The sequence below is a fragment of the Trichomycterus rosablanca genome, chromosome 3 (genome assembly GCF_030014385.1).
Source record: "Trichomycterus rosablanca isolate fTriRos1 chromosome 3, fTriRos1.hap1, whole genome shotgun sequence".
Taxonomy (NCBI): domain Eukaryota; kingdom Metazoa; phylum Chordata; class Actinopteri; order Siluriformes; family Trichomycteridae; genus Trichomycterus; species Trichomycterus rosablanca.
In genome coordinates, this window is record NC_085990.1 from 18966255 (window position 1) to 19038343 (window position 72089).

A 72089-nucleotide genomic window follows, 5' to 3' on the forward strand; every position below is an offset into this window, starting at 1 on the left:
AGTCCACATCTAGTCAAAGTTTTGACTGGCACCAAATAGCAATGCTGTGGCACGACCAGGTTAGCTGGATGTTAGTGCTGGTTTAGCTGGTGTTTTAGCTAGTTGGTTAAGCTAGTTGTCCGAATAAGAATCAGAAAACCATTGAAGTAACAGATACAGCTTGTTGGTCGAAATAGTAGTATACTGTTTCAGACACTAGGTGGCGTAAGAGAGCTGTTTTAAAAATGTAAAATAATTGTTAAAAAAGCCCCAGAATAAAGAACAAAAACCTTAACGAAAATACATTAAATAAAGACCCTGTTCTCCAAGTGAATAAAAAGCTCATCTGACCTGCTCATCAGTTTCATCATGTCTGGTGACCTTATTAAAATTTCATTTGGTAATGTCATTTAATGCAGATGAACTAATTAAAGACAACAGTACCTGACCTTACAAATGACATTTGGACTCCAAAACATGGTTTGAATTATGGAGGGACTGGGAAAGGGTGAGTCTTGACAAAAATTACCCCCCAAAAAAGGTAAAAATAACCGTTGGAGGTGGTCGTCAGGTAGTTTACCTGTAACTTCTGGAACAACTTAGAAACTAGCTAGAAATTGTCAAATATGCCTCATATACCTCATTGTCAAATAAGCTTCATATTCATCAATATGAAGCTGACACAGTATATAAGTAATATAAGTTAACCCCCCCCCCCCCCCCCCCCCCCCCCCCCCATTGTCACTGTATAAATCGCACTCTGCTCCAAAATCTTAAAAAATGTATTTCCAGAGAACTTGAACTGAAATTAAATGTCAAACAAGCTTTTAATACCTTCTTTCCCCAGACTGTTTTTGTTAATGTGCTTTATCTAGTCAGTTAGCAGATGAGCAGGTGCTTGAGGAAATGATGGGTGTTCAGTCTAAAAGTAGGCTACAAGACAAGGTAGTGGAGAACAGAGAAGGAAAGGTGTGGGGTGCAGTGGAGGTGGAGAGGTTAGAGCTGACTGGAGACAGAAAAATGAGGGCATGAGGAGGCAGTTGGGGGGGATGAACTCTGATCAGTATCTTAAAGAGGCAGATGTAACTGAGGGATGTCATTAGGAGCAGATGAGCAAATGGTGCAATACCAGACAGGAGAATAGACTTCAAAACCAAAATCAAGCACTCTTTTGCCCTGTGTCCACTTTCTTCTTCTTTGTTTTCCCTCATTATCACCATAATTAAATAATATGAAAAACATTTATTTTACTATTTTACACAAACACACACACACACACACACACACACACACATATTAACTAATTAAAACCACCTCCCTGTTTCTACACACACTGTCCATTTTATCAGCTCCACTTACCATATAGAAGCACTTTGTAGTTCTACAATTACTGACTGTAGTCCATCTATTTCTCTGCATGCTTTATTAGCCTGCTTTCACCCTGTTCTTCAATGGTCAGGACTCTCCCAGGACCACCACAGAATAGATATTATTTGGGTGGTGGATCATTCTCAGCACTGCAGTGACACTGACATGGTGGTGGTGTGTTAGTGTGTGTTGTGCTGGTATGAGTGGATAAGACACAGCAGCGCTGCTGGAGTTTGTAAATACCATGTCCACCCACTCTCCACTCTATTAGACACTCCTACATGGGTGGCGAAAGGGAAGAAATTTTTCTATTACATTTAACCAGTGTTAAACTAGCTGTGACTGTTCTGGACAGTCTGTCTTGCCTCTGAATATAGAAGTCCAATCAGCATTGAGTTGTGTTCCGTACAGTACCGCCCCTTTTGGGCGATTTCAGTCTGATTGAAAATCGCCCGGGTTGCTCTGATAGACTCTCATATTAAGGCACTTTTTTTTCGAACTGTAGGCGCTGCAATACAATCTGTATGGGTTCTGGGAGGGCTCGCACTTACATGCTTGCATCTCACGTAACCTGGTGTAATGATAATTGGAGCAGCTAGCGAGCTCTTCAACATGACTACTATTACCTCAGGATCTGCTGCACCTAAAATAAAATGCTATCTGATGAAGACTAAATTAAATTGTTAGGGTGAAGGCTTTACTTAATTTCATGATTAATAGTAAAGCTGGTCTCTCTCCATGTTCAAAGTTATTTGTGAGGGCAAACTGACAGATGACTTAAGATATTAATTATTTAAGCTTTAATTTACCCATTGAACGGGTCACCTTGGCCATCCTCGCAACAATTGCCCCCCTGAGAGATTTGGCAGGAGCACAGCACTCCTACCTAATTGGTCCACCTTGTAGATGTAAAGTCAGAGACAATCGCTCATCTGTTGCTGCTGTTTGAGTTGGTGGACTATTCTCAGTCCAGCAGTGAAAGTGAGGTGTTTAAAAACTCCAGCATTCCTGAACTATTTTTGCTTTGTGGCAGGGAGCATTATTATATTTTTATTATATTTGTTTTTCAAAATATTCTACCCCTTTTTGCACTATTATTAAATATCATATGCTTAATACACATATTATAAAGGTCATACTTTTTGACCTTTTATTTGTTGTTTTTACTTAGAGTTATGATCTTTCTTATTTTACTATCATTAAAAATCATATAACTGTTTCACTATTACAAAAGATCCCACCAATCTTTACTATTTGGCAGAGTTTTGCATACTTAAAAGAAAAGTATTCTGGTTACATTTACTGTTTAAACATCTGCATTTTTAAATAGTTTATTTAAAAAAAAGGCAGCAGTAGTTTAGTTGTTTTAAATACTGTTATGAATTTTAGCTTTTTTGTACTACTATTATTATTTCATACTATTTCATAACCCACTATTCAAAAGATTTTTGACTGTGAGGAAAGCCCTAAATCCAACAGCAAGCGTATGCAAAAATACAGTATGTTTGTAGTTTTATATCAGTGTGGTTCAGCTAACACTCCACCACGAGCCACCCACCACCCAAGTCTTAAAAAATCAAAGGAAAACCCTAGCAAACTATAAATGATGCTGATTTATTACTAATAAAAAAATGATTCACCACTGTAAAAAATTACATACACTAATCAGCCTTAACATTAAAACCACCTCCTTATTTCTACACTTACTTTCCATTTTATCAGCTCCACTTACCATATAGAAGCACTTTGTAGTTCTACAATTACTAACTGTAGTCCATCTGTTTCTCTACATACTTTTTAGCCTGCTTTCACCCTGTTCTTCAATGGTCAGGACCCCCACAGGACCACCACAAAGCAGGTATTATTTAGGTGGTGGATCATTCTCAACACTGCAGTGACAATGACATGGTGGATCAGACACAGCAGCGCTGCTGGAGTTTTTAAATACCGTGTCCACTCACTGTCCACTCTATTAGACACTCCTACCTAGTTAGTATTAGACATCTAGATGTAAAGTCAGAGACGATCGCTCATCTATTGCTGCTGTTTGTAGGGCAGTTGTAGCCTAGTGGTTAAGGTACTGGACTAGTAATTAAAAGGTCGCTGGTTCAAACCCCATCACTGCCAGGTTTCCACTGTTGAGCCCTTGAGCAAGGCCCTTAACCCTCAATTGCTTAGACAATATACTGTCACAGTACTGTAAGTCGCTTTGGATAAAAACGTCTGCTAAATGCTGAAAATGTAAATGTTTGAGTTGGTCATCTTTTAGACCTTCATCAGTGGTCACAGGACGCTGCCCACAGGACGCTGTTGGCTGGATATATTTTTGGTTGGTGGACTATTCTCAGTGACAGTGAGGTGTTTAAAAACTCCATCAGCATTGCTGTGTCTTATCCACTCATACCAGCACAACACACACTAACACACCACCACCAAGTCAGTGTCACTGCAGTGCTGAATGATCCACCACCTAAATAATACCTGCTCTGTGGTGGTCCTGGGAGAGTCCTGACCATTGAAGAACATCATCTAACAAAGCATGCAAAGAAACAGATGGACTTCTGTCAGTAATTGTAGAACTACAAAGTGCTTCTTTATGGTAAGTGGAGCTGATATGTTATGGCTGATTGGTGTAATTCTTACTATTATAAAATATACTGTTTTTAACTATAATACCGTTATTAACATTTTCAACATTATTAAACATTCTAACATTTTTTTAATTACAATAGATATTACTGCATTTTTACAATGTTTAATACTGAAGTGCTTTTGTTACATATAAGCTTACTTTCCTTTTCATTCTTAGATAGTTATTGTTCCTTTAAGTCATATATTGATATTTTATAGACTGCAACATTGGGAATGTACATAATGAAACCCCATTTTTATAGCAGCAATGTAGAAGGAAGTAGGTTAGAGTTTTATTTATTTCACATACATTTATTTATGATTGAATAAAACCCTTTTAAAATATAATGTTGTGTATGTTATATAATAAACATTATGATATAATATGTGCATCCTGCTATGCTGTGTTTTTAAAGGTTTTATTAATTGTTCTTTACTTAAAATAATTTAGACCTGATACACTGGAGATTCTTACCTAGATTTTATTTAACACCATTAAGAAGATTTCATATGCATCTTACTCACCAATTTGTGATGTGTTCCTCAGGGAAGCCCGGTACTTTTTTACATTACTTTTGGTTTTGTTCTAAGATCCTCAATTTCAATGGATTTTATCTGCACTGGACATAATTTCTTTGGAACTTTCAGTTGCTCGTGTACATGGAGCTCAATCAAGAACTATCAATGCTTGGAACAAGGCGCTCCTATCAGTAGAGTCTTTACTAGGCTCTCGCTAGAGCTGTTATTTAGTTGCCTTTTTTTGTATTTTGTCTCTCTTGTATTTTAATGAAGCTAGTGTTCTTATACACTCTGCTATGTACTGTCTATATCTTAATGTTATTTATTTAAATTTTTTTTATCAACACACCCGGGGGTGGGGGGTGTTTTATGTTCTTTATTGTTCATGATAACATGTATGACAACATGTAAGTTTTAAAAATTGTTCACAAAAAATATATAATGTAGACCTCAAATGTCTGGGGAAAATAGGATGTCCAACAAGCCCATGTTCATGTGCCCAAATCATTTGTACCATATAGTATCTTACTAACATGAAACTTTGTTTTATATGCTTAACATAATAATTACTTTATTTATTTATTCATTCCTACTTAATCCTGCAGTGAGTCTGTTTTCCACACTGGTCATCTTAAAGCTTTCATTTGAAGATAAGAGAAAACTGAACACAGAGGAAACACTTGTAGGGAGTCTGCCATGTTTTCAGTTATTTGAACTATAAATATTTAAAAGGAGAGAAGAGCATGTGTGGGCAAGGCTAAGATGCGATTGTTATACCTTTTTTAAACCCTTCACTGACACCTTAGAAATAAGCAAAATGAAAAAAGGGTGGCACAGGGACGCAGGAGCCGGTGTGGAGCTGCATAGCTCAAGATGCTGCTTTGCTTTGAAAAGCTGTCTCTGGTCACTCTGTGTGAGGAGCTTAGTATGATCTCTCTATTTATAATCCAGTTTCTTCCAGTCATTCTGGTTTTATCTGACCTCCCAAAAACACGTTGGTAGGCAGATTGGTTCTAAATTGCTTCAAGTGTGTGATTCCTGTGATGTTTTGGACCAGACTGTATTCTTGCCTTGCAATGGGGCAAAAAAAGGTGAATAAATATGTGTTAATGTGTCTGAGTCTGATAAATAAACCAGAAATAAAAGATAAAAAGGACAGTTTGTTTTCAATGTCTTTAATGTTAAACTGTTAGTACAAAACACAATTTAAATAATCATTTCAGTAAAAATATAATGCCATGGCTGGAGCTTAAAACATTTCAATTGGTCAGTGTAATACATTCAAATTACAAAAATTGCAGCATTAATTGACAATTTAATAAATATTTAATCATTAATCAGCGAAGAACTTAACAACCAAGTACACAATGTTTGGTTTCTAATTACATGAAAAGCTCAACTGGTTCTGATAAATCCAGTAATCATTTCTTTTTCGTCTTGCAGGGAAGTGACAGCATAATGTTTTTCCCCTTCATTTAAATCACTAAGGTACTCAAGTATCAAGAACCCAGTGATTCACTCTTGAGAATTCCTCTGGCTACTCCTTCACCTTGCATCAATTTACTCAGCAACAGCCCTGTTCTCTAATTTTCCTTTTTTTAAACAAATGAACAGATAATGTGGACAGATGTTTTGCCCATATTCAGTAATAAAGACATTAATATTACAAACAAAGCGCTCTGCGACAGAAATATTGCTGACACTTCTGAAGGCCGAGGTCAATTTGAAAAAGCGTGACATTTCACCCGCTCTATGACTCATCACAACACAGTCACACTGAGGTACGACGAATGCTGTTCATCCACCCCCTCAGTCCTCTCACATCTACCACAAAAGGTTACACTGAGAACTGCTGTCATTAATATTCTACTACACATAAATAATTTATCCCTGAGTCACACACCACGAGTATAGTGGTACCTTGAAACTTGATGTCAGTTGGTTCTGTACCTTGTTGAGTCCCAAGGTATGGGAAACCCGTTAATGTGTTCCATGGTCCTGTGGAACTGCATATATTTTAGGCTAATGTAAAATAATGGGGTTGTTTTGGACACTCATACACTAAAAAAAAAAACAAGTGTAATATAAAAACACTGAAATACAATAGAAAACAGTTTAAAATCAATATAAAAGTACAATAAAACCTTCACGTTATCTTTCCTTCTTTATTGTCTTCCACTGCTGAGAGATACCCGATTGCATTTGAGGGGAGCACGTTGCTGTACACTCCTCCGACACGTGCACAGCCCTCTTCTTCTCGCCCCTGCATTCTGCACAGGTGTCTCTTCCGCCAATCAGGGTCCTTACAGCGTATAAAGATCCCACTCCACACATAGTCTGGCCCCCACCCTGCAGATACGATGGCCGATTAGTATCTGCTGCAGGCACTGCCAATTGTGCCCGCCAGGTGGCAACGGCGAGTTTCGAACTGAGGAGTTCAGAATCTTGGCGTTGGTGTGCTAGCGGAATATCCCGCTGTGCCACCTGGGCGCCTTCCTTATGCTTCTTAATCGTGGAGATGCTTGAATCTTGGAATACCATATTCCGTTCAGTAAAGGCGCATTCACAAGGCTTTTCCACTTTTCGCCACATTAAATTTTGTGCACCGCTATTTTATCTCTTCTCATGTGAATGCGCCTTTACTGAATGGAATACGGTATTCCAAGGTCAGTTATCTCCATGATTAAGAAGCATAAAGAAACAATAAAGAAGGAAAGGTAAGTAGGTTATTGTATTTTTAACTGTTTTTCAGTTGTATTTCAGTGTAGACTTATTTTAGACTTATTGTACTAAAACAATGAGCGAGGAATTTCATTAGTGGAGAGAACTTATGAGCAGTAATAATTAAGGGAAGTTTAGTGTTCCTGTGTTCCTTTTAGTACATTAATCCACGTTAAGCTTTATTAGTTTTTTTTAACGATAAGCATTTTAGACTTGGAAAAGCTGATTCTAACAATTTCTCAGAACCCCCAGCTATAAAACAAGTTTAAAAATGAAACAGTGAGGAAAGTACAGCTAAACACAGAGTGGATTTGACTGTTATTCATCTCATATTTGCACTTTGATGGCGTTTTACTGCACCGCTCATTGTTCATTTAAAATTAAATTAAGAGTACAAAATTCTCCCCGAAGTGTGTCGAGTTTCAAAGATTTTGAGTTTAGGGGCCGTCGAGTTACAAGGTACCACTGTATTGTAAAAGCTTAAATAAATAGAAGTTTTTCAGCAGGTAATATGACACTGATGCAGTGTACTGAGTCAACATCAAACCAATGTGGTTTTTGAAGACGGTGGGAAATTTAATCCGACCGTGCTTAAAATGATTTCACAGAAATCGTTATTTTCGAAAAAGGGAGTCATGGGTTGTCCCTTTCTCTGACACCAATGTGGAGATACTCATTGTGTAAATGAGAATACATGTGCAGTAATATGAGAAAGATTAGTGAAATGAAGTGTGAACTATCGACCACTCCAACAGGAGTGGCAAACTGAGAAAACCCTCATACGAGGATACATTCGAAAGAAATGTGTATGTGAGATCTGCATTCAGTCAAGGGATAGATGTGAGAATTCAGAGATTCTTTTTAGCTATTTTGTGAATTAAAGCTGATCCTGTTTTAAATGGTACACTTTATACACTGCTCAAAAAAAATTAAGGGAACACTTATCACAGTATAGCACAAAGTCAGTTAAACTTCAGGGAAATCAATCTGCCCAGTTAAGAAGAATAAGCGATTGTGAATCAAGTTCACCTGCTTTGGTGCAAATGAAAGTGACAACAGGTGCACTGGAGAGGCAACAGCAAGACAACCACCAAAAAGGGAATGGTTTTGCAGGTGGTAGCCACAGACAAATATTCTCTCCTTATCCTTCCTGACTGATTCTTCTCTAGTTTTGGATTTTTTTTCTAGTGTCCTTGTCACTACTGGTAGCATGAGGTGGTACCTGCAGCCCTTTCAGGTTGCACAGGTAGTCCAGCTCCTCCAGGATGGCACATCCATACGTGCTGTCACAAGAAGGTTTGCTGTGTCTCCCAGCACAGTCTCAAGAGCATGGAGGAGATACCAGGACGCAGGCCGTTACACGAGGAGTACAAAGTGACCTCCAGGGGGCAACTGGTGTGCATGTTTCTGAACAAACTGTCAGAAACAGACTACAAGAGGGTGGCATAAGAGCCCAACGTCCGCCAGTGGGACCTGTACTCAAAGCCCAGCACCGTGCAGCTCGATTGGCATTCGCCAGAGTACACCAGAATTGGCAGGTCCACCCCATCACTGGTGCCCTGTTCTCTTCATGAGAGCAGGTTCACACTGAGCACATGTGACAGACGTGAAAGAGTCTGGAGACGCCGTGGTGAACGTTATGCTGCCTGCAACATCATCCAGCATGACCGGTTTGGTGGTGGGTCAATGATGGTCTGGGGAGGCATATGATTGGAGGGTCACACAAACCTCCATGTGATAGCCAGCGGTACTCTGAATGCTGTAAGGTACCAAGATGATTACGATGGTGCAGTGGGCCCTGGGTTCCTCCTGGTGCAGGACAATGCCCCGCCTCATGTAGCCTGAGTGTGTAGGCAGTTCCTGGACAGTAAAGGCATTGATGCTATTGACTGGCCCTTACGTTTTCCAGACCTGAATCCAATTGAGAACCTCTGGGACTTTATGTATCAGTGCATCCCCCACAGACTGTGGAGCTCACTGATGCCCTGATCCAAGTCTGGGAGGACATCCCCCAGGACACCATCCGCCATCTCATCAGGAGCATGCCCAGACGTTGCTGGGGGTGCATAGAGGCACATGGGGGCCATACACACTACTGAGTAACATTATGAGTTGCCGTTATGCAATTCACGGAAATTGGGTGAGCATATAAATTCAATGTTTTACTTTGATTTTTGGTATAAATTTGAGTCCAGCCCTCCACGGGTTGATTTTGGTTTCCATTGACTGTTGTTATGTCATTTTGTTCTTAACTAATTACACAATTTATATCAGTAAAGATTTTCAACTTAAATTTCGAAATTCTATGTGTGATTTAAGTGTTCCCTTAATTTTTTTGAGCAGTGTATAATGTCTTGACTGTTTTGGTCATTTTCTCTCATCTGTTTCTCAGGCTTCCCTTGAGTGAATGCAGGCTCTTTGTCCCTATGAAAAGTAAAGGGAAACATGGTGGGACTGGAAAACAGTCGTGGTCATTCTTGGTCCTGTAAGGATGCGATACGGCGCCTAGATGAGGCGTTTCTCTTCTTTAAGATGAGCTTGAGCTGCAAGGAAAATGAAATAGTGTTTGCTAATTCATTCCAGTTTGAACCAGAAAGACCACTCAAACAATATGGTAAAAGAATGGCACAACATCTGAGAGATTAGGACACTTTAAAACACTTAAAATTGTTAATCTGGTAAAGTTCTGGCTTTTTCATTTAAAAAGTGTAAAATGCAAACAACCATTAGATGGTCAAAGTCACTTAGATTGCATTTTCCCATACTGATGCTGCAGACTGAAGAACAAATATAGAGAGAGTTAGCCTTTCCTCACCTTCTCTCCTTGTTCTCCACTTTGCAACAGGTGCACAGGCTGGTCGTTTTCCAGGTTGCGGATGCTCGGATCAGCTCCTCTGCTCAGCAGTAGCCTGATCAGTTCCTCCTGATAGGGATTTCCATGTAACCCTGCTGCCATGTGCAAAGCTGTGTGCCCATGTGCCTGAGCAAACAGGTATAACAATGTATTAGAACAGTGGTTCATCATTACCTCTAATCAAATAAAAAACTTTATGTATTTGCCTCTAAGTCATTTACAGACACATACCAATACACCAGTCAGATATCAGCCCGAACATTAGAACTGCTGAAGTTAATAACATTGATTATATCGCTACAATGGTGCCTGTTTAGGGGTGGGATATACACCCATCAGCCATAACATTAAAACCACCTCCTTGTTTCTACACTCACTGTCCATTTTATCAGCTCCACTTACCATATAGAAGCACTTTATAGTTCTACAATTACTGACTGTAGTCCATCTGCTTCTCTGCATGTTTGTTAGCCCCTTTCACCCTGTTCTTCAATGGTCAGGACTCTCACAGGACCACCACAGAGCAGGTATTATTTGGGTGGTAGATCATTCTCAGCACTGCAGTGACACTGCCATGGTGGTGGTGTGTTTGTGTGTGTTGTATTGGTATGAGTGGATAAGACACAGCAATGCTGATGGAGTTTTTAAACACCTTACTGTCACTGCTGGACTGAGAATAGTCCACCAACCAAAAATATATCCAGCCAACAGTGCCCTGTGGGCAGCGTCCTGTCACCACTGATGAAGGTCTAGAAAATGACCAACTCAAACAGCAGCAATAGATGAGCGATCGTCTCTGACTTTACATCTACAAGGTGGACCAACTAGGTAGGAGTGTCTAATAGAGTGGACAGTGAGTTGACACAGTATTTAGAAACTCCAGCAGCACTGCTGTGTCTGATCCACTCATACCAGCACAACACACACTAACACACCACCACCATGTCAGTGTCACTGCAGTGCTGAGAATGATCCACCACCTAAATAATACCTACTCTGTGGTGGTCCTGTGGGCGTCCTGACCATTGAAGAACAGGGTGAAAGGGGGCTAAAAAAAAGTATGCAGACAAACAGATGGACTACAGTCAGTAATTGTAGAACTACAAAGTGCTTCTATATGGTAAGTGAAGCTGATAAAATGGACAGTGAGTGTAGAAACAAGAAGGTGGTTGTAATGTTATGGCTGATCAGTGTATTACACAGCAAGTGAACTGTCAGTTCTTGATGTTGATGTATCAAAAGCAGGAAAAACGGGCAGGCATAAGGATATGAGCAACTTTGATAAGGGCCAAATTGTTATGGCTAGATGTCACAGAGGTCACAGCATCTCTAAAAAAGCAGGTCTTGTGCGGTGTTCATGGCATGCAAAGTTTAATACCTACAAAAGCAGTCCAGAGAAGGACAATCGGTGAACAAAATTCTGTTACTATGACATGTTGCAGGCCAAGTACACCCCTTCATGGCAACTGCATTCCCTAATAGCAGTGGCCTCTCTTAGCAGGATAATGTATCAGGTCACTACAAAAATTTTTCAGAAATGGTGTTGACTTGGCCTCCATATTCTGAGATCTCAATCCGATCAAGCATCTTCCAGACATGCTGAATAAACAAGTCAGATCAATGAAGACCCAACCTCGGAACTTAGAGGACTTAGAGGATCTGCTGCTAATATCTTGGTACCAAATACCACATGGCAGCCTTAGGGTCAAAGCTGTTTTGGTGGCATAAAGGGGGGGGGGGGAATGCAATATAAGGCAGGTAGTTTTAATGTTATGCCTTATAGCCTGTTTAGAATGGTGTTATTGATTTTTCAAGTATGTCAGGATACTTAATTCCCAATTTCAAACAAAGACAGACAAATCACATTTCAAGATGTCTTTGTGTTGAGATTAGCATAAGATCAACATAAGCCAGCCATACACCTCATTCTTGATATGTCAGATATGTCTGACCAATCAGAGCTGATCCCATTATTTATTACATATTATTTTGGTAACATCTTGGTCATCCCCATTTCCAAATCTAGATATTAAGAAACTGCATGTTTGGTGTTTGAGCAGCCTACACAGTATTTCTTATTAAACACACTCATTTGAGTTATGCACAGTTTATTTTTATACTCATTCTGAACAAGAGTAAATTGTCCAGTCATCTTAAGCACCTTTTACAGGAGCACTGTATTCAAATATATAAAGTAAATCATTCAACCAAACAACATGAGTCACTACAGCAACAATGAGGAAAAACCCTTTCTAACCATCTCTTGCTCAGGCACGGCCAAATTGTGTCTGTTGAGCACCTGGCTAGGTCATTAGCATCAGTGAAACTACAACTCAATCAGATATTATACTCATAAATAAAACCATATATTTACAACCCATTCTTCATAAAGACTTTCCCTCAACTGTTTTTTATCATGGTGCTGAACAGTGCTACCTAACAACTAGGTGCCAAATACTCCATTCAGCCTTTTATAAGGGTAATGATTAAGGGTGATGATGAAGTCCAAGTATAATAGCCTTGGACTGATTACTGACAAGATGACAATGCTTGAGCCCCATACTGAAGGGGTTCTATGGGTCTGTTTTGTGCAATGGACATTTTGCCATCATATATTGGACAATGAAAATCAATACAAACCTATTCTGAGTGATCACCTAAACAAGATGATAGTTTAAATTCTAATAGAAGAAGTAATTTTCAGCATGACAAGGCACATATCCACAGGGTATGATGGGTCACTGACTGAATGGTTTGATTGGTATTAAAATGATGAGCAGTCACCAATAGATTTAAATAGATTTGAAAATCTATGGCGGATTTTGGGACCGACGTGTTAGACAGCACTTTCAATCATTATCTTCATCACCAAATGATGAGATATTTTTTTTAAATGGGAGGAATTCCATTCCTACAATATACTTCTAAAGTCTTCTTGTCTGGCTTGTGCTGAACCAACACCCTACTAAGCCACTTAAGTGTATTGTGTGTAGAAAGTTTTACATAGTTACCTTCATGTTGATGAAGGCCTGCATGTCAGGGAGCTGGAGTTTCAGGAAAAAATGCACCAGCTCAATATTCCCCTCCTTCACAGCCAGATGAAGAACAGTCTTGTTGCTTTTGATTTCCTGAGAGAGACAGAGAACTGTGATTCAACAAAGTGAAACCGAAGCGGGCGTGTGACTGCAATCGACACGAAACTGCCAACAAATAAGCAGACCTTTCACTTTCTGTATGTCAGTAGGACAGAAATTCTTTTAGCTCTTTTAGCTAGACAGGGAAAATTGTCTGCTTACACGTCCCTGAGTAATATTTTTATGTTTAGTCATTTACATGCACAGCAGAGAGATGAACCATGGTAGAAAACAATATTACTCAGCCTGCACTTGGAGTCAAATTAAAATCCCTTTGTTAGGAACATGTATGTAGGGACAGTGTTAGCCTAGTGGGTGAAGTTTTGGGCTATCAATTGTAAGGTTGACAGTTTGAATCCCAGCTCTGCCATGCAGCCAGTTTCGGGCACCTGACCCTGCGCTCTGACCACAAGCTTCCAAACAAGCTGGGATATGTGAAGAAAGTATTTTGTTGTACTGTACACGTGTATATGTATAACTGACCAATAAAGGCATTTTATTATATTCCATAATGGATGGCGCAGTGGTGCAGTGGGTAGCACTGTCACCTCACAGCGAAAAGAGCCTGGGTTTGATTCCCACGTCGTGTGGCCAGTGTCCTTTCTGTGTGGTTTGCATGTTCTCCCTGTGTTTGCATGGGTTTTCTCTGTTTTTTTCCCACAAGTCTTAAGACATACAGTCAGGCCAATTGGAGCTGCTAAAATTACCCTAAGTGTGAGTCTGTGTGTCTGCTATGTGATGGACTGGCAACCTGCCCTGGCAAGGGAGTTTCACCCAATTAATCAGACCCACTGTGACCCTGACCAGAATACAGCAGTGGTAAAACATACAAAGAATGAATGTATGTGATTCATTTTAATAATTCCTGCAAGTGGCCAAAAGAATGTGGATTAATTACCATGTTCAGCTGCTTAAGCCATGTGTCTTTCAAGCAAATGTATAAAAGCAATTCAATAAAACACATTTTAAGCTTATAGCTTTGTAAAAGCCCCTTCCTGTTTCAGCAAGACTGTACCCCTCTACCATAAAGGCATGAAAACATGGTTTGACATGTTTGATGTAAAGGTACAGTAGTGGTCTGCCCTCAGCTCCACCAAACAGATTGTATGACAGGCTTTCACGTCCACATCAATGTTTTTTTTTTATTGATTGATGCGGCACAAATTCCCACTAGCACACTCCAAAATCTTGTAAGAGAAAAGTGGAAGCTGTAGTAGATGCAAAGATGCAAAGATGCAAAGATGTCAACCCCATATTTATGAATATGGTTTTGGAATGGGATATCCTGCAGTCCACATACTTTTGGCCTGACACATGATGATATACATGTCCCTTAAAAATGTGAGTAAACCATAAATTTCAGCTGTACTCTAAGTTTCAACCACAGTTTCAGAATGATCAATGCAGAATCCTAGGTCATTTTAAAGGGTTGACAAAATTCGGCTCGCATCTGTATATTGTTACGTAGGTTTGTCAGATAATCGAAGAGTATTCTGTTTCCTTTTGACTTATAGCTATAGCTATAGAATATAATGTGTTTCCTTTTGACTTATAGCTATAGCTGCATATAATATAGCTAGTTCTCATAGTTGGGTGTGGAGGGGGGTTCAAAATTTTACCTGGCTGATTGGAGAAGCTCCAGCATTCAGCAACATCTTAAGGCAGAAGAGTTTATTATTAGCCTGGGATTGCAGACTGCCATCAGTTAACCAAGCCGAGGAAGAGGATGATGTGAAAGCAATAGTCTTCATCGTGGCATTGTGGGAGATTACAGCGCAGTGCAATGGTGTTAGGCCTGAAAAGAGTAAGATAGAATGCAGATAGAAACAAGAAGCTTGATATATTCAGGATATATAGACATGGCAGAAAATATTAGCAGGCTCAATAATGTTTTGGGGTTGCTTTGCTGCCTTCATGCTGAGCTTGTCAAACTATGTATTTATAGATCTCACTATTAACAGTTAAGGAAACTGGAAAGGGCTACCTTAAACTGGTGCCAAAAAGTGAAAAGCCTGTCATTTATTTAAATTATACCTGAACTTAACACTTAAAATGGGGAGCAGTGTTCACATACGTTTGGCATTAAGTGTACATGTAAAATACAAAGTTTCATATTGAAATTTTGTAGTGCAAATCAGAGGCTAGTCAACATCTGAGTGATGTGCAAAATACTTCACCTTCAAAATTGCGGGCCTCCAAGTCCAGGCAGTGTTTCATAGAAAGAATCACCTGTAAAATATATTTAGAAAGTACCTACAGTGAAATGGTTTGGCCATTTAATTTATATTTTTTTATTTTTGTGGATTTCTCATACATGACAGATCTTTAAACATAATGTAACAAAGACAGATTTGAATGATCATGATATTTATTTAAAAAAGAGTTTAAAGCCGCTCAGGTGGCGCAGCGGTATAGTACGCTAGCGCACCAGAGTTGGGGTTTCGAATACATCGTATCGAATCTCGGGTTTGCCTTTCCGACTGGGCTGGGCGGCAGCATGAACAGTGATTGGCTGTTGTTCAGGATTAGAGGGTAAGAAAGACGGCTCATAGGTCCTCATAACTGGTGCAACTGCGGCCCCTGCTGGCTGACTGATGCCGCCTGCACAGGGCTGAGGAATAATGCTGATGGGGGTGTGGCCCTCCATACACAGTACCCGTCAAGTGTTTGAAGTCGACTCGTGCAGGTGAAAAATGCAGTCTGTACTAACTGTACGTGCCGGAGGGGGCATATGTCAGTTGAAAGGCGTCCTCAATCAGCGGTGAAGGGTCAAATCAGTAAAAAGGACGCAATCAGGGTAATTGGACACGACTGGGGGGGGTGTAAAAAAAAGAAGAGTTTAAAGCCAAATATGTGTAAAAAGTAATTTTTCCATAGGTAATGACTCGATCAAATAACCAAATATTATAGTTCCATCAGATAAGACACAACCAGGCTAGATTGCTCCTGCCCTGTTAAATGAAGATAAAGTTTTGCAAAGTCATTTCTAAAGTTGTAGGGCTTACACAGTAGCAAACCACAGTGAAAGCCATTGTCTTTAAATAGCGAAAACTTGGAATAGTTATGAATCATTTCAGAAGTTCTGTCCTACTTAAATCCTACCAAAAAAGTGGTGGTGCAGGTGGTGCAGCGGTAAAACACACGCTTGCACACATCTCAAATACATCATATCGAATCTCAGCTCTGCCATCTGACTGGGCAGAGCGGCCACATAAACAACAATTGGCCTGTTGTTCATGTAGGGGTGGGTAGTAGTAAGCCGGATAGGGTCTCCTCGTAAGTGATGCAACTACGACCTCTGCTGGCTGATTGATGGCGCCTGCACAGGGGCGGGGAAGGACTGCGTTGATCAGGGTGTGTCTCTCCGTACACAGGGCTGATCCGCATTAGCACTCGCCTAGTGCAGGTGAAAAAATGCATACGACTGCTGCCCATGTGTTATAGGGGGCGTGGGTTAGCTTCGTTCTCCTCAATCAGAGCCAGGGTATTGGCATTAGTGGAGAGGAAGCATGATGCAATCGGGCAATTGGACGCACTAAAAATCTGGGAGAAAAGGGGAAGAAAATGCATAAACACAATACAAAAAATAACAAATAATCAGACCACCTTAAGCACAACTGGGTTCTGCAGTAAGACAGTGATCCAAAGTACAAGAGCAAGTCTACATCTGAATGAGTAAAAAAAAAACGTCCTGACTTAAAACCTTATTGAAGAGGCAGTTCATGTTTAAAGGCCTCCAATGTTTGATCTCCAGTAATCGGAAGTGTTTGTTGCAGTTGTTACTTTTAAGGTGGCCCCACTAGTTATTTAATAAAGAGGAGCAATTACATTTTACACTGAACCTTAAATACATAAATGATCATTTAAAACTGTAAATTATCTGTGTGTGAACAATATCTGCCTTTCTTACCTCCATGACCTGCGGATAGCCGTACGTGGCTGCGAGGTGCAGTGCCGTTTGACCTTTGATGTCACAGATGCAGATATCAGCACCCAAAGACAGCAGGTCCAGCACAATATCTGGCTGATTGGCCGTCACCGCCACCAGCAAAGCAGTCTACAATAGGACAAAGCTGAGTTTATAGTTTGAGCATAATGACCAGTATAACAAGCAATAGCTAGTCAGCATGTATATGCATGTATTATGAAACAACAATATAAAAAAGTGACAGGAAAAGGGGTGGTGTGAGCACCAGAAGGATTACAATAGGGGAATTGGAAACAAATAGATTGAGAAAAAATGGGAACATGCAAAACAAAAAAGTATAGTATGCACTGGAGGGTGATATGGCAGAATACAGATAAGTATTGTAGGGTGTTTGTTTTGTTTTACCTTTCCCTTGTGCTCCTTGGAGTCCAGTGTGCCAAGCTCTTTCAGTTTCTCTGCTGCAGCAAAGGCATATTCCCGCTGGCCCTTGGCGGTGTAGATGTGCAACATCCTGTGCAAAGCCCAAATGCAATGCTGTTACTCCCCATACTATAGTATTATTTCAGTGACAGTATTGACTCAATACAGATACAGCTAACTGTCCTGTTTCTCTTATGTCAAGTTCACACTACACGACTTTTGGAGCTGTCAGATCGATGTACAGTTCACACTACACAACTGGATCTCTTGTAATTGGAAGTCTTTTGAGTCGTTGTGGATTTCACATTACACGACTGATCGACGATAGACGATCAAGAAGCAAATGATCAAATTTGTTTGTGCGCTGATGTGCAGCACTAAAAGCAAATAGGAAAAATAAATGAATCCAAGCAGATTTGGCTACGCGACCAGCAGGGATCATCTGTTCTGTAGTGAGTTGGAGATTAATAAATATTTTTTGCAATGCAGCGTGGGTATTATAGTTTGCCGTGGAAGATAAGGTCACAAATACTGTAAAGCTTGTGTGTGCCAATGTATTCTGAGAGAAACCATATTATGTCCCTGTCCCATGTTTTTACAACTTCTCCTCCGGGTTTCCCCTCACCCCATATCTTGCGTTCTCATTGGCTGTAGTTCGACCTGCTCGCAATGCTTTTCATACTACAGGACTTTGACTCGCCAACTGGTCCAGATATTTAGCATGCTAGATATTTTTCTTGAGTCTGCGAGTGCTCTGCAAGCCGCTCGGATCAAGTCGTTGAACAGTTCACACACAGTGATCGATAGCCGAGTTTTCATCCAGAGTGAACGCACAAGTTGCCTCCGAGCCGGCACATCTAGCGGCAACCAGTCGTCAAGCAAAAATCAGGGCAAAAATCATGTCGTGTGAACTATGCATTACTCATGCATGTAAAACCACTGGGCACATCTTTACACCACCCATCAAAAAACTCAAACTAACACAGACAGCACCCCTCTGCACAGACAGTATCCCTCTGTTGCTTGAGCCAGCATCTTGACCAGACAGCCTTTCCTCCCTCATATATGATCAACTGTGTCTGTTGAGCTCTCGGCCAGTCTGGTGGGACCACAGAGACTTGTACTCAAAACTCAGTTCCCGAGGTTGGTAGGTTAGTGCACTACCATCTGCTTGTTGAATAATAGTGTTTCTCCAATTTGCAGCTATAATAGTTTTTACCTTTCTTGAAAGAGGCTATTTCGTGTCTGTGGGAATTTGTGTCCACTCAGTGAGGCTAGGCTCACTGAAGTGAGGTAAGCCCTGGCTCACAACTGATGTTCTAATTCAACAAAGTGTTTAGCAGGGCTGGGGTCAGGGCTCTGTGCCAGTTACTGGATTTCCTCCACACCAGACTAGAGCTTTATGGACCTCACTGTGTATACAAATGCTAATGATGGACACGCTTGTGTTACCTTAATATGCTAGTTTAATGAACTACTTTATGGATTATTTTTGCACATGCTTTCTTCCTCACAAGCCCATGTTCCAATTAACTCTGTGGTAACAATGCTTTCTAAAAAAGCAAGCATTGTGCTTATATACATTGATATAAATGTATTTAACTTCATTTGAGTAAAGCAAACTGTAAAGTTCTACATCAAGCTTCAAGAGATGAGAATTTTTAACTTCACTCACGTGTCTCCATCATCGTCCTGCCACACGGTCCTGTTGTAGTCCATGGTCCGCAGGATCACTCGTGCCTCTTCCAGCTTGACCCGGTCCATCTGGGGCCTGAAGGATGTCTGAGCTCTGAGTGATGGCGACCATGAATTAGCAAAGTTTTGAACACCCATTGGGGCAGCGCTGGCACCGGGCATGACAGAGGGGTCTGGGCTTTCTGCATTAGACTGTAGTGATAAATAGCAAAACATTAGCTTAAGGTAAAAGGTGAACAATATAAACAAAACACATTTAAAAACTTGAAACCATTTTAAATGCTCATAAAGTGTACAGTTGTAGCCTAGTGGCTTAGGTACTGGACTAATAATCATAAGGTTGCTGGTTCAAGTCCCACCACTGCAAAGTTTCTACTGTTGGGCCCTTGAGCAAGGCCTTTAACCCTTAATTGCTTAGATGCCAAAATGCCAAAAATGTAGATGTACAGTCTGGGGGCTAGACACAAAGGTGAAAAAGCACAATGCAAATAGCATTTTTATGTGAGCAGATCTGAATTTAATTAAACTATTAATAAACTATTAAGACCGTAGCTAATTGACCCTAACTGCTTTTGGACTGCCTACTGTGTAATATAATTACCTAATGATACTACTGTGTAGGTATAATAATGGCATTAAAATAAGTGCAGCCATCTTATATAGGCACACAGTGGTAAAATACTCTAGCCTACTATTTGTGAGATCCGGGGTTTGAATCTCAGCAGTGCTGTCAGCCAGTAAGGCATCTTAGGAGGGAGGTAGCCAACAGCCTTGCCAATTGGAGGTGTTATAAATTGGACGCGCTAAAAATCGGCAGAAAAAAGGGAGAAAATGCATATATACGTATATACAGTGTATCACAAAAGTGAGTACACCCCTCACATTTCTGCAAATATTTTATTATATCTTTTCATGGGACGACACTATAGACATGAAACTTGGATATAACTTAGAGTAGTCAGTGTACAACTTGTATAGCAGTGTAGATTTACTGTCTTCTGAAAATAACTCAACACACAGCCATTAATGTCTAAATGGCTGGCAACATAAGTGAGTACACCCCACAGTGAACATGTCCAAATTGTGCCCAAAGTGTCAATATTTTGTGTGACCACCATTATTATCACTGCCTTAACCCTCCTGGGCATGGAATTCACCAGAGCTGCACAGGTTGCTACTGGAATCCTCTTCCACTCCTCCATGATGACATCACGGAGCTGGTGGATGTTAGACACCTTGAACTCCTCCACCTTCCACTTGAGGATGCGCCACAGGTGCTCAATTGGGTTTAGTCCATCACCTTTACCTTCAGCATTCTCAGCAAGGCAGTTGTCATCTTGGAGGTTGTGTTTGGGGTCGTTATCCTGTTGGAAAACTGCCATGAGGCCCAGTTTTCGAAGGGAGGGGATCATGGTCTGTTTCAGAATGTCACAGTACATGTTGGAATTCATGTTTCCCTCAATGAACTGCAGCTCCCCAGTGCCAGCAACACTCATGCAGCCCAAGACCATGATGCTACCACCACCATGCTTGACTGTAGACAAGGTACAGTTGTCTTGGTACTTCTCACCAGGGCGCCACCACACATGCTGGACACCATCTGAGCCAAACAAGTTTATCTTGGTCTCGTCAGACCACAGGGCATTCCAGTAATCCATGTTCTTGGACTGCTTGTCTTCAGCAAACTGTTTGCGGGCTTTCTTGTGCGTCAGCTTCCTTCTGGGATGACGACCATGCAGACCGAGTTGATGCAGTGTGCGGTGTATGGTCTGAGCACTGACAGGCTGACCTCCCACGTCTTCAACCTCTGTAGCAATGCTGGCAGCACTCATGTGTCTATTTTTTAAAGCCAACCTCTGGATATGACGCCGAACACGTGGACTCAACTTCTTTGGTCAACCCTGGCGAAGCCTGTTCCGAGTGGAACCTGTCCTGGAAAACCGCTGTATGACCTTGGCCACCATGCTGTAGCTCAGTTTCAGGGTGTTAGCAATCTTCTTATAGCCCAGGCCATCTTTGTGGAGAGCAACAATTCTATTTCTCACATCCTCAGAGAGTTCTTTGCCATGAGGTGCCATGTTGAATATCCAGTGGCCAGTATGAGAGAATTGTACCCAAAACACCAAATATAACAGCCCTGCTCCCCATGTACACCTGGGACCTTGACACATGACACCAGGGAGGGACAACGACACATTTGGGCACAATTTGGACATGTTCACTGTGGGGTGTACTCACTTATGTTGCCAGCTATTTAGACATTAATGGCTGTGTGTTGAGTTATTTTCAGAAGACAGTAAATCTACACTGCTATACAAGCTGTACACTGACTACTCTAAGTTATATCCAAGTTTCATGTCTATAGTGTTGTCCCATGAAAAGATATAATGAAATATTTGCAGAAATGTGAGGGGTGTACTCACTTTCGTGATACACTGTATATACAGTGGGGCCAAAAAGTATTTAGTCAGCCACTGATTGTGCAGGTTCTCCTACTTATAAAGATGAGAGAGGTCTGTAATTTTCATCATAGGTACACTTCAACTATGAGAGACAAAATGAGAAAAAAAAATCCAGGAAATCACATTGTAGAATTTTTAAAGAATTTATTTGTAAATTATGGTGGAAAATAAGTATTTGGTCAATAACAAAAGTTCAACTCAATACTTTGTAACATAACCTTTGTTGGCAATGACAGAGGTCAAACGTTTCCTGTAAGTCTTCACCAGGTTTGCACACACTGTAGCTGGTATTTTGGCCCATTCCTCCATGCAGATCTCCTCTAGAGCAATTTTGGGGCTGTCGCTGGGCAACACGGACTCCACAAATTTTCTATGGGGTTGAGGTCTGGAGACTGGCTAGGCCACTCCAGGACCTTGAAATGCTTTTTACGGAGCCACTCCTTCGTTGCCCGAGCAGTGTGTTTGGGATCATTGTCATGCTGGAAGACCCAGCCACGTTCCATCTTCAATGCTCTCACTGATGGAAGGAGGTTTTGGCTTAAAATCTCACGATACATGGCCCCGTTCATTCTTCCCTTAACACGGATCAGTCGTCCTGTCCCCTTTGCAGAAAAACAGCCCCAAAGCATGATGTTTCCACCCCCATGCTTCACAGTAGGTATGGTGTTCTTCGGTTTTTCTTCTTCCTCCAAACACGACGAGTTGAGTTTTTACCAAAAAGTTCCATTTTGGTTTCATCTGACCACATGATATTCTCCCAATCCTCTTCTGGATCATCCATATGCTCTCTGGCAAACTTCAGACGGGCCTGAACATGTACTGACTTAAGCAGGGGGACACGCCTGGCACTGCAGGATTTGAGTCCCTCTCGGCGTGGTGTGTATACTGATGGTAGCCTTTGTTACTTTGGTCCCAGTTCTCTGCAGGTCATTCATCAGGTCCCTCCGTGTAGTTCTGGGATTTTTGCTCACCGTTCTCATGATCATTTTGACCCCATGGGATGAGATCTTGACCCCAAGGGAGATTATCAATGGTCTTGTATGTCTTCCATTTTCTTACAATTGCTCCCACAGTTGATTTATTCACACCAACCTGCTTGCCTATTGTAGATTTACTCTTCCCAGCCTGGTGCAGGTCTACAATTTTCTTCCTGGTGTCCTTCGACAGCTCTTTGGTCTTGGCCATGGTTCAGTTTGCAGTCTGACTGTTTGAGGCTGTGGACAGGTGTCTTTTATACAGATAACGAGGTCAAACAGGTGCCATTAATACAGGTAACGAGTGGAGGACAGAAGAGCTTCTTAAAGAAGAAGTTACAGGTCTGTGAGAGCCAGAAATCTTGCTTGTTTGTTATTGACCAAATACTTATTTTCCACCATAATTTGCAAATAAATTCTTTAAAAATCCTACAATGTGATTTCCTGGATTTTTTTTCTCATTTTGTCTCTCATAGTTGAAGTGTACCTATGATGAAAATTACAGACCTCTCTCATCTTTCTAAGTAGGAGAACCTGCACAATCAGTGGCTGACTAAATACTTTTTGACCCCACTGTGTATATATACAGTGTATCACAAAAGTGAGTACACCCCTCACATTTCTGCAGATATTTAAGTATATCTTTTCATGGGACAACACTGACAAAATGACACTTTGACACAATGAAAAGTAGTCTGTGTGCAGCTTATATAACAGTGTAAATTTATTCTTCCCTCAAAATAACTCAATATACAGCCATTAATGTCTAAACCACCAGCAACAAAAGTGAGTACACCCCTAAGTGAAAGTTCCTGAAGTGTCAATATTTTGTGTGGCCACCATTATTTCCCAGAACTGCCTTAACTCTCCTGGGCATGGAGTTTACCAGAGCTTCACAGGTTGCCACTGGAATGCTTTTCCACTCCTCCATGACGACATCACGGAGCTGGCGGATATTCGAGACTTTGCGCTCCTCCACCTTCCGCTTGAGGATGCCCCAAAGATGTTCTATTGGGTTTAGGTCTGGAGACATGCTTGGCCAGTCCATCACCTTTACCCTCAGCCTCTTCAATAAAGCAGTGGTCGTCTTAGAGGTGTGTTTGGGGTCATTATCATGCTGGAACACTGCCCTGCGACCCAGTTTCCGGAGGGAGGGGATCATGCTCTGCTTCAGTATTTCACAGTACATATTGGAGTTCATGTGTCCCTCAATGAAATGTAACTCCCCAACACCTGCTGCACCCATGCAGCCCCAGACCATGGCATTCCCACCACCATGCTTGACTGTAGGCATGACACACTTATCTTTGTACTGCTCACCTGATTGCCGCCACACATGCTTGAGACCATCTGAACCAAACAAATTAATCTTGGTCTCATCAGACCATAGGACATGGTTCCAGTAATCCATGTCCTTTGTTGTTATGTCTTCAGCAAACTGTTTGCGGGCTTTCTTGTGTAGAGACTTCAGAAGAGGCTTCCTTCTGGGGTGACAGCCATGCAGACCAATTTGATGTAGTGTGCGGCGTATGGTCTGAGCACTGACAGGCTGACCCCCCACCTTTTCAATCTCTGCAGCAATGCTGACAGCACTCCTGCGCCTATCTTTCAAAGACAGCAGTTGGATGTGACGCTGAGCACGTGCACTCAGCTTCTTTGGACGACCAACGCGAGGTCTGTTCTGAGTGGACCCTGCTCTTTTAAAACGCTGGATGATCTTGGCCACTGTGCTGCAGCTCAGTTTCAGGGTGTTGGCAATCTTCTTGTAGCCTTGGCCATCTTTATGTAGTGCAACAATTCGTCTTTTAAGATCCTCAGAGAGTTCTTTGCCATGAGGTGCCATGTTGGAACTTTCAGTGACCAGTATGAGAGAGTGTGAGAGCTGTACTACTAAATTGAACACACCTGCTCCCTATGCACACCTGAGACCTAGTAACACTAACAAATCACATGACATTTTGGAGGGAAAATGACAAGCAGTGCTCAATTTGGACATTTAGGGGTGTAGTCTCTTAGGGGTGTACTCACTTTTGTTGCCGGTGGTTTAGACATTAATGGCTGTATATTGAGTTATTTTGAGGGAAGAATAAATTTACACTGTTATATAAGCTGCACACAGACTACTTTTCATTGTGTCAAAGTGTCATTTTGTCAGTGTTGTCCCATGAAAAGATATACTTAAATATCTGCAGAAATGTGAGGGGTGTACTCACTTTTGTGATACACTGTATATATATATATATATATATATATATATATATATATATATATATATATACTGTATATATACTGTATATATATATATACTGTATATATATATATATAAAACATTTGCAAGAAAGGAGGGAAAACTTGACCAGTAACATTGCAGTCTCTGTATCACACAGGGATATAATAGTTTCTGAAAAATATTGTTATATTAAACTCTGGTATTAGCTGTCTTTTGTATAAGTAAGAGATGTAATTCCAAAATGTAACTGTTCTCCTTTAAGACTTACAAACTGCTGTGAGATCTGGCCGTCCTGACAGTCCTGCAGTAGACTTAAGTTGGGAACCTGAAGTTCTGCAGAGGGTAAGCAAGAGCTGGGTACTGTAACAGGTACATAATTGACATAACTGGATGAATTTGTCATATAATTCATCGAGGAAAAGCCGTCCTGAAAAGCGAACGATTGGTGGGTCAGAGGTAAGTCCCACTGCTCATATCTTGTTGCCGCCATGTCTGAGTAACTACTGTTGGCACCTAGTGAGAAAGAAGAGACTCTTAGCTTAACAGCCTTTAAAAGCAGGAATCAATATTAGTATTCCATTAAGCGCTCTTTTATTGTGTATATGAAATTTCCTGATGTGTGAATGAAAAAGCTTTGCTGCATGTGACACTTACCGGCAGAAGGATCAGATGTTGACGCCTAAGAGGGAAATCATTACATTAATATTTGAATTGATTTCAAAAATACTGATCGTACTACTCAAGAAAAGAAGCCTTACATACACTATGGTCAAAAGTATGTGGACACCCCTTTTAATTATTAATTGGAATGAATTGGAATGTCATGTTCTAAGCCAGGCTTTTTTGTCTAACATCTAAAACCTGACCTTACAAATGCTCTTTCGACTGAATGGGCACTCATTCCCACAAACACACTCCTTAAACTAATAGAAAGCATTTCTAGTTGATTGAAAGCTTTCATATCAACTACATATTATTACCCATGGTTTTGGAATTGTCAGGTGTTCACATACTTTCAGCCATATAATGTAAATTTCCTTACTGGTATTGGCGCGGCGGCACCAGGGATACTGGTTGCAACAGCACAAGCTGAGGGTGCTGAGGATGTTTCTTGCTTTCGCTTCTCCTCCAAGAGTTTCTTTACTGTAGGCAGTGAGTAACACGGCTTCTCCTTTGACGCTGCAGACACATGCAAATGTAAAAAAAACCCCACTAATTTCAGGTTGGTCATTTAAGATTTAAAGACTCTATACATTGTACACTGTCCATCTAGTAATTTATTTATTTATATTTATATTCTTTTTATTCAGATTAGGGAACAGTGGGTTAACAGGCAGGATTAGACAGCAGCCTATTACAGAGTGAAAAAAAGAATACAACTAGGGTGGGACAGCAAACATAAATGTGCTTAATTATTTACACTCACACCTACAGTATGGTCAATTTAGAGTAACCAAATTTTGGGAGGGGGGTGATCTGTGGGTGCTCAGACGGCATAGAAGTGTTTCGCTAGCCCACCACCAGTGAGATTCGGGGTTTGAATCTCAGCTGTGCTATCAGCCAGCAGGGTATCTAAACAGACATGATTGGCTTTGTCTAAGAAGGATGACCGAAGCCCCGCAATAGATTGGCGCCCTGTCCAGGGTATTTCTGTCTTGTGTCCAATGTTTCCCAGTAAAGTGGTTAAAAAAACTAAAAAAAATTAACATTGGATGCTCCTATGTAGCTAATTTGTCATTGAACGGTGGGTAGGTTGTAATTTACAGTGGTATCTCAGTGGTTAAGGTATTGGTCTAATAATCAGTAGGTTGCTGATTCAAGCCCGACCACTTTTGAGCCCTTGAGCAAGGCCCCTAACTCTCAATTGTTTGGATTGTATTTGAATAAAAGTGTCCTTCTTTAGTTTGTGACACTTCCATCAATTAATTTGTTTTAACAATTTAATTTTTTGCCATTTCAGATATTTCCATCTGGTTTGTGATGTTAAGAAGAATTAAATATAACATGATACAATCGTTATTGCTTAGACACAGCTATTAACATGATAAAACATGATAGTGGCCTTTTGACAATATGATGCTATTCCAGATTTCTGCTTCAATTTTAAATCGTGGCTTAATTTAGTTCTACACTGTTTTCTGTTACTGTTTTCTGTTACTCTAACTGAATGATATGCTGCTACCTATTTAGCAATTTGTTGATGGATTGAGTGGCACTGGGGGTATTTCTATAACTTAACTAGCAGAAGGAATGTGAACAAGCCAGCAAGTCTTTTCACAATGGTCAACTGTTTCAACATCTTTTTATCAATATTGACCACTGAGCCATTAAAGGAAAAGAAAAAAGTTTAGCATCCAGTTTACTTTTAATGTGATGTAAAATGTGTTAAAGATCCAGATTAATATACTTCAATCAACCATAACATTAAAACCACCTCCTTCTTTCTACACTCACTGTCCATTTTATCAGCTCCACTTACCATATAGAAGCACTTTGTAGTTCTACAATTACTTACTGTAGCCCATCTATTTCTTTACATACTTTTTAGCCTGCTTTCACCCTGTTTCTTAATGGTCAGGACCACCACAGAGCAGGTATTATTTGGGTGGTGGATCATTATCAGCACTGCAGTGACACTGACATGGTGGTGGTGTGTTAGTGTGTGTTGTGCTGGTATGAGTGGATCAGACACAGCAGCACTGCTGGAGTTTTTAAACACCTCACTGTCACTGCTGGACTGAGAATAGTCCACCAACCAAAAACATATCCAGCCAACAGTGCCTTGTGGGCAGCGTCCTGTGACCACTGATGAAGGTCTAGAAGATGACCAACTCAAACAGCAGCAATAGATGAGTGATCGTCTCTGACTTTACATCTACAAGGTGGACCAACTAGGTAGGAGTGTCTAATAGAGTGGATAGTGAGTGGACACGAGGTTTAAAAACTCTAGCTGTGCTGCTGTGTCTGATCCACTCATACCAGCACAACACACACTAACACACCACCACCACACCACCATTTCAGTGTCACTGCAGTGCTTGAAGAACAGCATGAAAGGGGGCTAACAAAGCATGCAGATAAACAGATGGACTACAGTCAGTAATTGTAGAACTACAACGTGCTCTTATATGGTAAGTGGAGCTGATAAAATGGACTGTGAGTGTAGAAAAAAAGAGGTGGTTTTAATGTTATGGCCAATCGGTGTATATTATAACTGACATGTTTTTGTCTTTCTTTAGATTAAAACTAATAACTCAATAATGATTTGGCACCTTACATGTCAGACAGTGCTCTTTGTTTTTGAAAACTAGGCTAAGCTCTGAGCTTTTCCTATTGTTATCTTTTATGCTATATTTGCATGTTTAAAAAAATCATTTTCCCTCATTAGTCACCAAAGGGAAAAAAGCAAACCAAAGACAAAATACTAAAACATACGTATTGTAGGGTTTCCAGTGGTTGTCAATTATAGACAGAGGAAAGATTCTTGAAAATCTCAACCCTAGATAAGACCAAAGTTTCCGCCAGAGGAGCATCGCGCTCGTCATGTGAACCGTGAGGAAGGTATTCCATTAGGAAGAGAGGCGGTGAGGTCATGTCGTACCCCTTCTCCTCGACAGAAAGCTGTGGAGAATATCGCAGAGCATTTTCTGTTTCCTTTGCTCCGTTACGCTGCATGGCCAACCACATCTTCCTGTCTCAGTGACGTGTGCAACACTAGTTTCTGTCAGTCTGCCTCAGGTTCACACTAAGCGCTACGTTGGCAGTGTTGACTTTCACTACAGCCACTAAGTCTGGGTTTTATGATGCATCAGGCAAGGATTTGACAACAAAAAACCTTTTGACCTACATACAGCAAAATTGTGGTGTGTCTTTCCCAAAGTTCTTTTAAAGAATTGGCCAAGTTACCTTTCATGATTCAAGTATGATTCATTACAACACTGCTATAGTATTCTCAAACTGGCATGTTCAGTTTACTATTGTGGTGATGTCACTTCTGTCTCTTTAGAACCGGGACATGCCCATGTCAATAATGGACTGAAATGAAATGACCTGCTTTTCGCTTTCAATACTGCCTCATGGGGGCAAAAAAGTGCAGTTTCTCTGAAAAGCACTGGAGTGAGCAAATCTTGTGGCAGAGGATTTAAAAGAGGAAGTCACGTTAAGCTAAACCAGTGTGGAAACTCCATGGTGTCTGACTTGGCTTGAAGAATTCCCTTGTCTATCATACTTTTAAGATTTTTCTTCACTTCTCCATTCAAACTCAGATCTCCACTGTTGTGGGCTGGCACCTCGGACTACTCACATATGTGGGTCATTCCTACAATTCGGTGCCTTTTATGTCCCCAGTACTGATCATTGTATTTATTAAGTACATTTTAAACAACACAATTTCTAAACATCTGACTGAAATATTTAACACTTTTAAATACTAAACACAATGTTTTCTACCCCCTCCAAAATAAATTATCTCTTAGATACCAGAGGTTTTCCCATGTCCCCTGTGCTGTATATGATGTAGTGATGGATATATGAGGTTTAATCATGAAAATATCTCAGTCTTTCAATACTGTTTAAAAGGTTTTCTTAAGTTCCTCTAAACCTTGGATTTTTTTTTCTTTATGAGTTTCATTTTATTGCTGATTATAAGGGTTTTTCACACGTCCCTCAGGTTGCTGTCCACCCTGTTATTTCTTACTATTGTCTCTTAAAATGAAAAGCTGTTTTACATACTGACATCATTTTCTGGAGCTCACATGATCTTTTTAGAGGGAAAACAACTGTGGAAGATTAGTGGCTAACTTCTCATTTTAATGTTGTTTTTTTCCACATTTTATCCTAAAAGTCTTATATGGTCAACCATAACATGTCCACCCTGTTATGGGATATATGAGATAAAATCAATATGATTTCTTTGTCTGAATTCACTTTTATGCTAGCATGGTTTTGCTCACTCGCTAGCTAATGGCTCATTTTATGTCAGAATGTCCACCCTGTTATGGTCCACCCTGTTACGACCTAATACGTAACAGGGTGGACGTCACAGTGTATATGAGGTGCATGTGTAAGTTAGCTTGACCAGTATTAGTTCGGAAAAGTATAACATGTCCTTTTGATAATAAAACATGAAAAACAAATTAAAACAGTGTTTCATTTTCAAAAAGTTTTAAGGTCCAAAAGGCACCCAGTCCCAGGAATGACCCATGTATGTTTTTTGTTTTAAGTTCTATGGTTTTATTGCACCTCCCAAAAACATGCTAGAAGTGTCCTATCAAGTGAACCCACCACAGCCCCGATCAGAATAGACTGGTTAAGGAAGATCAATATTAAACATTAATATTTATATACATATAGGTGAAGGAAAATTAACTAGTTTCTAGTTCCTGAGCTCACACTAAAATGTGAGTGGTGTTTGGTTTTGGTTTCACTTCCCAGGAAGCTGCACATGCTATTTCAAAATTAGACTTGTGAGAATCACAGCAAGATTGGTAAGGTTACAAAATCTGTGTAATGAAGGACAGAGGAAAAATACTTGCACTGAAAACTTTCACAATGATTTGAAATGTATTTCGAACTTTAGAGTGATGGTCCTTGTGCCGATGACCTCTTGTTAAGTTCATTGCATTATGAATGCAAACGTCAGTAATAATAATTAGTTAAACGTTAGCTGCTGCTTAGGAATATGCTTACTGTATTTTCTAGTCAATATATTACACAACATTTAAATTAATCCATTAACATTTAAAATCATGTAGTAAACACAGAAAGGAAGAACATAAATAAAAGAGAAAAAAAATGCAGATGTTAGAACTACAAAAAAATGGACAGAGGAAAAATATTGAGCTTTCATAGTTGTGATTTTTGAAACACAATTATAAAACAATTAGATACATTTATACATAAAATGCATTAATACATTACTCATATATAGAACATTAATAACTGTATGACTAAAATAAATAAATAAAATAATAATTGTACATGCCCCAATTTGTTAGTGATATTACTTTACTTTACACACTACAAAAGTTTATTAAGCCTAGTTTTTAAGAAAGTCCATCCTTACTGTGTTTTATTTCTTTAATATTTGGGTATCATGTTACATTTTTAACACTGGAACTCTAGTTAACTGGGAAAGAAAGTACGATTTTAGTATTTGTATAATGAACAGCGCACATAGTTCTGGGGACTTGAATTTAAGCTTTGCATTTAGTGTCCTTCCACTAACAGTGGATTGGTACTGTACCCAAATGTGACCAAAGACCACCAGTTATTATGTGCAAGGTGACCTGGGTTAGGAGTTAAATACCAAAGCTGACAGATTGTCCCATTCTGGAACTGGGAATACATAATAGTATTTAGGTCCACCAAATATTGTTTTCCTTAATAAGCTTTAACATAAAAAATGACCTAATGCAATGATTCTCCAACTTTTTATATTGAGCTACAGTGATAATCAAGCAAAATAAATCCTAGTAACATGGGTTACACACAGTTCTACACAGTAGGCCCTTATGTACAGTATGTCCGTTTAGTAAAAAAAAACCCTGGTGTTGGTTCTTTCTTTGTGTCAGTTGTAGTACATACCAAAATTATGACATAATCAAATGTCAGCTAGCCGCTTTTCGACACTTGCTTACTCAAGCTGTGCTGTCTGTGTTTAGATTAACATCAGATGCCAGACTGTGCCATTTTTAACAGGTGTACTGTGTCTGATGCATCAGAGCTGGCATTATCTCTACCATCTCTGTGCCTCAGCCCTGATGTTATTTATTTGTTTTCAGAAAGACATATGTTAGATATGTAAATTACAGATGAAAAGCATATGCCAAATTTAAATTATTAATTAATGAATACTTATTATTATTATTATTATTTGCAATACTACATGGTAGCACAGCTTGAAAATCACTGACCTAATAGGTACTTTACCAGCCATCAGAACACTGTGTACATGAGATAATGTCTACGCTTGAAAATAAAAAAAAAAATCATCTTGACTTGACATTAACTTCGACCAGGGATGCCCTCTTCATATTCAAATGACGGAAATCCCTGACCACTGAGTCACACGCGGGGGCGGTGCGGGGATTCCGCTGCCCGTGTCCCCTCCACGCACCCTAGTGGTAATTTCGCTATCGTGTCAGCCTTTGTTCTGACGCATACCTTAATGTAACTCAAAAACTGAACGGTTCAGCGATTTAAATATGTGTGTTTAAGCAAAACTAGACCGCAGTGACCCTTTAGAGTCACAGTTAAATGGTTAGATCTGGGTGGTACAGTCTGTCACTACACCTGCTGTACTACAGAAAGGCTCTTTTTTGCAGTGACAGAAGGTTAGTCATGTGTATAGTAAGGGGTGTTTCGATTCTTTTCGGTGAGTCATAACATTTGACTCACTGAAAGAACCGACTCCCAAAAGTGTCTACCTTTTGAAAGCATTACTAGTTTTTCTTTCTTAAGTTAAAGAACAATTAATTTCTCTTCCTTTTACTAAACAATTATATGACATGATGATTATAACAGTATTACAGCTGGTGACTCTCTGTGTCCATATAAACAGGGCTAGTTCGACTATACTGTCTCATAAAAGTACACAGAATAGTGATACCTTGTTCAGTGATGTCTTGTGAACAACACCTGTCATATTATGCTGAAAGAAAATGTGTCCAAGTAATCAGAACCACACACAACTGGTCCATCATTAATAAAAAGCTTCTGGGACACAAATGGCACTGTTTACAGTCAAGCAACCTTCTAGACAAATTTCCATTGAATGTGTCATACAAGTTGAAAGGGTTTTTTTTTTTTTTTGGGGGGGGGGGGGGGGGGGTGTACATGTTTAGTTTTTCTTTGCAAAAGACTTTGGTTTAGCTATGTATGTATTTTTAAATACATGCAGTCCTATTTATATGGACACAAATAAAACAAAGATGAATTACTTTATTTAATTATTCTACACCCCCAAATTAATGATCAGGTTGCTCGGTTTATGTTTAACCCTACATTGTTTTAGAAACCATGAATAAACTCCTCAAATTCACAAACTTTTATTGGATAAAGAAGTTTGCATTCAAATAATTTAGTCACCATAAAGGACTGAAATGACTTAGGGGAAAGTGGTAGCCTAGTGGGTAGGGCTTTGGGTTCGAATCCCAGCTCTACCATGTAGCCACTGTTGGGTCCTTTAGCAAGGCCCTTAACCCTGCACCTCATTTTCCAAAAATACAAGCTGGGATATGCGAAAAAAGAAATTCATTGTACTGTACACCTGTATATGTATATATGACAAATAAAGGCATTCTATTCTATATATAAAAAAAAAAACCTTTCACATGTACACTGCTACAGGTGAATATTAACTTTTGACTTGACTATAATATGCCAGTATATTAAGTGCAGTCTATTATACTTTCTTGATGTCACTGATCGAACTTGATCTTGAAAAGGCTTTCCACTATAACTCGACTCCTAAGGTTTACATAAAGGAGCCGAGTCAAAGAGTCAACTCGTTCCTCAACCAACCACTACTCACTAATTTGCAATATAAACAAGCACTACGTAAAGCTTTTCTCTGTGACCCACACCTACATGAAACGAGAAGTGAAATTAATGTTGAGGTAAGGGGATAGCCGAACGAGCAGTGTGTGTGTGTGTGTGTGTGTGTGTGTGTGTGTGTTTAACGCTACACACTGACAGTATGACCAACTAGCGGGGACTATGATAGAAAATACAGGGTTCCACAGAGTTGTACCTAGTAATTGAGTTTTGTTTTACTTTGCTTTACCTAGGCGACGAGTAAATACCACTGCAAATACATATGAACATACATACATAGATATATTATAGCTTTCTTATATATACATATATATATATATGCATACACTGAATGCGAACAACTTTTAAATGACATCTAAACAAGGGCTTAGGTATTAGTCCATATTGCGTTATATTTGTTTAAAAAAGCTCAGGCAGCCCTATCATAAGCTGACTCAAAACACCACTACAATACAGTTAAAATAATTATATTAAAGAGGCCGTTTAAAATAAAAACAACTCACATTTCTGTACGTGCATGTCAGAACTCTCTTTAACAGCAGTCTTTAGTTGTCAGCTCCTCACAGCAGGTAATTCAGGTTCTTCTATCCTCCGTTTCAGGCTTCAGGTCTCGGTTGAGTACTAATGTCTCATTCAACAGCCTCCGGGACTTTTCACCAAATACACACGCGCACGCACTGTTGTGATGACACACACACATACACACAGGACAAGGGCGGGGCTAGACAGATGGGGGCGGGGTTAACGGTGAGTGTTTCTTTCCTCTCTCGTTCATTCAGTTTATTTTAAGACCATACAGTACTCAGTACTCAATATGGATCTTTAGTTTTGTTTTGTTTTTCGTTTTTAATGATTAAAATCGCAATACTTACAGATCATACATGACCCTATTAGGTGTATATTTACTATACACTACTTATCAAGCACAATCATTGATTATTTTATAAGCAACACCTAACATGACACCAGTGGCGGCTTCTGGTCTTTCAAAGAGGGGAAGCTCATTGTCGGCTTACATCATAAAATTTGTCAATTTATTTATATATAAATTCTGCCCTGCGTTCCTTTTCAAGAAAATGGCCTGAAATGGGATGCAGTTTGTCTTTCGACTTCACTCGCAAAATCCGCGATGGGACTGAAGCTCCCAGTGATTAATTGAAGGTGTAGATCTCAAAATAGCTGTCAATCAAAACGGGATTCAGTCTTTCACTGATCCTCCAATCATCTTGCAGAAGCTCAGCGTCCAGACCCGCCCACAGCTCCATTCACCCCCAGAGACGCTCAGCCAAAAACAAAATCGTGGCATTTATCCAATGACCGGCGAGTTTCGAAGCAATTAAAAAAAAACTTCCATGCAGTCCTATTGAAGTGAAGAGACGCTCACCTTCTGCGGGCAAATGCATTGCCTCTACGGGAATGTATGAGAAGTTCGAGTCAGTCGATTTGTGAATTCTGAACGAACTCGTCTTCGAGATGAACGTGTTCTAACGCATTTGTAGTCAATGAAATGTTAACACAACTGTACATATCTGACCATTTAATTTATGACATTTTAGTGGAAGCTGAGCTTCCCTTGCAGTCTTAGAGAAATCGCCACTGCATGACACCCACCATGCCACCCTTCTTTTGCCCGTACCCCATATCAGAGATGTTCACAAGTCACAAAATCGAGTCACGAATCTTTAGGCTAGAGTCCGAGTCGAGTCACGAGTCTTTAGGCTAGAGTCCGAATCAAGTCACGAGTCTTTAGGCTAGAGTCCACATCAAGTCACGAGTCTTTAGGCTAGAGTCCGAGTCAAGTCACGAGTCTTTAGGCTAGAGTCCGAGTCAAGTCACGAGTCAATATAATATACACAAAACCAGAGGTGGAAAGAGTACTAAAATATTGTACTCAAGTAAAAGTACTATTACTTTAATGAATTTTTACTTAAGTACGAGTAAAATTACTTAACTAAAAATCTACTCAAGTTAAAAGTAAAAAGTAACTCATTTAAAATGTACTCAGAGTAAAAGTTACTTAGTTACTTTTTTTACAGGAGGGGGTGTCTCTTCTGTGTAATGCAAACAGGACAAGTGGATATTAATCTCACAATAGTTGTTTTATTTAAAATATAATAGAAAAAAACATGTTGATACAACATTTAAAACATTTAGGGATGTGTAATGTGTCATTTTAGTACAGACCATCCCATAAAACTTTTTCAAACTGTATAACCACTGAAGTTGGCATTAATTGTGGATTCTATAGACCAGCCTTTTTTTTTATCACTAACAAATACCAAAACAACAGTCATACTGCAAATCTCATAACTCAAAACAAGTCAAGGTTACAGGTGTTGTGACTTTCACTAAATGACCCAAAGAAAACCTTCAAGATGTAAGACAAAATTTTGCCATTCTTTGACATCAGACTATGTTATCAAATAACAAAACATGTTAAACTTTTAAAAATCGCCCTTCCCTACTCTATACCTAGATTACAGCTCCTTTATTTTAGCACCAGTTTATTTTCTATCGCAGAATTCACTGCAGCAGTTTCCCAGACGCGATTTTTTAGCGTTTTTTTTCACTCAGTAATGGATGTTATTTAAAATGTAGCGAATTACAATTATTAATACAAGACATACTTAAGTAAAAGTAAAATTACTGGTTGTAAAATCTACTTTAAAAAGTACAAGCACACAAAAAAACTACTCAATTACAGTAATGCGAGTAAATGTAATTCGTTACTTTCCACCTCTGCACAAAACATATATTGGAAATGTAGCGTAGAAATAAACAAATAATATGTAAGTTCAGATAAAAAACAACAACAGATTAGTGACTGTATTTTGCAGTTTTACTTCGTGCCTTTACTTTCCTAGTTAGTTACCAGTTAAAAGCTTAAACTGACGTTTTGTTTTCATTGCAAATTACAGCACAGCGGCCAAAATCCCAAACACAGCAAAAAAATCCATAATACTGCTTACCTTAGCTTATGTTCTTTTTAATGCTATTAAATTTATAACCGTGTGTTGTCCCATTAGGAATATAATCCGTTATTTTGTAAATGTGCTTATAATTTAAAACCTCCAAACCTTTCCCGGTTGTGAAGTAAAACACAAACCCGTTAGAAAGCCAATCAAGCGTTTCATTGACACTGATTGATTGATCATTGATTGATCATCTGTGTGACGCTGCAAACTAAATACATGCAAATAACAGATAGCATTTCTTACTAAAAATTAAAATCAGAAGGTCTGATTGGTTCAGAAAGCGGTTCTTACAATCATTAGTGCCAATTCTGTAGGAGCGTTCCATTCACATTATCTGTTACTGTGAAGTGCACTAAGTAGGGTATTCCACCATTTTAGGTAGGGAGCGACGCTTCATCACTGCGCCGGAAGCTGGCTGGAACATTTACCCATTGTGTGCGTTGCGGGTTAAGACGGCCGGAGCGTTATTTTTATTTTTTTATTTTTTTTATTAAATGCAAATAACAATCGAACATAATTATACAGCAAACAGATATAAGTTCAATATTTATCATTCATCAGAGAAAGAGAAGAAAATAAAGAAAAAGAAAAACAAGAAACAATAAACAAACAATAATACCATTTAGGATTCAGATAAAATTGAAAAGCTTTAACAATGAAATAGATTTAACACATTTCTTATTTTGCTGAATTTTACCAATGTATCTATATAGTTATACAAATCTGTTCCAACAAAGGTCATATGTGTAGGTATTTTCCTGGCAAATTTCATTTTATGTAAATAAAATTTGGCTAAAATTATAATCAGGTTAATTACAAAGTGCTCTTTGGGGTTAAATAAAGGGTCATTGAAAATAAATAAAACATATTGGCCTTTCGGAGGAATTTCCTTACCACATCTTTTAAAGTCTAGGAAGAGATCAACCCAGGCCGGAGCGTTACTAGAGAGCAGAAAATGACATGATCATAATGATGTCGGATCACATTTGTCACATGATGTAACTAATGTTGCTGACTTCGTTGCTGACATTTTTTGTGAGTCCGACTCATTTGAAACGAGTCCGAGTGTGAAGTCGCTGTGTGTGCGACTAACTCAAGTCCCCATCTCTGCCCCATATATCAATCAAAAGGAACCCCTTTAGGAACCCTACTGACCAGATGATGTTTGAATAGTGGCCCATTTTTAGCACTGCAATGACAACATTTTGATGACATGGTAGAGTGTTGTTTTTCTGGTATGAGTGCATCAGGTTCTTTGGTGTTGTTGGTATTTTTAAACACTGATTAAACTTACCGGCCCTAGAACAATATCCTGTTAACACTTCTTGTATGTGTGAAGTTTGAGACTAAAGCTATTTTCTCTCTTCATGCATGATATGTGTTAATCTTTTAGCATTTGGTCACAGGATGCTGTTTTCATCATATTTTTGATTAGGGGATTTTTATCAAAGCATTGGCATTTAAAAATGGTTTACAGCAAATGACAGAATGTGTACAAATTCCTATAATACGCTCTTGTAAATCTTGTAGAAAGATCAGAGGCTGTTATTGTGGTAAAGATGGAAGGCAAATTCATATTTAAGAAATTGAACATTGTCATTAAAGGTTGCCAGGAGAAATGTTCAAATGAGAAATATAAAGTCTATTTGCCAAAAGTACCTTAATGACCACAAAGCATTTTGGGATAATGTTCTGTAAACTGATAACATGGGTCCAAATACATCTGGCATTAATTTGACCACACTATTGTACATTTAGAAAATCATACCATCAGGACCAACCACCCCATAATGGCTTAAAGAAAATCTAATTTTGGAATGAACAAACCCCATTAAGATGCTGTGGAAGCCCCTCCTTAAAAGCCCTCTAATATGGCCAAATTAAAGCAATTGGTGGAACAACCAGTTATGGTTTAGGTCGTTCAAAACATTTGCTGCTTAATAAATTGTTCCTTTAATGAATGAACAGATCAGTTAAAACTGTATATTGTGTGTACATGTGTTAAACTGTAAGGTATATGCAAACAAAATCAGGAAGGGGGAAATATATTTTCACAACAATATCTAGCTCCAGTCCAGCGTTAAAGGATCCTGTTCAGGCATCGAAACTGGACATTGGAGCAGGAAGGTTGACTGGTCCTACAAATTCCATTTTCTCCAAAGACATGTGGACGGCCAGGCTCGTGCATCGTTTCTCCATTAAAGAGAAGGCACGAGGATGCACCGCAAGACTATCTACTTGTACAAAACACAACTACTAATTGATCATTCAGAATTTTATTGAGCCACATCTTGCATTTTTAAATGCACCAAACGATTATTGTCTTCCACACAATGTTTAAAAACAAAATGCACATGCTAATTGTACATTTGAACATGCTAATTATAAATATTAGAAGCCTTTATTTAGTAAAAGATTTGAGGTACAAGCTGTTAGGTACTTATGTGAAAGTTATACATTCATTTGCTTATAGATTCTGTTTAGCTATCAAATGATGCAGTTAGTATGACAAAATGTGGAACTTTTAAAATGCTGCTGCAGTATGTAGTGATATCTAGATAGTCATGGTTGAAAAACCAAAACAATGAATTAAACAAGAAAAGAAGCGAAAGTGGACATCACATGTCGAAGAACAGTACACCACAACTGAGATTAAATCATCTTAATCTTAATGAACCGTGTGTGGGTTTTAAAACAATGAGTATTGGATTGAATTGATTACACTGAATTAAAGCAAATTGTAACCATGCTAATAGAATCAGTGATGTCCAAAAGCTACAAATCGTGACCGAACTGGTGTTTACATAAAGAGACCTACAAAGACAAAACCTCAAAATCCAGGGTAGTAAAAAGTAGACAATCCCATGCAGCTCGCTCATACATTCTATTGAGCACCCTTGAGCATATGAGCTTCTTTTCTTGCTGAAGTTGCTGGCACATATTCACCTCTATACTGACTGAGAGGGCACTGGAAAAAAGAAGAGAAAACGTAATTATCACAGGATCCAATAACAGTAAGTAAACTACATAAAACATATGAAGACACCCCCATTAGTTACTGAGTTGATCTTCACTACATGGCCAAAAGTATGCTAACACCAGACCATAAGCTATTTGGACATCCTATTCCAAAATCATGGGCAGTTATGTGGATTTTCTATCGAGGTCAAGGCTCAGGCTACAGAAGTTCCTTTACACAAAACCCCTGTCAAATTAGTGCTCATGGTGGCACATGATGAGACCCTTCAACAAATCTTTCAAACTTATTTTATATATTATTGTTCTTTTTTTTTTACAAAATGATTATGATTTTATTTACCAGCTGTATAAAATCAATAGCTGTGGGTCAAATCCCTGAACTCATTAATTTAAAGAAGTACATACTTTGGGCATAGGGTATATTTTAGCTTTATCCTATGCCAACAGGGGCATAAAATCAAGCATACACCTATGATATATGATTACGGGCGGCACGGTGGCTCAGTGAGTAGCACTGTCGCCTCACAGCAAGAAGGTCCTAGGTTCGAGCCCCAGGCTGGGCGGTCCGGGTCCGTTCTGTGCGGAGTTTGCATGTTCTCCCCACGTAGGTTTCCTCCGGGAGCTCCAGTTTCCTCCCACAGTCCAAAAACATGCAGTCAGGTTAATTGGAGACAATGAATTGCCCTATAGGTGATTGGATGTGTGTGTGTATGTGTGTCTGCCCTGCGATGGACTGGCGCCCCATCCAGGTTGTTACTGTGTGCCTTGCGCCCATTGAAAATAGGCTCCAGCATCCCCCGCGACCCTAATTGGATAAGCGGTTAAGAAAGTGAGTGAGTGAGTGTTATATGATTCCACCTTTCAAATTTAAGCAAAGTGGTCTAAAGCTAACTACCTTGGACTAAAGGTACTGGCCATGTCTAAAGAAAGAAAGGCCAAATTGGGGAGTCACTTCCTTTTTTCTCCAACTGCAATGATACTATCTGGGTAAATTTCACAGAGTACTGAAACATACACTGATCAGCCATGACATTAAAACCACCTCCTTGTTTCTACACTCACTGTTCATTTTATCAGCTCCACTTCTTCAATGGTCAGGACCCCCACAGTTCCACCACAGAGCAGGTATTATTCAGGTGGTGGATTATTTTTAGCACTGCAGTGACACTGACATGGTGGTGGTGTGTTAGTGTGTGTTGTGCTGGTATGAGTGGATCAGACACAGCAGCGCTGCTGGAGTTTTTAAATACCGTGTCCACTCACTGTCCACTCTATTAGACACTCCTACCTAGTTGGTCCACCTTGTAGATGTAAAGTCAGAGACGATCGCTCATCTATTGCTGCTGTTCGAGTTGGTCATCTGCTAGACCTTCATCAGTGGTCACAGGACGCTGCCCATGGGGCACTGATGGCTGGATATATTTGGTTGGTGGACTATTCTCAGTCCAGCAGTGACAATAAGGTGTTTAAAAACTCCATCAGTATTGCTGTGTCTTATCCACTCATATCAGCACAACACACACTAACACACCACCACCATGTCAGTGTCACTGCAGTGCTGAGAATGACTTATCACCCAAATAATACCTACTCTGTAGTGGTCCTGTGGGTGTCCTGACCATTGAAGAACAGCATGAAAGGGGGCTAACAAAGCATGCAGAGAAACAGATGGACTACAGTCAGTAATTGTAGAACTACAAAGTGCTTCTATGTGGTAAGTGGAGCTGATAATATGGACAGTGAGCGTAGAAACAAGGAGGTTTTAATGTTATGGCTGATCGCTGTATAATGCATAAAAAAATCTGAAATCACCAGGTGAAATGCCAAGTTCCAGCTGAAGTGGTGTAAACTACACCACCATTGGACTCAACAAATCTAAGTTTCAGGAAAACAATACACAGTGACATCTGTAAAGTTTAATGGTTTGAGCTTAATGGTTACAAACAATGCCATCCTGGAGAACTGTGATCCTCTATGCCACCATGCACAAATGAAGTTCAAGTTTGGAGTAAAAGAACCACATCCAACAACTTTGATGAACTAAAACCTAGACTGTAAACCATTAGCCAAAATCAATGCGCCACCTTTGTTTTTGTGGCTTAATGGAAATGAAGCATAATTTTCTAATCTAGTAAAAGCCTTCCTAGAAGAATGGAGGTTGTTTACTGCTACAAAGAAGACACACTTTGAATGACAGCCAAGGTTTTGGATGTGATGTTTGCTTGTCAGGTGATCTTACCCTCTGTCGCCAGAGTCTGAGACCGTTCTACAGGACTCGATCTGCAAAAAAAGAGAGACAAAGGATAAAAGGTATTATGCCCAGACAGAAAGACTGCAGAATTCTTTAAATACTTATCAAAGATCTCAGTAAGTAGCCGTGCACAATCAAAAATCTAAGGTAGGACATCTGGGTAGTTCAATTATCTTATTATAACTATCATACTTTAGTATTAGTACCAAATTCTGCCATACATTAATAATGCAGTTATTAAACAAGAACTTTATCAGTCGACAATCAGAAGCAGTCATCAGGCAAGTCATCGCTGAGAGAACATGCATTTCATTTCAACAGTACAGATTCATACTGCCTATCCAGAATGTCTTATATTGAAACAGTGCTCACAGCTACATTTTACACAAATGTATAATTGTACACAATTATAATGCTTTATAAATACTTTTCTGAGTAGGCAATGTGACTGTACTAAAAAAAAAACGGATGGACAGTTTGGAAAGCCTTAAACCCAAGGGCTACATAACAGCAGGTGGAATTTTTGCACTGAAGAGTCCTCTGGGAAAATGTCTGTTCGTTCTTTACGTCTCTTCTTTATTTCCAATTCATTCCACATGCATAGAGCAGGCTTCTCACCCCTGTGCAAGGTCTTACTTGGATTTTGAGCATTTGAATTTATTACCTGTGAACGACAAGAACATGTTAAAACATTAAAAATACACAAATAACTTTAGGATGTATGCTAGATATACAAATTTACAATCTAGCCAATTGTGATACATCTGTGACTACATTCTATAAACTTAATTTATGTGAAAATAACCCTGTTTATCTTTCAAAGTCCTTATTCATCTTAAAATTGTCCATACTAAAAATACACCGATCAGCCATAACATTAAAACACACACTGCCCGTTTTATCAGCTCCCCTTACCATATAGAAGCACTTTGTAGTTCTACAATTACTCACTGTAGTCCATCTATTTCTATACATACTTTTTTAGCCTGCTTTCAACCTGTTCTTCAATGGTCAGGACCTCCACAGGACCACCACAGAGCAGGTATTATTTAGGTGGTGGATCATTCTCAGCACTGAAGTGACAATAACATGGTGGTGGTGTGTTAGTGTGTGTTGTGCTGGTATGAGTGGATCAGACACAGCAGCGCTGCTGGAGGTTTTAAATACCATGTCTACTCACTGTCCACTCTATTAGACACTCCTACCTAGTTGGTCCACCTTGTAGATGTAAAGTCAGAGACGATCGCTCATCTATTGCTGCTGTTTGAGTTGGTCATCTTCTAGACCTTCATCAGTGGTCACAGGACGCTACCCACGGGGCACTGTTTGCTGTATACAGTGGGGTCAAAAAGTATTTAGTCAGCCACTGATTGTGCAGGTTCTCCTACTTAGAAAGATGAGAGAGGTCTGTAATTTTCATCATAGGTTCACTTCAACTATGAGAGACAAAATGAGAAAAAAAAATCCAGGACATCACATTGTAGGATTTTTAAAGAGTTTTTTTGTAAATTATGGTGGAAAATAAGTATTTGGTCAATAACAAAAGTTCAACTCAATACTTTCTAACATAACCTTTGTTGGCAATGACAGAGGTCAAACGTTTCCTGTAAGTCTTCACCAGGTTTGCACACACTGTAGCTGGTATTTTGGCCCATTCCTCCATGCAGATCTCCTCTAGAGCAGTGATGTTTTGGGGCTGTCGCTGGGCAACACGGACTCCACAAATTTTCTATGGGGTTGAGGTCTGGAGACTGGCTAGGCCACTCCAGGACCTTGAAATGCTTTTTACGGAGCCACTCCTTAATTGCCCGAGCGGTGTGTTTGGGATCATTGTCATGCTGGAAGACCCAGCCACGTTCCATCTTCAATGCTCTCACTGATGGAAGGAGGTTTTGGCTTAAAATCTCACAATACATGGCCCAGTTCATTCTTCCCTCAACACAGATCAGTCGTCCTGTCCCCTTTGCAGAAAAACAGCCCCAAAGCATGATGTTTCCACCCCCATGCTTCACAGTAGGTATGGTGTTCTTGGGATGCAACTCAGCATTCTTCTTCCTCCAAACACGACGAGTTGAGTTTTTACCAAAAAGTTCCATTTTGGTTTCATCTGACCACATGATATTCTCCCAATCCTCTTCTGGATCATCCATATGCTCTCTGGCAAACTTCAGACGGGCCTGGACATGTACTGGCTTAAGCAGGGGGACACACCTGGCACTGCAGGATTTGAGTCCCTCTCGGCGTAGTGTGTTACTGATTGTAACCTTTGTTACTTTGGTCCCAGCTCTCTGCAGGTCATTCATCAGGTCCCTCCGTGTAGTTCTGGGATTTTTGCTCACTGTTCTCATGATCATTTTGACCCCACGGGATAAGATCTTGACCCCAAGGGAGATTATCAATGGTCTTGTATGTCTTCCATTTTCTTACAATTGTTCCCACAGTTGATTTATTCACACCAACCTGCTTGCCTATTGTAGATTCACTCTTCCCAGCCTGGTGCAGGTCTACAATTTTCTTCCTGGTGTCCTTCGACAGCTCTTTGGTCTTGGCCATGGTTGAGTTTGCAGTCTGACTGTTTGAGGCTGTGGACAGGTGTCTTTTATACAGATAACGAGGTCAAACAGGTGCCATTAATACAGGTAACGAGTGGAGGACAGAAGAGCTTCTTAAAGAAGAAGTTACAGGTCTGTGAGAGCCAGAAATCTTGCTTGTTTGTTATTGACCAAATACTTATTTTCCACCATAATTTACAAATAAATTCTTTAAAAATCCTACAATGCGATTTCCTGTATTTTTTTTTCTCATTTTGTCTCTCATAGTTGAAGTGTACCTATGATGAAAATTACAGACCTCTCTCATCTTTCTAAGTAGGAGAACTTGCACAATCAGTGGCTGACTAAATACTTTTTGACCCCACTGTATATATTGGGTTGGTGGACTATTCTCAGTCCAGCAGGGACAGCGAGGTGTTTAAAAACTCCATCAGTATTGCTGTGTCTTATCCACTCATATCAGCACAACACACACTAACACACCACCACCATGTCAGTGTCACTGCAGTGCTGAAAATTATCCACCACCAAAATAACACCTACTCTGTGTGGAGTCCTGACCATTGAAGAACAAGATGAATGGAGGCTGACAAAGCATGCAGAGAAAGAGATGGACTACAGTCAGTAATTGTAGATCTACAAAGTGCTTCTATATGATAAGTGGAGCTGATAAAATGGACAGTGAGTGAAACAAGGAGGTGGTTTTAATGTTATGGCTGATAGGTGTATGTACTGCTGTTAATATCGACTGCATGAATAACTAAACTCCTGACCATAAGCTTATAGGAAATCCTATTCCTAAACCATGGACATTCTTACAGAGCCACCCCTACCCTTTAAGATCTCCACTCTTTGAAGAAAGCTTTTTGCAAGATTTTGAAATATTTCTGGAGGAATATTTCCTGAGGATACCAAGCGTTTTAGTGTAACAGGTTTTATTTTGTCCCGTTCTTCCTGCAAACATGTCTTAAGATGTGCAACAGTACGGAGTCGTCGTTGTCACATGTTTCTTTGGTCCGGAGCGCACGGCGTCCATTTTTTCCAAAAAAGACCTGGAATTCTAATTCATCTGACCCTAATACATCTTTCCACTGTGTGATGGTCCATCCTAGATGCCTCCGAGCCCAGAGAAGTCGACGCCGCTTCTGGATATGGTTAACATAAGTGTTCTTTTTTGCACAGTAAAGTTTTAAGTAGCATTTGTGCATGTAACTCTGTATTGTAGTGCTTGACAAAGGTTTGCCAAAGTAATCCGTCACCCATGTGGTTATATCAGCTATTGTTGAGTGGCGGTTCTTGATGCAGTGCTGTCTGAGAGATCGAAGATCATGGGCGTTCAGCTTAAGCTTGCGCTCTTGGCCTTTACGCACTGAAATTCCTCCTGATTCCTTGAATCGTTTAATGATATTATGCACTGTAGAGGGAGAAATATGCAAATCCCTTCCAATCTTTCTTTGAGGCACATTGTTTTTAAATATTTCAAACTGGAGATCCTCTGATCATCTTTGCTCATTAAAGACTCAGCCTTTCCTGGATGCTGCTTTCGTACCAAACCATGATTACAATCACCTGTTGACATCACCTGTTTGTAATCACATCATTATTTAGTTTTTTCACCTCATTACTAGCCCTTAATTGCTTCCCAACTTTTTTGGAATGTGTTGCTGGCCTGAAATGAAGGAATGGAGGTGTATTAACAAATGAAATGAAGTTGAGCAGATAAAACATGAAATATCTTGGGTTCAAGTAAATGTAAGGAACACTGCATTTTTATTTTATTTGCATTTTCCATACTGTCCCAACCTTTTCTGATTTGGGGTTATAGAAGGAAAGTGCCCCTGTGCACAAATGTACATAAAGATATGGTTCGATGAGTTGGTTGTTGAGGAACTCCCTGTTGTAGAGGCCAGCACAAAGAACATGAAACATCATTTTTAAGCCAATCAATTGTGAGCCAGCCAACGAAAAGAGTGAGAAGAGTGAGGCAACTCCATATTAATGACCATGATTTTAAAATTAAATGTCAAATAAGCTTATAGTAATAATAGTTTATGCGTGGATGAAAAGCACCTATTAAATCAATCAATGTCAACCTGAATGCAATATGAACTTACTCAGGGCTATAAGGATGCCAGCCACAAACATTACCACGGCGAGAATGACCCCCGTGGTTCGAAGCGTCTCATAATCTAGGAGAAACAAGTATCAGTCAATGAATCTTGCTCAGGCAAAGTAAATTTGACACACAGCAAAATTCACCGATGTTGTAATCATGGTGCACTGGTAAAACTTGATCAAACAGAACTGGTGAAACAAATCAAAGTTTGTTTGTTTGTTAGGATTTTAAAATCATGTTTTACACTTTGGTTACATTCATGACAGGAACGGTAGTTACTCATTCAGGGCTCTAGACTAACTTTTTGCACTGGTTGCACTGGTGCGCCTAACTTTTTTTCTTAGGTGCACCAGCACAAAAGTTAGGTGCACCCAAATTTTCGACCGCATCGCATTTAACACCGCAGTTTTACAGGTTCACTTTTTTTTTTTAAATCACTGTCCACACAGGCAATATTGACTTGTAAATAACTAACAATCTGGTCAACATGGCCTTGTCTGATGATCTGTTTGCTACTGCCTGCCACTGAAAGGCAGTGGGGAGAGGGGGACACTCGGGCAGTGCATTTATCGCGGCATGTAATGTGTTTTATAGATGCATTGGGCTTTTTCAGCCTTTCAATTCGAAATGTATTAGAACCAGTCACAAATATACTATTGCCGGCCATGGTCTTCCCATGCTCTTTACAGTTAATATACTGTAGTAATTATACAGTTAATACAGTTAATTATAGTATTATAGACTAATTATAGCACACTTATAAAAATTATAAAAATAATAATAGAGTAAATGTGTATGTATGTGTGTATATCTATTTATGTGTGTGTGTATATTTAAAATTATATGTATATGTTTGTGTGTGTGTGTTAGAGTGTAATCTTAAATATTATCGGCTTTACTGAATCTTTTACACAGATTCCCAAAATCGCTTGCGGTGCACTCACTGCGTATTTTGACTACATGTATTGTAATATATTTTGGTCTTTTAGTTATTTTTATATTTTACTTAACGAAAATATTGTCGTGTTTTTACTTTCACTATCGCGGTACTTTACCGCTAGCATTAGCCCCTTGCTACTGTAGAGGGTCGGCTCACCTAGCCGCTGTCCGGTGGGGATGCTGCGGGTCTTTTGCTGTGCGGTGGTGGAGGTGTGGGAATAAACGCACACGACAGGGTCGAGTCACTTTAACTGTTTAGTCAGGACTTCAGTGAGCGTTACAACACTTTACACCGCCGAGCTCCAGAACCCGAACTTCCATTCTGGAGACATCCAGCGAGTCTCATATACAAAACTAAACTTACTGCAGAACATCCGCACGTGTATAAACCTGGTGCTGCATTCTGATTGGCTGAGCTGAATGTCGCTCACATATCACCGCTACAATATTGTCCCGCCCTTCACTATCTCTGATTGGTTTAGACCATGATATTGGCCTAATGTGTGTCTGTTGTTTTTTTTTTTCCCTCGGACGCCTGGTCGCACCGGTGCGACCTGAGATTTTTTTTAGTCGCACCATTGAGAAATTAGGTCGCATGTGCGACCAGCCCTGTCATTACACACAAGGTTCATCAGTTCACAAGATTATGTCGAACACAGTCATGGACAATTTAGTGTATCCAATTCACCTTACCTGCATGTCTTTGGACTGTGGGAGGAAACCAGAGCACCCGGAGTAACCCCACACAGACACGGGGAAAACATGCAAACTCCACACAGAAAGAACCCGGACAGCCCCACCTGGGGATCGAACCCAGGACCTTCTTGCTGTGAGGCGACAGTGCAACCCACTTAGCCACCGTGCTGCCCCAAATCAAAGTCAAAGCAATATAGAGCATGAATAATACAGGTCCAAGCTGACTTCTTGTTTGTGTTAACATTTCCTCATACCCTGCTTTCTTTAAATGCAAACATAATCCGGTACACGCTGACCGTATTCTGTGGTCAGCAATGTTTAGCTCAAGAAGAATCTTTCAACTGTTTAGTCCCTCCTATTGAACCTTATCTTTTAAAGGTTTTTATATAAATAAGCCATGTTTTATAAGAATAAGAAGATATACTTTATTTGTCATATATACATATACAATACAATGAAATTCTTTCTTCGCATATACCAGCTTGTTTGGAAGTTGGGGTCAGAGATCATACAGCACCCCTGGAGCAGACAGGGTTAAAGGCCTTGCTCAAGGACCCAACAGTGGCTACATAGCAGAGCCTGGATTTGAACCGCCAATCTTACGGTTAATAGCCCAAAGCTCTACCCACTAGGCTACCACTGTCCTCTTGTACAAGTTATCTTTATTCATTCATATATTTGTACTTTTCCTGGGGTTGCAGTGCAGGGCAAGCCACACTCACACTTCCGCTAACTTATTTGAATGTAGTAGAGGCAAATTAGCAGTTAGGAGGAAACTGGATAACCCAGTGGAATTCTATGCAAACTAGAGGTGAGAATCAAATATCGCTGAGCAACACCCACTCTTTTAGTGTTAACATGATTAAAAGCTAAGTAAAAAATATATTGTGCAGTGTTTTTTGTACTCAGTGCTTCTTTTCTATAATACTTACCATACTCAAAGGCACTTTGGTCATCCCTAAATGATTCTGTAAAGAGACATAGAACAGCACACATTTAAGAGCTCATGAGGGGGAAACATGAAATCATTGCAGTAGTAAAATTTTAGGTTTAATAATGTTAGGAAATGCAGCCATTTTTACCTAACTTTATGCAGATTTGGGTTTAGGAATTTATTAAATTGGGTTTCTGCTTTACAAAGAACACTTTTTGTTGTTGTTGTTGTTGTTGTTTATGCATTTTCTCCCCTTTTTCTCCAGACTTTTTAGCGCATCCTACTGCCTGATTGTGTCATGCTTCCTCTCCACTAATGCTGGCCCCAGCTCTGACTGAGGAGAACGAAGCTAACCCACGCCTCCTCCGACATGTGGGCAGCAGCCGTATGCATTTTGTCACCTACACTAGATGAGATCAGCTGTGGATAAGCACTGTGTACGGAGAGACACACCCTGATCAACGCATTCCTTCCCCGCCCCTGTGCAGGTGCCATCAACCAGTCAGCAGAGGTCGTAGTTGCATCAGTCATGAGAGAGACCCTATCCGGCTTGATGCCCCAGCCCTATATGAAAAACAGGTCGATCGTTGTTCACGTGGTTGCTCAGCCCAGCCGGCAGCTCTGGTGTGCTAGAGTGTGTTTTTACTGCTGCGCCACCTAAGCGGCCTTTACAGAAAACACTTAATGAATCATAATTTAAAAAGATAGAGGAGAATTCCTAATGGGTAAACTACAAACCCAGTTCCAAAATTGTTTGTACTGTAGGTAAAATGTAATTTACATGCATTTATGCCTGCACCACGTTACAAAAAAGTTGGGACTGGTAAGTGTGCTGAATAATCAAAAACACCTGTGTACCAGGGCATTGAGGTTGCATTAAAAATGCATTGTGTACAAACAAGTATAGGTTTACCACTAAGCAAATACAGTATATTTGTATGAGAATAGGTTAACAGTTGGATTTTACTAACTACAGTCCATAAAATTATACCAAGATTCAGAGAATCCAATGTTAAATTAAGTTAAAGCTAAAAAAAGAATAATTAATGTCTATATGTCTTTGCTTTCTGAGACAACACTGCATGTTTCTGTAATGCATATAAAAACATTGGCTTGAAATACTTTAGAAAACCATTGTCAGTTAACCACACCCACAGCCAGCAAAGATACATTTAGGTACCTCCATTTTTAAGAAAGCAGCTGCAATTGTATTACAAAATTGGGATAGTGCCCAATAGCATGCTGTGATGTATGGTAAGTGGATGTCAAGCAAAGTAAATTTTGCAACTGAGCATCAGCCAACAAAGCAGGGCTTTCTTCCAATATGTGGCATTGTTAATGTTGCTATGTCTGTTTTTTCAAATAAATAAACCATGCTGAGTCAGTGAAAAAAGCTATTCACTATACTTTTATAAGAAGAAGAAGAAAAAAGCAATAAGCAAAAGTGACATCAATCATAGACACAGCTTAAGTGTTGTAAAGCTATGTTTAACTCTAAAGCCCTCAGTATAACTAACTATATGGTTTAAAGGATATCATTGGTCTGGCTAAGCTATTTTTTAAAACATTGCACAATTATTCATTTCTTATCTACTAAACTAGTAAAACCCATCTTGTTTTATATGTAAGACAATTTTATTGACATTGTTAAACATTTTGTATTAACAGTTTTTTTTTTCATTTAAAAGATTTTAAAATACAGTGCAAGTTTAAAAGCAGTAGTCTTTCTTCAAAAAGACAATATATTGTATGTAGTCATTTCAGATAAATTGTAAGCTTCCAGTATAGCTAATTACATTGCGATGAATGGCTAATTTGAGTTTGTTCAGTTATTTGTTTTTTTAGTTAATATAACGTTATTCATGTACCTAATCTTGTAAGGCAACATAGCCCATCTTGTTCAATTAATTGGGGCGGCACTGAGGCTCGCTGGGTAGCACTGTCGCCTCACAGCAAGAAGGTCCAGGGTTCGATCCCCAGGTGGGGTGGTCCGGGTCCTTTCTGTGTGGATTTGCATGTTCCCCCCATGTCTGTGTGGGTTTCCTCTGGGTGCTCCGGTTTCCTCCCACAGTCCAAAGACATGCAAGTGAGGTGAATTTGAGATACAAAATTGTCACAATTATAAACTTGTGAACTGATGAATCTTGTGTAACGAGTAACAACCTGTTCTGTCATTAATGTAACCAAAGTGTGTACATTTTTTAATTGTATTTATTAGGATTTTAACATCATGTTTTACACACTTTTGGTTACATTCATGACTAACAAGATTCATCAGTTCAAGGTTTTAATATCAAACACAGCCATGGACAATTTTGTATTTCCAATTCACCTCACTTGCATGTCTTTGGACTGTGGGAGGAAACCGGAGCTCCTGGAGGAAACCCACACAGACATGGGGAGAACATGCAAACTCCACACAGAAAGGACCCGGACCCGCCACCCCCAAGTGTGTACAACATGATGTTAAAATCATTATAAATAAATAAATGTTCAATTAATTTTTAAGAACTTGTTAGCTTATGTTGCCTTACAAGATTAGTTAATTGATTAATTGTTGAGCAACATTTTTATAGAAGTTATTAGCTAAATTATGTACATAATTTTCAATCATTTAAAATTTTATATATACAATAGTTTTATAAAATATATAAAATACCTTTATAAAAAATTATAACCTAATAAAAAAATCAGTACTTTGTATTTAATAATTCTGCATGTAATTGTAAACAAAAATCCCAACAAACTGTTATCTGGTAGTTCTGACGCCTACCAGCAGTTTTAGTATTGATCAGCTGCAGTGCAGGAATATGAACTCAGCGAAAAGTGCAGAAGTGTGCAGGTCTGCAAACCAAACGGGCGCATGCGCAGTGATTTCGTTCTGCATAAACTTATCAGCCTATAACTTAAAGTATGCTTTTATATAAAAAAAAACAATACATTTAAACATAAACAATAAATTTTAAAGCAAATTGTTTATATGTTGCTGATTTAAACCTGGTATGCTGGATTAACTGGTAAATGAGCAGCTTCACCATTATCACTGCAGTGGGAGAAAGAATGGCACCAGCAAAAAAAATAATAATAATAATAGTAAAATAAAAAAGCTCGTCTGGGTTGTTTTTGTAGCAGTGGAACTAGTCTAATACTGTAGTTATTAAGTCTCTTAATCATCTAAATTGCTTTAAAGCTTTAATTGGGTGTTTTTTTACTGTGGTTACTAATAGTTGAATCTAATCCAAACTTACACTTATACATGCACATGCAAAATACAAAATATGCAATAAGAGTTTTATAGGTTATCATCAAGAAAACTTTTGTTAGGGTGTATTTGTTTAAATTCTGCAATAAGATTTTCGTTAAATTTCTGCTATTATAAATTATTCAATATGCAATTTATTCTATACATAAGCACAAACAAATGCAAAACATAATTTATATTGCATGCATTTAAATTAGTTGAATAATTTATATATACCTCCTGTAGTGGCCATGTCTGCAGTGCTGGACCTGGGCTGGGTTTTCTACCTTCTTTCTTTCCTTCCAGGCTTTGTGTAGAAAAGCGCAGTGATCGGCAACATCTACTGGTTTTGCATGGTGGGCTAACCCTATACCTGTATTCCAAACGACTTACTACTCGACGTAAAGTGCACTCGGTAGGGTGTAAAAGTCCGCATTTAACACCATATATAGTGCAGTAATTAAGGGAGAGAGAAGACGTTTGGGTTCCAGCTCACAGCTTTACTGCGCCCTCTAGAGACACATTCAACTGCCGCATTGCTACTGTTTGATCGAATGGTTTCAATTTTCCTTGGTATTCTATTAGATTTTGATCAATAAGCAATGAATTCTTCTCCAATAGTGAGCAAACAGGTTTTTAAAATACCAAAAATGCCAAAGGTGCTGTTGTTATTTGGAGTATTTGTAAATCTCATCGCATTTTTGAATAATGGGTGGGCAGACTGGTCTGGATGGGTATGTGGATACAGGAACATTAGACTATAATAATTTGTTTAAAACAATTTATTCATTTTCTTCAAATAAATTAACATTTATAAGCTATTTTATGTTGTGCTAATTAACCACCAAAAGAAAACTAAGTAAATTATTTCAAAAAATGATTTTTTTTTAACAAATCTATGTGTTACAATTATTTCCCCCACCCCCAATAAACTACTTTGTGCAACATACCTTTTGCCAACACAAGCACTGAGCTTTTTTCTAAAATGGTAAAAGGGTGCAAACCAAGGAATCTTACAGAAATTCCAAAATTCACTGTTTCTTCAGATCTTTTGTGCTCCCAGGTCCTCTCTTAAAGACAGCCTATCTCACAAATTTTTAGTTGACATCAGGTCAAATGACTGAGATAATGGCAGACAAGTCTGAATCATTATCCTGTCTGATGATTTAACCATGACCTCAGTTTAGTTGGTTGGCAAAAGCAGACAGATTGTTATTTATAATCTCCTAGTACGTCATGGAAAAACAGACTGCGCCCAGGGGCCCTTGAGGTCAGGGGGCCCCGGGGGGACCCTGGCCCAAAACATTTTGCGATGCCTATCAACATTTATGATACAATATATTTTTATTTCCGAGGGCCCTCCATTTTAAGGATCCTCTGACTATTAGGGACTTTGACCCCAGGGCCTCTTGGGGGCCCTAGCCATGCTTTTGGGGCCCCTAGCCATGCTTTTGGGCCCTAGCCATGCTTTTGGGCCCCTTATGAAAATGGATGAGGCGTTGTGGCACTGCTCTGACTTCGACTTCTGTCTATTAGGGGTCCTAGGAAAGAGGGGGGCATATTTTTAGAGGGCCCTGGTTATGAGAGCCCCTACCAGGGGGCCCTAGAGAAGAGCAGGGCACACCATTAGAGGGCCCTTGATCATGAGGGCCCCTGCTATGGGCCCTTGACTTCCATAGAAGTCGTTTACCATGGCTCCTTGACTTTCTAGGGACCTACAAATTGCCAGGCAAGCTACCATATTTCATAACAGACGTTTTGTTGCAAATATGTGATTCAGGCCCTTACTTAATGTTTCTGAATTTGTATTGTTTCAAAATTATTATGTTCAATTTCTCTTAAGCACAGAGACACAAATTAATTTAGCAATTTTGCAATTATTTAAATTTAAGACAAGCAATTTGTCTGATGAATGCTATCTTTGACACCGATTAAATTGAGTGAATTTGGCCAAGGGTGTGATTTCACTTATGTGAAAACAACAAGCCATTTGACTAGTTTTATGTTTCCCCTTTAATAAACAGCAGTAAAGAGACCAGTGGTCACTCTAGCTCTAGTCTTTGAGGTGTTTGAAGGGGCAGCTTTAAATGTCACCACTGCTGTCTCCCAAGAGTACAGGCATGACCTCCAGCGTACAAAGAAACGCAAAATTATGTCTGACGATAGTGCAGAGCCAGGTGTAGCATTTAACGGAAAGGACAAGTTTCGGATCGAAACTTTCAATGTTGTCATTGACAAACTTGTGTCCTGTCTCGACCACCGTTTGAGTTTGAAATTTGCCCAGGGGCCCAGACTATCCTTAATCCGTTCTTGCGACTAGGCATAACATTATGGCCACTGACAGGTAAAGTAAATAACTTGGCCTTCAAATTCCCCAGATCTCAATCCAATCGAGTGTCAGTGGGATGTGCTGGACAAACAAGTCCAATCCATGGAGGCCCCACCTCACAACTTACAGGAGTTAAAGGATTTGCTTCTAACTCTTGGTGCCAGATACCACAGCACACCTTCAGGGGTCTAGTGGAGTCCATGCCTCGGCGGGTCAAGGCTGTTTTGGCAGCAAAAGTGGGACCAACATAATATTAGGAAGGTGGTGTGATGCCTGATCGGTGTATTTACACACGCGCACTCATAATTAAGGAGACTTTGGTTTCTCCAATTAACCTGACTGCATGTCGGGAATGTAATGTTTATTTGTGTGTATTTTGACAGGACAGTAAGAAGAATACACAGTATGTGCTTAAAGCAATGTACATTTTGTGTAAAACACATTTCTTTAAATATACTTATTCCTAAATTCCTCTTTGTGTGCCCCTTAATGCCTTGTTAATGTGTCCTCTGATTGTATCCATCCATCCTGTTGTTGTAGTCTTCTCCTTGCTTCATTTACAACTTTTTCAAGCCTACGTGTTTTTTCTGGTGACTAAGTTCCTTTCATAATACAGTGTTTGTTCCTTTCATAATAAGTGCAAAATAAAAAAAACTTTGGTTTGATTATCTGGCATTTAAAAAAGAAAGTAAGGATTGATTTTGTTAAGGATTCATTTGTGTATTTTTGCTGTCTAAGGAATCTTAAAAGTTTGTGCGAACTTCGAAGTTTAAGCAATATTGCTCAGGTGGCACAGCGGTAAAAACACATGCTGCAACCATACTGGGATCTCGAATACATCGTATGTAATCTCAGCTCTGCCTTGCTGGCTGAAGGTTGAGCGGCCACATGAACAACGACTGGCCGGTTGTTCAGATGGGTGGGACTAAGCTGGATATGGGTCTCTCTGTCAGACTGGTGCAATTACGACCTCTGCTGGCTGATTAGAGGTGCCTGCACCGAGATGGGGAAGGAGTGCTCTTAGGGTGTGTCTCTGTACACAACGCTAGGTGGCACAACACTCGTCAATGTGTGGGTGATAAGATGCATGCGGCTTGCTGCCCACGTGTCGGAGGGGGCGTGGGTTAGCTTCGATCTCCTCGGTCAGAGCAGGGATCGGCATAGGCAGAGAGGAAGCACGATGCAATTGGGCAACTGAACGTGCTAAAGGGGGAGAAAAAGAGGAGAAACTGCATAATAAAAAAAAAAAAGTTTAACCAATATTTACAAGGTTGCTAGTTCAAGCCACACATGTTGCCAGTGTTGGGTTCCTGAGCATGGCCTTTAACCCAGAATTGCTGGGATGGTATTTGGCAAAAATGTAAATGTAAGGTGGATTCAAGCAATACAAAAATATTTCCTGAGCATACAAATGCTCTATTGGCTGAATGTGTTGAAAGTCACCTGAAACACACTCCAAAATTCTGTAGAAAGCCATTTCAAAAGACTGGACTGGCTTTGCAATGGGATGACCAAGAAGTCCATGGATAGGTGTTTACATACTTTTAGCCATATGATGCAGGTTATACATGAAGCAATGCCTCAGTTTCTTTCTTAAAACTGATGTTATTTGAAAATATTTTGGGTGCAAAATGTAAATTAATGATGAGTACATTTGATTAAAAGATGAGAGTGATATAGCAGTGCTCAGCTCACTAAAACTTAAGAATCCTTTTAGGCATAGCCCTTCTGCTTGGCACCATTCCTACGCATGCGCACTACAGACGAAAGACAAAGCAGTGCTACATTCCCAGACTCAACCGCATTCCCATGCCAAGCAATGAGGACCTGCCCTGCATGCCAACAAGCACCCGAAAATTTTCCACTGTTCCTCACAGACAACAACAAATTACCTAAATAAGAAATTGTTTCATAGTAAGTTATGATATAAAAGGCCATAAAGCCACATGCGACAGTGTGCTGAACTTAAAGGTCTAGTTTCAAAAGGTTCAAATCTGAATGCTTTCAATACACAATAATAGCGAGGTGCTGTGAGGGGGACTGATGGTTTTGCTGAAGGGACTGCAGCCCCCTCTAGTGGAATGTACAGTCAAAAACATTTCTACATTTCACCTCAGTAGAGTATAAACACAATGGTCAAAACAAATGGTTGACCAGCTGGAATGTCAGCTTATATTAATAAAAGATCGTCAGCATATGGCATGTTTTTATTAAAAATTCTTCTGCCAAAAAGGTTTTATTTAAGTTAGGTTTGAATTCATTATAGCTGGCAGTAATCAATCTTGTGTGTCTAGTCTAACACCCCTTTTCTACTGCACAGTACCCTATGGTACGGTACTTTTCAAATCTGTAAGCTCGAATTCAATGGCCGTTTCCATTGCCAGATGACCCATACTGTAGCTAAGTACCTGTGCTAAATCTGGTTACCCTTTTTGTTTATTGGGATTGTAACGTGATGTTTCACACTTTGGTTACATTCATGACAGGAACGGTAGTTACTCATTACACAAGATTCATCAGTTCACAAGGTTACATCAAACACAGTCATGGACAATTTTGTATCTCTAGTTTACCTCACTTGCATGTCTTTGGACTGTGGGAGGAAACCGACGCAGACAAGGGGAAAACATGCAAACTCCACACAGAAAGGACCCGGACCTTCTTGCTGTGAGGCGACAGTGCAGGGCCCACTTAGCCAGCATATGGATGCGGGCCATATAGGCAGAACAAGAATTCATTGGTCAAAGAGAATCGCAGCAGAAGCTAAATTTAAAACTGCAATAGATTTAAATAAATTAGTTTAATAAAAAACACCTCTAAAACTGCTGTGGGCAAACAAAAATCATCCTGTTGTTGCTACTGCTATTGTTTACAGTCAATGTGTAGTATTTGCTTTCATCGACTGGTGGATGTGGCCGTTTAAGCCTCAATTTCAGTGAATCCCTTTTACTTTCACGAGTACCCTTTGTGCAGCTGGAAACAGACAATAGCACATTAGGTGCAGTATGGCACAGTTGGGTAACTAAGGGGGCAATTACTTTTTTCACATTTCATTGCACATTTACTTTTTGCACAAAGGTAAAATAAAAAAAAAAAAAATCAACAAAAAAAAAATCAACCCTCCAATGAACCACTCAGCACTGCAAGGACACCAACTTGGTAGTAAAACAGAAGTGTATTGTGTTTGTGTAAGAAGATTTTTTACACCTTGATGTCAATGCTTACAGGAGAATGATACACCAATCAAACAACTAAACCCAACAGTTTTAAGATCAGAATGTGTCCACTGATAAAACACTAGAGGATTAAACATGAGCACATACTGTGCATAATAGCAAATACAGTGGGTTCAGAAAGTATTTAGTCAGCCACTGATTGTGCAAGTTCTCCTACTTAGAAAGATGAGAGAGGTCTTTTCATCATAGGTACACTTCAACTATGAGAGACAAAATGAGAAAAAAAATTCCAAGAAATCACATTGTAGGATTTTTAAAGAATTTATTTGTAAATTATGGTGGAAAATAAGTATTTGGTCAATAACAAACAAGCAAGATTTCTGGCTCTCAGACCTGTAACAACTTCTTTAAGAAGCTCTTCTGTCCTCCACTCGTTACCTGTATTAATGGCACCTGTTTGACCTCGTTATCTGTATAAAAGACACCTGTCCACAGCCTCAAACAGTCAGACTCCAAACTCAACCATGGCCAAGACCAAAGAGCTGTTGAAGGACACCAGGAAGAAAATTGTAGACCTGCACCAGGCTGGGAAGAGTAAATCTACAATAGGCAAGCAGGTTGGTGTGAATAAATCAACTGTGGGAGCAACTGTAAGAAAATGGAAGACATACAAGACCATTGATAATCTCCCTGGGGGTCAAGATCTCATCCCGTGGGGTCAAAATGATCATGAGAACGGTGAGCAAAAATCTCAGAACTACAAAGAGGGACCTGATGAATGACCTGCAGAGAGCTGGGACCAAAGTACAAAGGCTACCATCAGTAACACACTACGCAGAGAGGGACTCAAATCCTGCAGTGCCAGGCATGTCCCCCTGCTTAAGCCAGTACGTGTCCAGGCCCGTCTGAAGTTTGCCAGAGAGCATATGGATGATCCAGAAGAGGATTGGGAGAATATCATGTGGTCAGATGAAACCAAAATGAAAATTTTTGGTAAAAACTCAACTCGTCGTGTTTGGAGGAAGAAGAAAAACGCAAGAACACCATACCTACTGTGAAGCATGGGGGTGGAAACATCATGCTTTGGGGCTGTTTTTCTGCAAAGGGGACAGGACGACTGATCCGTGTTAAGGGAAGAATGAACTGGGCCATGTATTGTGAGATTTTAAGCCAAAACCTCCTTCCATCAGTGAGAGCATTGAAGATGGAACGTGGCTGGGTCTTCCAGCATGACAATGATCCCAAATACACCGCTCGGGCAACGAAGGAGTGGCTCCGTAAAAAGCATTTCAAGGTCCTGGTGTGGCCTAGCCAGTCTCCAGACCTCAACCCCATAGAAAATTTGTGGAGTCCGTGTTGCCCAGCGACAGCCCCAAAACATCACTGCTCTAGAGGAGATCTGCATGGAGGAATGGGCCAAAATACCAGCTACAGTGTATGCAAACCTGGTGAAGACTTACAGGAAACGTTTGACCTCTGTCATTGCCAACAAAGGTTATGTTACCAAGTATTGAGTTGATTTTTTGTTATTGACCAAATACTTATTTTCCACCATAATTTACAAAAAAATTCTTTAAAAATCCTACAATGTGATTTCCTGGATTTTTTTTTCTCATTTTGTCTCTCATAGTTGAAGTGTACCTATGATGAAAATTACAGACCTCTCTCATCTTTATAAGTAGGAGAACCTGCACAATCAGTGGCTGACTAAATACTTTTTGACCCCACTGTAGCTCCAGTCTATCTGTCCACCTACATACAGTGAGCGCCAGTCAGTTTAAACAGTATTTAAAAATCACATCTTCTGTACCTCATACACTCATACAAACCAGAACACCACACATTGCCATGTTATTACCATGTTAGTATCATTAAATTGCTGGAAATGGTCCCCCACTAGAATATTATGTGGTCAGTGGGAGTCAGGAAAATGGCAACATGTGTGGTAGGTGTAGGTTATAAAATAATTAATAAATACATGTACTATATCGATGCACTTAATAAAGTGCTAGGCAAGTGTAGATAAAAACACAACCAAATCCCTCACCCCTGGTTCTCCCACCAGGAACATTTCAGACGAGCAGAAACACTAAAACCTCGGCGTAGTCCATCAAAATCAATTTTATTTGTTAGAAAAACAGTCATGTGAAATTTTAACCTAATGAATAAGCGTAACAGAAAGTCTTGAAAACAATGTAAAGGATTTACAAAAATGTATAAAATGCTACAATTTAAAGAAAAAGACGCCTTAACATTCAAAGCAGATTACAGGAGTCATGATGTTCATAATGTGTTTAAATGTATTCCTAACAATCACCAGAATACAAATCATCTACAGTCCCTAATACATAATGTAAAATATATCCTGGTGATCAGCTAATAAAGTATCTATCAGGTATTTGAGTGTAAGAAATGGCAGTGTCTAATAGTAAAAGCAGATTTAAGACATCTGGATTTCTTTAAAACGTTCAGCTGTCTCCAGTACTGCAGCTTCTCCTGGTAGTAACGACTGACGTCACACACAAAGAAAATATAATTAAAAGCAAATAATCACTAAAACATGTAAAAAAAAAATCAAAAAAAAGAAGAAGCAAATCAAGCCCTTATTAAATGCTAAAAAAATATTCTCACCTCAAGCTGCTTCAGTTTCAGATCCCACTGGCCTTGAGCGGTAAAAACAAACACAGTCTTAATACAGACTAACTAATCAAAAAAGAAAGAATAATACACATGTCATGTTTAAGTCTTAATCATCATTTCCTCACCTTAAGCAGCATGGCCTCCTCTGCAGCGACACTTTCGGCCTACAGGAAACATAATAAAGTCAGAGTAGTGCTAATCAATAAAATATGAAGCACTTGTAAGAGAATTATTGGCACTCCTGTGTTTAATGCTTTGTACAACCTTCTTCTGCCAATAAAACGGCACTTAGTCTTCTCCTAGAATGTCTTATAAGGTTGGAAAATACAGAGCAAGGAATGTCAGACCATTCCACTTCACAGAATCTCTCCAGATCATCCAGGGTCCTAGATCCCCTTTTGTGCAATCTCCTCTTTAGCTCACCCCACACGTCTTATATGTAGTGTTTAATAATGGGACCGAGATGGCCATGGCAAAAGCTATGTCCAGATCAACATTTTGCTGTTATGTCTGGGTATATGTTTTTAATAATTTTCTTGCTGGAAGACTCATAGACAACCCATTTTTAGTTTCTTGGCAGAGGCAGAGAGATTTAAATGTAAAATTTCCTGGCATTTCATGATGCCATGTTCCCTAACAAGGTTTTCAGGACCGGAAACTGCGAAAAGCAAATTTTTTTCTGTTCGATCTTATCATAGAAATTGGATCCAGTCAAAGTCCCGGTAGTAGTGTTTAGCTAACTCCAGGTTACTTACTTTTGTGGTTAGATGACAGGAGTGGCTTTTCCTGGCAAGTCTTTAAAATAATCTGTTGTTATGGAGGTGGCATCTGACCCAGCTTTGGATACTTGATGACCCCAAGATGATCTTTCCTACCATACTTGGGTCCTTGTCCAGACTAGTTTGTAACAGTCCAGATTGATTGGAATTTTTCCTGGATGGATGGATACTTTATTCATCCCTAGGGACAATTTTCATCCTTTTTCTGCTAGGTATATCATTGGTACATACTGTACCTCATTTGTACATAAAGTAGTTCCATATATACAGTATACATCTGTTTACCATGTTTTATATATATATTCCTCTATCATGTCCATAGCACCTTAATCTGTATCACTTTAACCTGCATAGCACCTTAATCTTAATCTGCACCTTAATCTGTATATTGTTTTTAGATGTATATCTGGTTTATAGTACATTCAATAATATATTCAACTTCATATATCTTGTTCATACCACTGCTATTTACCCACTGTAAATAATGTATATCATAGATACTGTATATCCTGCACTTTCTGCTTATTGCACTTCTGGTTAGATGCTAAACTGCATTTCATTGCCTTGTACTTGCACATGTGTAATGACAATAAAGTTGAATCTTATCTAATCTAATTTCTGAAAGAGAGCCCTCTTCAAACCTGAAGCAGTTCTCTCAGTGATATTGTTTGTTTATTAGGATTTTAACGTCATGTATTACACTTTTTTGGTTACATTCATGACAGGAACGGTAGTTTACCTTCACACAAGGTCCATCAGTTCACAAGGTTATATCGAACGCAGTCATGGACAATTTAGTATCTCCAGTTTACCTCACTTGCATGTCTTTGGATTGTGGGAGGAAACCGGAGCTCCCGGAGTAAACCCACGCAGACACGGGGAGAACATGCAAACTCCACACAGAAAGGACTGCCCCACCTGGGGATTGAACCCAGGACCTTCTTGCGGTGAGGCGACAGTGCTACCCACTTAGCCACCGTGCCGCCCCTCAGTGATATAACTGTAGATATGCACATTTTCAGGTGAGCAGCTATTTTTATATTTCATTTTCATTTTTCATTGTTAGCATTTAGCAGACGCTTTTATCCAAAGCGACTTACAGTACAGTTACAGTATACAATCTGAGCAATTGAGGGTTAAGGGCCTTGCTTAAGGGCCCAACAGCAGCAACCTGGCTGTGGTGGGGCTTGAACCAGCGACCTTCTGATTACTAGTCCAGTACACTAACCACTAGGCTACGGCTTATATCCATTCTCTTCTTCCACGTATTTTTTGGAATGCCAATATTTGTGGCACATGTAGTTTTGTTAAAATAATCATTTATTGACAAGGATGTTTCAAAATAAACATACTTCAATGAAAGGTTGGATTTTTCCAATGAAGCGTATTCAGCAAAAGATAATTTAATTAAAATCCTCTTTTACTCATTCTACCAGGGGTGGCAATAATTGTGGAGGGGACTGTAAATAAGTTAAAAAGGAGCAAAATATTTAAACATCTAATGCAAGCATGTTGCGCATCCCACCCAAAAACCATTGGTTTTAAGTTGGCCGCATTAACAGCTTCCATTCTTTTAGGAAGGCTTGGGAATTTGGGTCATTTAGTTACAAACACATTTAAAGACGCATGTCAGACAATAAGGCCTGACTCACAATCAAAGATTCCATTTATCCCCATGGCATTAGTTTTGGTTAGGGTAAAGGCTCAATGCAGGTCATTAAAGTTCCTCCATACAACTTAAACCAGTTCTTTGTAGAACTTTTGCCACATAGGTAAAAGCATGTCATTTATTTTATATAACTGATTATTGATTTAGCAAAATCCAATTAATAAAGACTTCCTATTCACCATCATTTCCAACTGAAGATATCAACTCCAGCACTGGAGTGTGTTGCACACAATACTCACTGACTATAATGAAGATCCCCAGAAAGAAAAGCACAGCGGCGATGACCAACCCGCCGATCCGCACCGATTCATAGTCTGAAAGAAACAGACAAAGGAATAAGTTAATAAGGCATGTCCAGACAAAAGTCAGTATGACTTTCCTGTCAGTCTGACTTCCCTTGGCACTGCACACATCACAAACTATTTTGGGGAGACTGTCCTGAAGTTTTATGAAGTAATCTTCTAGTATATTACACCAGGGTTCTTTTAACACTTCCCAGATGACTTCTTTGAGTTTCTTTTATTTCTTTTTCTGGCCAGGTAATCCCATAATGCCTCTATACTATTAAAGTCTGGACTCTGTGAAGGCCAGTTTATGACTGTTTTAACAGCTGTTTTTCTCTCCAGTATTATGATTTCACTGTAGTGCAGTGTGCTTGGGATCGTTATCATGCTAAAAAATAAAACAATTACTAATTAGGCTGTCAACAACTGGACCAATTTCACCCTGCCCTTTAACCCTTCCATAAAGTGGTTTCTTGGCTACCACCCATCGGGGGGAAAAAAAGACCGTTTCTGATCAAGCTTCTTCGGACTGTAGAAGGGAGTATCTACATATTCCAGTTGTATTGTAATAAAGATATATGAGAAATAATTATACAGTATATGGTAATTATACAATTGCTAAAACAACAAATCTGACTTTTGCAGAGTACTGTATTTTGATCATATCCAGCACTGCAAAGGAACCTGCACTAACCAGATAATATTTGGGTGGAGGCCCTGCTCAGAACTGCAACAAAACTAACATAGTAATGACAAGTGGCTGTGTAGTGTGAAGGAGTAGGAGTGTAAGAGAAAAAAATAATGCTGCATTCAAAAATATAAAGCAACCAGCATTTTGTGATTACTGTCCTTTGATAAAAAGCTAATGAAGGATTAACAAGTTGTGTGCATGAAAAAAGAAAGTGGCTATTGAGTCTAACTGTTGCTGCTGAATTTATGCACTAATACCAGTACCACAAGGCTAAAAATAATCGACCCAAATAATACAAAAACGATGGAAGGGTGGATGGATTGATTGATATCCTCTAGGGGAAATATAGAATTGTACACACAGGAGGCACATCTACTTGTACATACTACATATACACTGATCAGCCATAACATTAAAACCACCTCCTTGTTTTTACACTCACTGTCCATTTTTTAGCTCCACTTACCATAAAGAGACACTTGTAGTTCTACAATTACTGACTGTAGTCCATCTGTTTTTCTACATACCTTTTTAGCCTGCTTTCACCCTGTTCTTCAAATGGTCAGGACCCCCACAGGACCACCACAGAGCAGGTATTATTTAGGTGATGGATCATTCTCAGCACTGAAGTGACAATGACATGGTGGTGTGTTAGTGTGTGCTGTGCTGGTATGAGTGGATCAGACACAGCAGCGCTGCTGGAGTTTTTAAATAGCGTGTCCACTCTATTAGACACTCCAACCTAGTTGGTCCACCTTGTAGATGTAAAGTCAGAGACGATCGCTCATCTATTGCTGCTGTTTGAGTTGGTCATCTTCTAGACCTTCATCAGTGGTCACAGGGCGCTGCCCACATGGCGCTGTTGGCTGGATATATTTTTGGTTGGTGGACTATTCTCAGTCCAGCAGTGACAGTGAGATGTTTAAAAACTCCAGCAGAGCTGCTGTGTCTTATCCACTCATACCAGCACAACACACACTAACACACCACCACCATCATGTCAGTGTCACTGCAGTGCTGAGAATGATCCACCACCCAAATAATACCTACTCTGTGGTGGTCCTGGGAGAGTCCTGACTATTGAAGAACAGCATGAAAAAGGGCTAACAAAGCATGCAGAGAAACAGATGGACTACTGTCAGTAATGGACTACTGGGACAGTGGTAGCCTAGTGGGTAGAGCTTTAGGCTATCAACCGGAAGATTGGTGGTTCAAATCCAGGCTCTGCTATGCAGCCATTGTTGGGTCCTTGAGCAAGACCCTTAACCCTGTCTGCTCCAGGGGCGCTGTAAGATGGCTGACCCTGCACTCTGACCCCAACTTCCAAACAAGCTGGGATATACGAAGAAAGAATTTCATTGTACTGTACACCTGCATATGTATATATGACAAAGTATATCTTCTTCTTCTTCTTCTTCTTCTTCTTCTTCTTCTTAATTGTAGAACTACAAAGTAGGAATGTCCCGATCACGTTTTTTTGTTCCCAATCCCGATCATTAATTTTGATCCCGATCCGATACCGAGTCTCAAACCGATACTTGTATTCTCTAGATATTGTCTAGATAAGAACTAGATAATACTGTTCACACAGTGCACACTTCAAGTACATTACAGTTATTCAAATTAATCCAATGTATATGTTTAACAACTGAATAGCTCTGCAGTGCTGTAGGAAAAAAATTGCCTGCATCCAAGCTATTGCTTAATGTTCTTTTATTTTTACAAAATATAAGTAAACAAACTTAGTGCAGCATTGTAGCAGTGAAACTAGAACACTGGTAGTAATTGTAGATCGTTTGGTTAAATGATATCTGATTTGTTTCTTATGAGCCACCGTACTTGTATGCGTGTTGTAACTGTAACAAACGTTTCTGTGGTTGTATTGTGACAATGGTTTGATGGACGTTTCTACGCGAAGTGTGTTTTGACCCTTTGGGGCTTCCATAGTGCATGAAATAGCGTGCTTGGCTAATGCGATGACTCTAGCTGTCCGCTATTCGGTACCGTAACAGAAGAAATTAATAAAGTGTTATGCTCCCGACAATTAGTGAATATACCGTGTATTTATTTATTTATTAAGCAAGTGCATCACTACGACACTCGGTTACATAACTAAGCCAATCAGAGTGCTTGATACGGAGATGTCGTTCAGTCTTGTAACACGTAAACTCGTAAAAGCTGTATGTTATGGTCCTGAAGTTTTCATACTCGAATTAAAAGTTATTGTTTTGAAAACAGGAGTGATCCTTGTCTCACACACCATATAAATAGTACAGTAATGAACGCAGCTCTGCTACTACCGCCTCGTGAAACGCTCGCATTGCAGACATTACACCGCTGTTGGACTCGTTTCACTTTCCAATTTAAAGTATTTCCACACAGCGGACATGCTGACGTAAAACAAAGGATCGGGCTTAGGATCGGCCTTAGTAAAGCCGATACCGATCAGTTAAAAAATGTCTTGATCGGGCCCGATTCCGATCTTTGAGATCAGATCGGGACATCCCTACTACAAAGTGCTTCTATATGGTAAGTGGCGCTGATAAAATGGACAGTGAGTGTAGAAACAAGGAGGTGGTTTTAATGTTATGGCTGTTCGGTGTATTTACACAGTGCAAAGGACATCACTGCAAAAGAAAACTACACTAGGGATGCACATTTTGCCAATTTCTAACCTCAAGCTTCCCGTCAAAATATAAAACACATCACGATATGTTGAGTTTCATATCAACGAAGTAAACGTGGCAGTAATACAGAACAGCAAAATGAACACGAACACTCGTAAGCAAAACCAGTTTAGAATTCAGAATGTAGATTTTTAACAGCCAGTAGCCAACAGTTTATTCATTACAAACACTAATTAAACATGCTAATCAATAATAGAGATGCAGCTATTACATTAAAGCTTATCCAGACAACATGCGAGTAGTTATGATGAGTTTTACAGTGTATCACAAAAGTGAGTACACCCCTCACATTTCTGCAGATATTTAAGTATATCTTTTCATGGGACAACACTGACAAAATGACACTTTGACACAATGAAAAGTAGTCTGTGTGCAGCTTATATAACAGTGTAAATTTATTCTTCCCTCAAAATAACTCAATATACAGCCATTAATGTCTAAACCACCGGCAACAAAAGTGAGTACACCCCTTAGTGAAAGTTCCTGAAGTGTCAATATTTTGTGTGGCCACCATTATTTCCCAGAACTGCCTTAACTCTCCTTGGCATGGAGTTTACCAGAGCTTCACAGGTTGCCACTGGAATGCTTTTCCACTCCTCCATGACGACATCACGGAGCCGGCGGATATTCGAGACTTTGCGTTCCTCTACCTTCCGCTTGAGGATGCCCCAAAGATGTTCTATTGGGTTTAGGTCTGGAGACATGCTTGGCCAGTCCATCACCTTTACCCTCAGCCTCTTCAATAAAGCAGTGGTCGTCTTAGAGGTGTGTTTGGGGTCATTATCATGCTGGAACACTGCCCTGCGAACCAGTTTCCGGAGGGAGGGGATCATGCTCTGCTTCAGTATTTCACAGTACATATTGGAGTTAATGTGTCCCTCAATGAAATGTATCTCCCCAACACCTGCTGCACTCATGCAGCTCCAGACCATGGCATTCCCACCACCATGCTTGACTGTAGGCATGACACACTTATCTTTGTACTCCTCACCTGATTGCCGCCACACATGCTTGAGACCATCTGAACCAAACAAATTAATCTTGGTCTCATCAAACCATAGGACATGGTTCCAGTAATCCATGTCCTTTGTTGACATGTCTTCAGCAAACTGTTTGCGGGCTTTCTTGTGTAGAGACTTCAGAAAAGGCTTCCTTCTGGGGTGACAGCCATGCAGACCAATTTGATGTAGTGTGCGGCGTATGGTCTGAGCACTGACAGGCTGACCCCCCACCTTTTCAATCTCTGCAGCAATGCTGACAGCACTCCTGCGCCTATCTTTCAAAGACAGCAGCTGGATGTAACGCTGAGCACGTGCACTCAGCTTCTTTGGACGACCAACACGAGGTCTGTTCTGAGTGGACCCTGCTCTTTTAAAACGCTGGATGATCTTGGCCACTGTGCTGCAGCTCAGTTTCAGGGTGTTGGCAATCTTCTTGTAGCCTTGGCCATCTTCATGTAGCGCAACAATTCGTCTTTTAAGATCCTCAGAGAGTTCTTTGCCATGAGGTGCCATGTTGGAACTTTCAGTGACCAGTATCAGAGAGTGTGAGAGCTGTACTACTAAATTGAACACACCTGCTCCCTATGCACACCTGAGACCTAGTAACACTAACAAATCACATGACATTTTGGAGGGAAAATGACAAGCAGTGCTCAATTTGGACATTTAGGGGTGTAGTCTCTTAGGGGTGTACTCACTTTTGTTGCCGATGGTTTAGACATTAATGGCTGTATTTTGAGTTATTTTGAGGGAAGAATAAATTTACACTGTTATATAAGCTGCACACAGACTACTTTTCATTGTGTCAAAGTGTCATTTTGTCAGTGTTGTCCCATGAAAAGATATACTTAAATATCTGCAGAAATGTGAGGGGTGTACTCACTTTTGTGATACACTGTACCTTTAAACTGGGACATGATGTGAAACAGCCACACCATTTTAGTAATAAAAAAAAAGGTACAAACAGATCCACATGTGACAGTTCAAAATGCTGTCAGACTCCATACTGATGCTAAACAGCTTCACCAATTGTGATTTTAATGTTCAATGGTTTTGTTGTTTATTATTTCAAACACATAAATGCACAAGAAGTTCAGATTAGAAACTCCTAACACGGCTATACACAAAGAAAAAACTGAGGGTGTGCCAGAGAGTTTAAAATCTGTGTTTTTACTCTGAACAGACTGTAGCTGTGCTTTCATATGGAATCAAGAGTCAACTGTTGGAAATTATTTAAGATTAAATTATTACGGCATTAATTTAATAATAGTTTACATTCCTTTGCTTAACATTAAAATTAAATAATGATGTGTGTGGGTTGGCTGTTTAGACTGTGGTAGGTAACGCTGGGAAGATAATAAAAAACAGGATGGCATGTTAAATGGAGCTATAATGAAGCCAGAAAGCAGTTATAAAACTGAAAGCCAGAAGCCAGAAAGCAGCACAAATAAACGTCCAAGAACTGGGAATATAATAAAGTGGTGCATGAGTATAGTACTACTTAGAAAAATTGCTTCTTCTGAAAGGTGAATCCTGTGTTAATTAGATACTTTTCCCACCTTCCACAGGTATTCATCTGGATGGCTACTACTACTTCTTCTCCATTCACTAGTGTTGTAACAGTAATTTTCCTTGGGTACGATTCGCTACTTTACTAACCTCTGGAGGTCAAAGAAGCCATTTGAAACCCAGAGTAAACAAATTACCAGCAGGAGGTGTTGGATAGCAAGCTATTTAAGGCTGTGTTTATACTTGTGGTTCAGTTCCCAAAAAAATGATACATTGTTGCATTTCAGTCCTGGCTTGCTTAGTGTTTACATTCACAAGCTTAAAATCAAACCCAACCAAAACTGATGCATGTATGACGTATTTTGCAAGCCAGTTATCATGGTATCAGAGTTTTTTTATAATGTAGTACACTGAGAATGGTTACTGCATGTGCATATTCAATGCATTTGGTCCCTTTGGGGTTTCCACAATCAATGGGAGGGTGTTCTGCGGTTCTCTCTCTTTGTATTCTGTGTCACGCCTCAAAACAGTCAAGTACAGTTATGTGCCACGTAACTCTGTCTTAGTACACTTTATTTCTTACGTTATGAGCTTAAACAAACCCTATACACGCTCGGTTACAGACAAGACAATGCACCACACTGGTCTTAATGCAGATATGCAGATATCTGGGTTGAGCATACATGCTGGTATCTTTACCAACTGGAAACATGGCAAAAGTGGGAAAAACAAATGAGTCAAAACAACACCAGAAATTCCTCTGCTGCACATTTACTTTTCTAAAATAAATTTTTCAATACACTCTGTTCTGTCGTGGCACGTTTAGTGTCGCATCTTGTGACCACATGTCAGGTTTGTTTAGATGCCTTTGGTTCGCATTGCATTCCCACCTAAAACAAACTGCTCCAGAATTCGTTTAGAAACTAACCATGACCCCCCTTGCTCAAATGATCCTGCTCTGCTACGGAGTTCAAAAGAACGTGTTTATTTATTTATTAGGATGTCAAGGAAATTTATTAATGTCAAACACAGTCATAGACAATTTTGTACCTCCAATTCACCACACTTGCATGTTTTTGGACTATGGGAGAAAACCGGAGCTTCTGGAGGAAACCCATGCAGACAAGTGGAAAACATGCAAACCACACAGAAAGGACCCAGACCGCTCCACCTGGGGATCGAACCCAGGACCTTCTCGTTGTGAGGCGACAGTACTACCACTGAGCCACCATGCCGCCCAAAAGACATGTTTAAACTTACTGTAACGAGCTGCACTAACTGAGCAATCGCACCAGGGTTTATTTTAATTGAAACAAAGCTGACAAGTATAAACACAACCAGGCACATACTGTTCAACAGTGTAAACTGGAGGCTGGGAATGTCTGAGCTAGGCCTTGGGGATGCAAAGAATAATACACAATGTACCATGTTATTATCCAACCAGTCATTACACTCCCATTTGGCTGGTATAAAATTACTACAGAGCTCAGTTACTGTTTGGTAAACACACCCAAACTGGCAATTAGTGATTAAATCAAGCCTAAATCAAGCATTTCACTGCAGTAAACTATGCACTTACCAGACATCCCAAAATATACAAGAGTGAATGGGGTAGAATTAAATAAAATATTGCCTGAGAATATTTCCACTAGAAATTAGACACGACTGAGTTGAACCTTTTGGTGAGACACTAACTTCAGGAGATAAGGCCTGTCAAGCAGTCAGTGTTCCAATTTTGTTAGAAAGGTTTTTAATGGGGTTAAGGTCTGGGGTTCTGTGCATGCCAGTCATATTCTTTCAGACACTATTCTATACAGACCTTGTGTTATGCACAGAACTAAAGCTTGATAGTCCAATGGCAGTGTATTGTTACCACACCAGGTATGGCCAATTTGAGGCTGCTTGGCCTTAACTTAGTTCATTTATCCTTAGTAACCTAATCCATGAAGCTGCCAATTAACAACTGTTATCTTGACATTGCTTCCAGGCAACACGTTGGCTAAGTGGGTAGCACTGTCGCCTCACAGCAAGAAGGTCCTGGGTTCAATCCCCAGATGGTGCAGTCCGGGTACTTTCTGTGTGGTTTGCATGTTCTCCCCGTGTCTGCGTGGGTTTCCTCCCACAGTCAAAAGACATGCAAGTGAGGTGAATCAGAGATACAAAATTGTCCATGACTCTGTTCGATATAACCTTGTGTGAACTGATGAACCTTGTGTAATGAGTAACTACTGTTCCTGTCATGAATGTAACCAAAGTGTAAAACATGATGTAAAAATCCTAAAACACACACAAACAAACATTGCTTCCAAAAGCAGTTTAAAACTTGGTACTAAATGTTGCAGCCAGGGACAGGTGTTCATTTTTTCTCTGCATACATACTTCAGTACTTTACTGTTTTTTGACTGGTTATTTGGTTACAATAGGGATGGTTACAATTCAACAAGAGTGATATGGCTTAAAGGGCACTCAGGTGGCACAGTGGTCCATTACATTAGCCATAGATCCAGGTTCAAATACAGCAGTGCTATCTGCTGGCAGGGCATCTACACAGACATATCGTCCATGTCTTGGGGAAGTGGGGGGGGGTCTGTCCAGGGTATACCTGTCTTGTGCAGAGTGTTTCCCCAGTAAAACAGGGCACCACGATCCTGACCAGGATATAGCAGTTAATGAAAATGTTTTTACTCAGGTTTCCTTTGTGTAATAAAGATATTTTTCTGTTTGTTTAATGATCTGAAACATTAAGTCTGGGAACAATTCAGACAATCAAAAAGGCATCAATTACTTCACCACAGCAATGTGGGAAAAGAATAAAGGAAAGTTTTGATGAGAACCGTTCAACGATGGTCGTAAAACATATGCAAACCAGCTCTTTGAGCTCTTTAAAGAGGAATCTACAGACATACAGGCTAATTGGAGACACTGAATTGTCCTATAGGTACCTAGCCACTAGGATGCATAAACCAATGCATTGTAGTGCCGGTCCCAAGCCCGGATAAATAGGGAGGGTTGTGTCAGGAAGGACATACGGCGTAAAAACTGTGCCAAATTAATAATGCGGATCACGATCCGCCGGCGACCCCTAACGGGAGCAGTCGAGGAAATAGCATTGTATAAAATTTAAAAAATAATAAAACCATTTAAAGCACTTACTAGATATGACATTTAAG

At 39.7% G+C, this 72089-nt stretch overlaps 3 protein-coding genes across 4 annotated transcripts in view; all 3 read right to left on the bottom strand.

Annotated features, from left to right (window-relative positions):
- Positions 1-9689: 9689 nt before the first annotated feature.
- LOC134310116 (NF-kappa-B inhibitor delta) lies at positions 9690-28602 on the bottom strand. The gene is made up of 11 exons (XM_062991635.1): positions 28467-28602; positions 25958-26094; positions 25184-25453; positions 19230-19441; positions 17540-17645; positions 17117-17263; positions 15384-15435; positions 14826-15001; positions 13084-13200; positions 10034-10198; positions 9690-9761 (listed from the first exon to the last, which is right to left on the bottom strand). Exons 1-11 carry the CDS (start codon positions 28600-28602, stop codon positions 9690-9692), a joined length of 1590 nt encoding a protein of 529 aa, XP_062847705.1.
- Positions 28603-38706: 10104 nt separating this feature from the next.
- On the bottom strand, positions 38707-52455 carry fxyd7 (FXYD domain containing ion transport regulator 7). Its single transcript, XM_062991928.1, has 6 exons — positions 52392-52455; positions 48912-48947; positions 46343-46417; positions 42313-42340; positions 41665-41705; positions 38707-39414 (listed from the first exon to the last, which is right to left on the bottom strand). The coding sequence occupies exons 1-6, from the start codon at positions 52405-52407 to the stop codon at positions 39395-39397; spliced, it is 216 nt and encodes a 71-aa protein (XP_062847998.1). The 5' UTR covers positions 52408-52455; the 3' UTR covers positions 38707-39394.
- Positions 52456-59774: 7319 nt separating this feature from the next.
- fxyd6l (FXYD domain containing ion transport regulator 6 like) overlaps positions 59775-72089 on the bottom strand; it is a 23753-nt gene continuing 11438 nt past the window's right edge. For both annotated transcript variants that reach the window (XM_062991931.1, XM_062991930.1), the window contains exons 6-9: positions 62987-63061; positions 60425-60463; positions 60291-60322; positions 59775-60168 (exon numbers count right to left, since the gene is read on the bottom strand). In XM_062991931.1, coding sequence (XP_062848001.1) covers positions 60426-60463; positions 62987-63061 — 113 coding nt within the window. In that variant the 3' untranslated portion in view covers positions 59775-60168; positions 60291-60322; position 60425. The remainder of the gene's footprint in view (positions 60169-60290; positions 60323-60424; positions 60464-62986; positions 63062-72089) is intronic.

Bases quoted from the DNA above. Each gene is read 5' to 3' on its own strand.
- fxyd7 (XM_062991928.1), bottom strand. The intron at 46,418-48,911 runs GTAAGTATTATA...TGTTTCTCCTAG, and splicing joins CCAAAGTGCCTTTGAGTATG to ATTATGAGACGCTTCGAACC. The intron at 42,341-46,342 runs GTAAGTTCATAT...TGTCGTTCACAG, and splicing joins TGGCATCCTTATAGCCCTGA to GTAATAAATTCAAATGCTCA.
- LOC134310116 (XM_062991635.1), bottom strand. From the start codon at position 28,602: ATGTGGTTGGCCATGCAGCGTAACGGAGCAAAGGAAACAGAAAATGCT. The intron at 19,442-25,183 runs GTAAGTCTTAAA...TTATCACTACAG, and splicing joins GCCAGATCTCACAGCAGTTT to TCTAATGCAGAAAGCCCAGA. The intron at 17,646-19,229 runs GTGAGTGAAGTT...GGCTTTGCACAG, and splicing joins CAGGACGATGATGGAGACAC to GATGTTGCACATCTACACCG.